The 72,089-nt window shown below is 38.1% G+C and overlaps 2 protein-coding genes and 1 pseudogene across 3 annotated transcripts; all 3 read right to left on the minus strand.

Annotated features, from left to right (window-relative positions):
• Nucleotides 1-27,248: 27,248 nt before the first annotated feature.
• Nucleotides 27,249-30,354, minus strand: LOC107771339 (SWR1 complex subunit 6-like). 2 transcript variants are annotated; one of them, XM_016590690.2, is made up of 4 exons: nucleotides 29,795-30,354; nucleotides 29,554-29,656; nucleotides 27,780-27,880; nucleotides 27,249-27,693 (listed from the first exon to the last, which is right to left on the minus strand). In XM_016590690.2, exons 1-4 carry the CDS (start codon nucleotides 29,897-29,899, stop codon nucleotides 27,490-27,492), a joined length of 513 nt encoding a protein of 170 aa, XP_016446176.1. In that variant the 5' UTR covers nucleotides 29,900-30,354; the 3' UTR covers nucleotides 27,249-27,489. The 2 variants fall into 2 exon arrangements, with proteins under 2 accessions (XP_016446176.1, XP_016446175.1); XM_016590689.2 differs by having other exon boundaries at nucleotides 27,780-27,883; nucleotides 29,795-30,238.
• Nucleotides 30,355-32,906: 2,552 nt separating this feature from the next.
• On the minus strand, nucleotides 32,907-37,210 carry LOC107771338 (calmodulin-lysine N-methyltransferase-like; annotated as a pseudogene).
• Nucleotides 37,211-44,770: 7,560 nt separating this feature from the next.
• On the minus strand, nucleotides 44,771-49,849 carry LOC107764591 (oligopeptide transporter 7). The gene is made up of 6 exons (XM_016583186.2): nucleotides 49,544-49,849; nucleotides 48,500-49,112; nucleotides 46,985-47,554; nucleotides 46,091-46,346; nucleotides 45,802-45,984; nucleotides 44,771-45,712 (listed from the first exon to the last, which is right to left on the minus strand). Exons 1-6 carry the CDS (start codon nucleotides 49,575-49,577, stop codon nucleotides 45,098-45,100), a joined length of 2,271 nt encoding a protein of 756 aa, XP_016438672.2. The 5' UTR covers nucleotides 49,578-49,849; the 3' UTR covers nucleotides 44,771-45,097.
• Between the last annotated feature and the right edge of the window lie 22,240 nt (nucleotides 49,850-72,089).

Raw genomic sequence — 72,089 nt, forward strand, 5'->3', positions numbered from 1 at the left:
GAACTCATGCTTTGATGGTAGACGAGTAGTGTGTGTGTGTGTGTGTGTGTGTGTGTGTGTGTGTGATTCTCCTAATGACATGATTTCTAACAGTGCACATAGAAATTGAAAAGCATATATAGCAGGTTAGATAACAAGTAAATCATATGAATCTTATAAGCATGCTTTCTACCCTTTCATGCAAACATTAAGTATACCCGTTTCCCCCATTATTTTACTAACACCTCCAATTGTTCATTACAAAGTTATTACAGGCCCAGTAATGAATGTAATTACAAGGGATTATACAAACAATAACAGTGGACCTATAATAGGCCCAAAAGAAATACCCAGCATTTCCTGGGCCTTCATCAAAACTCTTTCTTCATCAATTTAGCTCACCCAGATTAATAGGGAACTATATCCATCAGCACAACCCAGAAATCACAGAGGAACCCAAGCCAAAACAAGACAACCACAGATTGACCACATGACCAAACATCGAGTTACCCAGAAATCATTTAAACAAAACAACTTGCATCTTCAATAGATAGAATGGGGGAAAAATTGAGTGTCAGAGATAGCTCATGTATTAGAAGTGAAGAGAGAGGCCAAAAGACCCCAAGTCCTAGTGTGTCAGAGTTCACAAGGGTCTCAAATGGACCCCGAGCAGTGCTCACACTAGAGAGGTCAATAGTAAGAGTCTTGGTGGCCTTGGCTTTCAGCTGACCAAGAATGATAGGTTCGTAATAGCATAGGTAACAAATGAGAGTGAGTGGACAATGGTTAAGGGACAGAAGTTGAGAAAATACACTTATAGTTTAAAAGAAGACATAGCAAAGTTGAGAACACAGAACATCTAATCAAGAAGGTCAACAAGACTTAGAAGCAGGTTCAACACTTAGAAAAATAACACATTGGCAAAAACGTATTGAAAGAGTTAGGGGAGAAACAGGTTTGCAAGATTAACAAGATTATCATACAAAGGTGCATAATACCAAACAAGTGTAAGTAGGGCACTAACTTAAAATGTTTAAAGATTAAAGGTCTAAATTATGCTAAGTATCCATCCCAGTATCAAAAGAAAGGCATGTTAACTCACATCATGAAACAAAACAGTATCAAACATGGTAGGGAAACACAAATTATGATAACTATCGTAAAGTTTCAAGTAATCACTGAAGGGATATGGAATCAAGTGAGCCAAAGACATGCTGAGGGACATATTAACAGGGGAGCAAGTCACAGGATATAACACATTACAGATGTGAGGCATTCATTACAGGGATTCAGAACAAAGCAGGAAAGCATATTCAAGCCCAACAACAAATGTGAATATTCGGACACCTATACATTAGCTAAACTAACTTAAGAGGTCCAAATTATCCAAATTAGGCATAAACAAATAACATATCTCAGAACTGGCTGCTTTAGGTAAAAATAAATACTAAAGAGGTTCAAAACAAGTGTAAAACTAACAAGGTTACACACAGAAGTAGCCCAAAACCCATTAGCTAAACGAACTTAAGAGAGTCCAAATTATTCAAATTAGGCATAAACATGTCTCAGAACTGGCAGCATTAGGTAAACTCAAGTATTAGGAAAGTTCAAATTACAAAACAGGTTCAAATGCTAACATATTAAGTCATGAAGTTCAGAGGCATGAATATGCAGGGCATAAACACAAAAGAATAAAATTGTAAAGCCAAGAGACTTACCAGTTGAACAAACAATAAGAAAGAACAAATTCCACAATATTTTGAATATCAACAAAGAGCAAGAACCCAGAATCTTAGTGCGCCAAAGTTCCCAAGTACTTCAAATGAACCCCGGGCAGTGCTAGCACCAACAAAGGTTGAAGAATCGAATTCCGGTGGCCTTGGCTTTCAGCCGGCCAAGAAGCAAAGTATAGAACAGAGAATGAAAGAACAATAGAGTAATAGCCTCAATTTTAGTGGATCTCACAATTAAAAGGTCTCCCTCAAAAGGGAATGGGGAGGGGTTTATATAGTAGTTAAATATTAACACATAAAATAAGGAAATACAGTAAATTAAACACAAAATAAGGAAAATATGGCATGCAAAATCAATTAAAATCGGTTCTAGGGCAAATCTTGGAAACCCTAGTTTAGACGAGGAAAACAAATGGCAAAAATCTCATTGAATCGAAGCCAAGGTGTCTGATAGTTAGTGTATCAGATCAGAAACAAGAAGATGATACATAATCGGAATCAAACAAACACAACGACTCAGCTTCCATAAATAATTAAGTAACAGGTACTTGTAGCGTTCAAAAGATGGTAAGTAACTCCGTGTATGCAAGAAAGGAAAGGAATGATGGATGATTTCCATGTAATGTCGGATTGGGTCTGAGATTTGAGTGAGAACGGCTAGGGTTTAGGTTTGAGAGATAAGAGCGTGTGAGGATACAGAGGCGGCAGGGTGGGGATTTGTCTCTAAGGTTTGGGGTAATGGGGATATAAGGAAAGGGTAGGTTAATTATGGACCGTTGATCATTTAAGATCAACGGCCAAGATCGAATGGGGAAGCGGGGCGAGTTATTAAGCGGGTCACGACCGGGTTAGTTACAAGGGTCGCCTGGTTTGGGCTTGGGGTCTATTGGGCTAAAGTGCTGGGCCATTTTGTTCCGAAAATTGGTTTAAATCTGGGCTACTCTTTAAATATGCAAAATTTATTTAAAAATAATTTATAAAAAATGATTAATAAATAAATAAAAATATTATTTATGTACTAAAATGATTAAAAATAATGATTTAGCATTATAAAAATATAAAATGTTATTTTGACACAAATAACATAAATAAAGAGTAATTATGGATGAGTTTAGGCTATTACGGCAAAATTATGTAAATAGTTTAAAATCTGCTAATGTAATTATATAAAATGAAATAAAAATATTTGAAACATGTATTATAGGTGCAAATAATAATTTTAGGTAACTAAGTCATCACAAAATAATTTCAAGGAGTAATTAATAATTATAATATAAGTACAGGAAAATCAATTTAAAAACTCTAAAAATTATGAAAAATTATAGAAAATGCTTGTATAGATTTGTAAGCTAAATAATGATGTAAAAATGATATTTTGAAGGTATATATACTATTCGAGAAAATATGAGGGTAAAATTGGGTATCAACAGTAGGAAGATGTCGGTAAAGAATTCCACAGGTGGGTTATCTCTTGTGAGCAGGTTAGCGGTTGCGTGATTTTGATGAAGTTTCTATGAAGAGTTCTACTTACTACCCGATAGAAGGTCGAATATACGATTGTGGCTAATAATTCGGAATGGTTATGAAAATTTTAACAAGAGACCACGAGAAATATGGCAGGTTGATGGTGCGAGATCATGGTAATTGAGAAGGAGGAATTCTTGTGGGTTCTACATTTATGTGATGGTATCTTAAAGTTAAGTGGGGGAGCCCACCGTCTACGATTGGATGGCATGGTTGTCTACTTGTGCGGTTTTTGGTTATCAGTGCATTGGTGGATTATTTATGACTAAGAAAAGAAAACATCCGGGGTAATTCGAGCAAAGAACTTAATGAATGTGTGTTATATTTTGCCTTATCGATTCAGGTGCAGGTTTTAGAAAGACTCGTAGTTTATGCTTCTTGTGGATGTGTTGTACAAGGAAAGGAATTCATCTGGTTGCTTCTTTGGAGGTGTTCATGTGCTAGCAAAGCGATGGAGTTTGATTATATTTGGGACCAGGTCAGAGTGGGTGACTCTCAATAGTGATTCCGGTGGGTTAGAGGATGTAAGCGCAGTGTCTAATGATTTTGGGTTCATTTTGTGGCTAAAGACCAGGATTTTGTAACAGAGTGTGAAGAATATTTGGGGAATTTCCTATGTTATTATCGGGTCTGCGGGGTAGTATTGGAGAAATGGGAGAAACAGTTTCGGATTCGCGGAAGGTCTTTCAGAATGGGTATAACAGTTGGAGATGCTAATGTGCGCGTGAGGAGGGTATGAGATAGTTCGTGGATATCGAGATGATGTGGTCTCGCGAATTGGGTCACTCGGGATGAGTGTTGTTGAGTTTTGTATGTTTTTGAATGGAGCTATTTTTATCCTAAGGCAAGTAAAGAGTAAATTGGAAGAAGTGGGGTCGGTTAATAATGGTTTGAATCAGTATAATTGTGGCAATGATCAGTTTGTTCGGTGTGTTAAGTTATGCATGTGGTTTGTGGTTGTATCCGCGGGCTCGACAGCCACCATATGATTTGGGAGTCATTTGATTCAAATGTCCTTTTATGTGTAAATGGATCCCGGAAGAGTTATGGAAGTTTAGACCATGATTTAGGTTTTGTATTTTATGCGGTTCTTCTGAAATGAGTTACGTGAAAGGTTTTTAGCCAATTAAGTGTTTATTCTATGAGTAGTTCAGGGGTTATGATGAATTCTTGTACTCTCGCATAGAGGCATGATAGGTGAAGTGAGCGGCATGGGAATTGGAAGTTGAGGATCAAGGTTGTGGCTCGGTGTTAACAAAAATGTCACAAGCTCAGATGGGCAGGGGAGAATTCAGGTGTTCAGAGTAAGCTGGCATTATCTCAGTGTCGCCTGAGAATGGTGTTCTGTAGAAGAGGCATTGTGTATTAATTTGAGAATTCTTGATTTGCACTACAGAATTTGTATGGCTGGAGGTGTGGATGTGCAGACTATGCTACCTGGTGCGGAAGGTCGTGGGAGTATAACCCACGGGAAGACCGTATAAGTGTAACATGTTAGTCACTGGATTGTTAAGGATGGAAACCAAGTATGGAGATCATGGTACTATCGCTAATGTGAGAGTTTATGCCTGGAAGGCGCTCTATTCCTTGGTTGTGAACTGTGGGGGTTTGTTTCGGATCTGACAGCTACTCATGTGTGTCATGAATAGGGCCATTGTGGATCCTTGGAAGGTTATGGCCCAGTATGGTATGATTAGAATTGGCTTGAGGTCCGTTGGTGGGTCTAATGTGAATGTGTGCTCTACGTCAAGTCAGATGTGTTCATTCGGCATAGCATTGCTTACGGAGGAGTCTTCGGGCATTGGATGTTATTCCCGTCACCAAATATTCCATGTAATACTCTATTGTGCCATGTGGGTTGTGGGACGACTTGATTATTCGCACGTGTGTTGTGATCCCATGCAACTTATGGTGTTATATGAGCAGGATGGCTCTCGAGATATATGTCATTTATTGCACCTTAGTCGTGCTTGGGTTTTATAGCGTATGGCGCTATCTGTCTCCCCAGGGTTGTATTATGCATTTGGCGTGTTTGTGGTCGATATTCGGGAATTTTGTAAGTATAAGCATTATGGTTGATGGGTGTTTCCTTGTTAGTTGTTTTGGTGGATAGGGTGTAACGCCGCCACGAGTATATTGTTTGGATAGGGTGGAACGCCACCACGGGTACGTTATTTGGATCGGGTTGCACGCCACAACGGTATCATGTGTGGATCGGGTTGTACGCCGCAACAGTGAGATGTTGAGCATGGTTCCCTATACTTATTTTTTTGTATTTGTTTCTCATTCTCTGAGAAAGGTTCATAGCATCTCTTCAGTCATTTTATTCGTTATGCTGGCCGGGTAGTTCTTTTTCCAGAGTTTGTTCTCCATTATGTGTTGTATTCGGGTTGTAGCTTGTTGGCGCATTGATTGCGTCATATGAGATCTTGGTCAGTGGTTGAGGTAACTTATTTCTTGAGCAGCTTGTACTGGGTGAGACGAGTTTATTGGACCTGAAATCGGTGCGATCAGATTTATGTAAGGTATATTAAAAGGAAAATGTCACTATTCAAATCAGAATGAGGTAATGGTTCTTGTCAAGCGGAGGAACTCCGTGAGTTATTGATTTAATAGGTGGTTATGAGTTTCTACACATCTCTTTCATCGTGGCAGTATTGCGAGAGTTGGAACAAGGCTTATATGTGTTATGAGGTATATTGTGGGCATCAGATTCGTGAAATTGCAGCTATTATGGTCGGAGGATGTTATTATGGGCAGACAATTTATGCGATGCATGGTGTGATCTCAGTATATGTGCATGATAAGGTTTTGGTACAGTATGTAGGGATTGATACGGTGTTAGTATGTTAAAATCAGGTCATGTAGAGAATTCTAGATGTTGGAATTTGGTTCTAAGGCTTATTGACTAAATAAAAAGGAGGATCTTCAGTTTGGCTAGAACTAATGTGCTCACATGGGTTGTGATGGCACAGGTAGGTGCATGAGGTGTTAAACAATGATCTTGGACAACTCCAAAATAGTTCTTGGCACGTTCGAGAATGAATGTATGTTTAAGTGGGGGAGAATATAACGACCCGACCGGTTGTTTTGAGCTCTAGCACGTCGTTCAGCGGTTTGAGGCCTTGAGTAGTTTCACTTCAAGTATTATGACTTGTGCGTGTGGTCGGCATTGAATCTCGGGAAGTTCGGAGTTGATTTGCAAAGAAAATTCTAAATTCGGAAGTTTTAAGTTGGAAGAGTTGACCAAGGTTTGACTTCTAAGTAAACGACCTCGGAATCGGGATTCAAAGGTTCCAATAGGTTCGTATGATGATTTCGGACTTGGGCGTATGTTCGGGTTGAATATCGGGTGGTCCGGGAGCATTCCGGCGCTTATTGTGGAAAGTTGGCATTTTGAAGGTTTTAGAATTTCCTAAGTTTGGTTTGAGGTGGACTTTGGTGATATCGATGTCCGTTTAGGGTTCCGAGCCTTGGAATAGGTTCGTATCATGATTTGTGACTTGTGCATAAAGTTTGGCATCATTCCAAAATGTTTTGATATGACTCGGACGCGTTCGTCGAAGTTTGGATGTTTGAAAGTTAAAAGAAAGATTTTATCGTCGATTCATATTTTTATGTTATTTGTGGCGTTTCGAGCCTTTGGATAAGTTTGTATAAGGTATTGGGACTTGTTGATATGTTCGGACAGGGTCCCAAGGGGCTCGGGTGAGTTTCGGGATGATTTCGGATCATTTCTAGGCCATTTTAAATTGCTGGTTTCTTGGCTACAGCAGTGTGCATCATGATCGCGGACATTGGATCGCGTTCGCGAAGAGCAAAATGGGAGAAAGGGGTCTGTGAATCGCGTTCGCGAAGAGGAAATTTCTGCTCCACATGGCTGACTTTGGAAGCTCATATCTTGCAATCTATAAGGAATTTGGAGATGATCCAAAAATAAAAGTTGTAGCCCTTGGTGTCTAGTATTCGGAAAGTCAAACAATTTTGCATTTGGAGTTATGTAGAAAATGTTATAACCATTATACTAGAGGCTATCTGGAGGAGTTGGGCAGCTTGTTCTTCGCGATCGCAATTGGTTTCCCGTGATCGCGAAGGGCAATTTTGAGCTGAGAAAGGTTGTGCTTCGCGATCGCGAAGCATTTTACGCAATCGTATTGAAGTGATTTTTAAAGCGATTTTCTCCATATGGATTGGGGTAAGTATTCTCTACTCGGTTTTGATTATATTTCATGAATCTATCCTTGTTTTTGGCATTTGGTTGATTATTTAAAAAGAGAAATTAAGGGGTTTTGTCTAAAGTTTCATAGAGCGAATATTTTAGTTTTGGACATCGATTCGGAGTTGGATTTGAGTGAAACTAGTATGGTTGGACTCGTAGTTGAATTGATTGTCGGATTTTGTGAGTTTTGTCAGGTTCCAAGCATGTGGGGCTGGGGGTTGACTTTTTTGACTTTTCGAGCGGAGTTGGGAATTGTTATAAATTAATTTATTACGAGTATTAGAGTATATTTTTATTGGTTTGCACATTGTTTGACTAGTTTTGGAGCGACGAGCATCGGTTTGAGGTATTAGAGTGGCGTTGGAACCGGTTATGGAACTTCAGAGCGAGGTACGTCTTCTGTCTAATCCTGTGATGGGGAATTTACTCCGTAGGTGTTATATTATTATATGCTACATGTTGTGGGAGCTATGCACGTATGAGATGACGAGTATTCATGCGTATGCTAGAATTCCTGATTATGTCCGAGTAGACTTAGGTTCACGCCATGCTATAATTATACTATTTGAGTCATCTTTCTCATTTAATTCCTTTATTTCGCATTAAGACTTGAGACTAGGCTTGCGTAAAGTGATAGACTCAATATTGTAAATATTTGATGAGCTACTTGATTAGTCGCAAAAAAATTGTGTCTCCCTTACGAATTCCTCTCGCGTTGTGCGTTTTCATTGAAGAGTTTCTTTAAATTTTATAACTCACACATATCTTCATGAGTAAGGTCAAGGACCCGTTAAAGTATCATATTTTCATGGGATTGGGTCGTTCGCCTCGACAGTAAAATAGATGCATCTGTGGTTCATGTTGTTCGACCCTCGGCAGTGCACACATTATTTTGGGATTGGGTCGTACACCTCGGCATTTCTATAAATACTCTTATGGGATCGGGTCGTTCGCCTCGGCAGAGTTGTGCGTAATATTTAGCAAGAAGCCATCATATCCGTGAGTTTTCCTGATTTAAGTTGTGACGATCTATCTGGTGGGGACCATTTGCTATATCCACTCCGATTGAGGAGGTGACCGATAATTGAGGGCTTGCGCTTATTGTTCAGAAGAGGATCGTACCATGTGCTAAAATTTATTTACACTGTTTTTACCATGCCTCATACTTGTTTACTTTCTATTGTAATTGATTTATTAGACCACTAGTAAGTGTCGATGTCGATCCCTCGTCACTACTTCTCCGGGGTTAGGCTAGATACTTACTGAGTACGCGTTGATTTACGTACTCATGCTACACTTGTTGGACTTTTTGTGTAGGCATGTATATATATTTCTGGTGGTCTTTTGGGTGTAGAGGCATGCCTATTGCGGAGACTTTATGGTGATCTGCATTTCATCTTACGATCTGCAGCATACAGAGTCTCCATCAGAGTTATTTACATTCTCCTATCTTACTTGTATTTTAGACAGATATTGTATTTTATTATATTTCTCGGTAGATGCTCATGCACTTGTGACACCGGGTTTTGGGGGTTCCTACTTGATGTTCATTATTGTAGTTCACATAATTATTATCATTTTACCTTGTAATTTATACTTTGTACGGAAATTTATAAAGTGAATTCACGGGCTCCTACGAGTACCCGATATTTATTTTATTTATTTAATGGGATTTATGACTTCAGAATTCTTAAAGGAGTAATTAAGTCAATAATTTACCGTTGGCTTGCTTGACAACGATGTTGGGCGCCATCATGGCCTTTAGGGGATTTTGGGTTGTGATAAATATGAACTATGAATAACTGATTGGACAACAAGTGCTCATATTATCACAGTTGTGATTGGTTCATGTGTTTTATCTTTAGCTTGGGCAGTGCCTCAACCTGGCTGGATTGTTGGTCCTAGTACTTTGCTATTTTTCTTGGTTGTTACTTATTACACCTCTACTTATCTTGCCGATTGTTACTACACCGACGATCCTATTTCCGACACAAGGAACTATACCTACATGGATCCAATCCGAGCCAATCTTGGTGGGCTCCAAGTTAAAAAATTTGGATGGGTTCAATATGTCAATCTTCATGGAGTTACTATTGGATACACCATTGCATCTTCAATTAGCATGATGGCACTTAAAAGATCTAATTGCTTCCATCAACATGGTGTTCAAGCTTCTTTCCAAGTTTCTAGCACACCTTACATGATTATTTTTGGAGTAATAGAAATTCTTATCTCGCAAATTCTAAATTTTGATCAGATATGATGGCTTTCAACTGTGGTTGCTATCACGTCTTCACTTCACTATTTGATTATCAATTACTAAAGAGGAAAAAAATAGAAAAGATGGAGGAAGAATTAGCATTGAAACAGTAAGTGAAATCGAGCAGATCTGTACTTGTCATCAGAATTATAAGGTGCAAAACACGTGCACAAAAACTAGTAACACTCTGTGAAAATCATTATAAATGTTATGCCAAGATAAATGAATTTGTAATTATAATTTGATGTACACAGTAGATAAATATGAATTGAAAGAATAAATACTTTATATGTGCAAATCACGTACACAAAAACTAGTACCATTTCATGTAAATTATACGTGCAAAGCACGTGCACAATCTTATTTCTCATCTTTTTCTTCATAAATTACCATGCGCGCGCCGCCAACTGTTTTTTCATATGTTGGTGTCGTTCATTTGATGGAGATAAGTTGTAGTTTCTCTTGTTACTCTTATTTTCCCCACATGACAACATAGAGGTATACAACAATAAAAGCAACACCTAGTAGCCTGTAACAATAGTTTACTGACGTTGGTTGTAATTGATTTTATAAGAGTTTAATTACGGTTATAAGATTACCTTACTAAGGTCAAACACTCAAAACCTAAACACAATTACAACACGCGATAGAAACAAGACATACGTTTTCTCTCTGTGCACTCTCTAAACTTCAAAAACAAGTTTTTTCTCTCTGGTGCACTGCGTTTCTCTGCTGACTTTCTTTTCTCCTGCGACTTCTTTATCTCCGATGAACTCTTTGTTGGGGCTTTCTCTGGATATCAAATTTTGGCTATCAGATAAGTAAGTGTGTTGCTCATCTTCCCCCTTTTTTTCTTGTAATATGTGAAATTTCATCATTGTTGCTCAAGTATATCGAATTGCATTGTATTATGAACTTCACTTTTGTGAAACTTTATTGGTTTTGGCTAAGACCAGTGTGTCTTTTCTCTCCTTTTAAAATAGGTTGGGAATGAGGGAGGGCTTATGAATTATCACGTTGATTATATAATATGTACTCTATTTTATTTATTTTTTGTCTTTAGCTAATGTCTTATGTATATATAACTGATTACTCCATGTGAATGTGATATCGAATTCTTAACCTTACTCCTCGGGAAGAAAGAATGATTTATTGTAATTTTGCCTTATTGCACAGTTCTTTTTGTATTTGTAACTGATAGTTGATACGATCAATAAAGTATTGAGCTTTCTTTTTTAATCTACTATAGTATCTCATTGTGTAAGAAGATGTCGATAGAGCATGATGATGTAGAATCCAATGAAATAAGTGTTTTAAGTTCATTAAAACGACGTAAAACTACGTCTGTAATGTGGAATTTTTATGAGCAGATGCCATTGGATACGGATCCTGATAATAGACTTAGGTCTAAATGTAAGATATGCGGGATATTATTTTTGGCAAACTCAAGAGCTGGCACTACAAATTTAAAGCGACATCTAGCTAAGCACGAGATTGAAGCATCAAAGCAAGGTATGCCAATTGATCATAAAAAATATCGTAAAGTTGTAGCCAAGGTTATAGCTAAACATAACCTCCCATTTAGTTATATAAAATATGAAGGGGTTAGAGAAGTGCATGCCTTCTTGAATCCTACGGTTAAAACCATTTCAAGAAATACCGCAAATGCTGATATGCTTAAATTATATCATAATAACAAAGAGAAGGTAAAGAATGAGCTTGAAGCTATTCCGAAAAGAATCAGTTTGACATCTGATTAATGGTTGTCACGACCCAAAATTCGACTAGTCGTGATGGCACCTAACCCAACCTGCTAGGTAAACTAAATAATCACTAACCAATTCCAATAACAATTTAATAAAGCAATTAAGTAAAGAAATATCCGAATCTAATACATTCCCCAAGAACTGGTAATACAAATGATGAGCTTCTAAGAATAGAGTTTACAAAATCGAAATGAAATAAATACATAGTCTGTTTGAAAAGTACATAAACAGAGTTTTATAGATCTAAAGCTACCACGAACAAGAGGCAGCTACAACCGGGACGTAAGGTACATCTTCAATCCAGCTCCCATCGAACACAGCAACATCTGCACGCAAGGTGCAGAAGTGTAGTATGAGTACAACCGACCCCATATACTCAATAGGTAACATACCTAACCTTAGGCTGAAAGTAGTGACGGGCTAACACAAGGTTGGGTACAATACCAATACTCCACAACAGTTCATAATAGTAAAATACAGGTAATAAGAAATGTATCTCAGAAGTAAAATGCTCAGCTCGTTCACAGTTCCAGAAAATAATCATGCTTTTCAAATACCTTAGTGAAAACCCAAATCTTTTACCGAAAATGCCAAAAATAGGAGTAAGTTTGAAAACTATAATTTTTCCAAATATCCTTTCCACAATAAATAAAATATTTCATTTTATTTCCAGATAGCAAGTGTGAAATACCTCTATATGCCCACATATCAATGTGTGAAAAAAAACGTGAATGACGTGATACCGTACAGCATAAGGAAAAATGCATCTCTATGCTTGTATGTTATGTGTGCATGCCAATGCCATGTATCTCAGAAATGAATCATGTACCCACACTCTCAGAGTACTCAATCTCACTTTCACACTTTCCAATCATCATGCGCAACCACTCGGTACTGTATATGGCCCATACGGCCCAGGGAAGATCCATCCCGGAATATATACATCACTGACCATCAATCACTCAGTACCGAGGAAGGCCAATCCAGCCCCATGGGGAAGATCCATCTCCAGGTATATAAATGCTTCGGACAAGATCCATGTCCAGTGAAGATTCATCCTTCAATATAATCAACTACGCTCACTGGGGGTGTGTACAGACTCCAGAGGGGCTCCTACAGCCCAAGCGCTATCATAAGCCAGATCCATGCATAAATCAATATAACATGTTGCGGTGTGCAGCCTGATCTCAGAACTGTCACTCATAATCAGGCTCTCGGCCTCACTCAGTCATCAATCTCTCCAGTCTCACTTACGGGCTCACAATATCATGAAACTAGCCCGAGAACAATGATATGATGTATCAATAAATAACAACTGAGACTGAGATATGATATGAATGCATGAATATGACCGAGTACAAAATATCAATGAAATCAGTGAAATGACAGCAAGAAATGACCACTACGGGTCCCAACAATATCGGCATAAAGCCTAAACATGATATCTAGCATGATTGACAGCTCAATTACTTTATCACATGGTAAAACCACGGATATCAACAAAATAGGGCCACTATACAGTGCCATAGAAGCAACATAGTACCAATTCACATAGTGTACGCCCATACGCCTGTCACCTAGCATGTTCCTCACCTCAACACAAATCACATAACACATATTTTTGGGGTTTCATACCCTCAGCTCCAAGATTAGAAGAGTTACTTACCTCGAACAAGCTAATACCATTGGCGAGCAAGCCAAGCGATGCTCCAAAGATGCCATCACGCGCGTAGCGACCTCCGAACGACTCGAAACTAACCAAAAATAACTTAAATACATCAAACAATGCTAAAGGAACCAATCCCGGTCGAAAAGAATCAAATCTTAAATCAAAAGCCCAAAATCGGCCAAAAGCCCAACTCGGGCCCGCACCTCGGAACTCGACAAAATTTACAAAATTCAACAACCCATTTAATTATGAGTTCAACCATACTAGTTTCACTCAAATCCGACCCCAATTCAATGTTCAAAACTCAAAAAATCATATTATGAAACTTTAGGCCAAAACCCCCCAATTTTCTCTTTAAAATTCATCAACCAAAAGCTAAAATCGAAGATAGATTCATAGAATAAAACCAAAACCGAGTAGAGAACACTTACCCCAATTAGTATGGTGAAAATTACCTCAAGCATCGCCTAAATCCGAGCTTTATAGCTCCCAAAATGAAGAAAGAACCAAAACCCTCGAACTTATAACATTCTGCCCAGCGACTCCGCATTTGCGGACAATTCATCGCATCTGCGACCACCGCTTCTGCGGTAAAAACTACGCTTCTGCAAAAATAGCCTTGCCCAACAACCCTCGTACCTGCAGATATCAAATTCCTCTTCTGCGAAGACTCTCGCACTTGCGCTTCCACTCGACGCACCTGCGCCCTTTTCTCCGCTTCCGCGGGCCTCCTCATCCAGCTCTCATCTCGCACTTGTGATGCCTTTGTCGCTTCTGCGACCATCGCATCTGCACAAAACCAGTCGCAGGTGCGATCACACCAGAACCAGCAACCTTCAGCAATGCACTATACAACGAAAGTGATCCGAACCTCGGCCAAAACTCATCCGAGCCACTCGGGACTCCGTCTGAATATACCAACAAGTCCAATAACATAACACGGACCTACTCAAGGCCTCAAATCATGCATAACAACATCAAAACTACAAATCGTACCTCAAATCGAACTTAATGAACTTTGGACTTCAAACTTCCACAACCGATGCTGAAACCTATCAAATCTCGTCCGATTGACTTCACATTTAGCACATAAGTCACATTTCACATTACGCACCTATTCCAATTTCCAGAATCGTATTCCGACCCCGATATCAAAAAGTCAACCTCTTGGTCAAATTTCCCAAAATTCAATTTTTGCCATTTCAAGCTTAATTCCACTACGGACTTCCAAATAATTTTCCGGACACGCTCCTAAGTCCAAAATCACCATACAGAGCTATTGGAATCATCAAAATTCCAATCCGAGGTCAAATGCTAAAAAATAAAACTTGGTCAACTCTTTCAAATTTAAAGCTCCCTAGTTGAGAATCATTCTTCCAAATCAGTACCGAATAACCTGAAAACCAAATCTGACAATTCACACAAGTCAAAATACATCATACGGAGCTACTCACGCCCGTAAACTACCGAGCGAAGTGCAAGAGCTCAAAACGACCAGTCGGGTCGTTACATCCTCCCCCACTTAAACATACATTCGTCCTTGAACGTGCCAAGAGTTGTTTCCAAGCCATTACATCAGTATTCCATATTACTACGCACGTACCCAGGGGTGATCCCACGTCACCATATTCCATATAGGCCTCACAACACAATACAACTGAAAATCCTTAATTTAACCTTAGCCCCAAAACCTTGGAATTCAATTCCCAACCTTCAAAAAAAAATTTCAAGACATGAATCTTACATTTACACACTCTATGAGTCTGAACAAGCTGCATCGAGCTATAACTATAACCACGGATATAATCACCCAGCATATTACACAACTCGCATGCTCGTAGCACCATTCCTGACCGCAGTAACTACTTCAAACCAACCAAGTACTAGTATTAAACCACATATCAAGCCAAACCTCATCCCAAAACCTTCGTACACTGTTGATAATAAAAGAAACACGCAGAATCTCATAACCCCTTATCAGATCAACAAGTCATGGAGCTCTCTCGCCCCAACCAGAACCATAATCACTTTTTAAGCCGACTTTCACTATTATATTCCCAAATATACCGACATCAAACCTGATAGTACCCATTCTAGGTCCAATGACCTTATATTATTAAACACAACTATCCTACAGACATGCCACACAAATATAACTCAGAGCCACAAACCGTACCGTTCGTGCGCCAATACGCAACAATTCAAATGTACTCAGTCATGGAAAATGATTCAAATGAGAGAACTGTCCCGCAAGATTAACAAGTACCGCCACAACGAAATGCTGAAATTCCATCACACGCCGTAAAACCATCACACGATTGTAACTCAAAGTTCATACCTTAACATAACTCTATTGCAACGCGTGACCCCATTTAAATGCTGGTCCATATTATATACCTCGAGCCACCCTGCTCAAAATCAATAACCACGTGAAATTCGATATCAAGCACCCAAAGTACATTACCATTACTACGGAGAAGCAAATGACACAATGCCATACAAAACCCGAAAGAATATAACCAATGAATCATAACTCCTCGTAGCATAGAAGAGTAACTCACATATCATTTCAGGACACGAATAAGCTCAACATCAACCGAATGGCACATCCCTCAACAGTAGTAGTATGGAGCTAACCAATCCGACTCGTTGTAGAATATACATCCTAATTGGGCTAACAATGGACCCCCAAATCAAATCTAGTCACCCACAAATAGATAAATAACCCTTCAAAAATCCACAACGACTAAGTCATAATACATACTATTATCTGGCTAGCTTCGGCCACGACTTCACAGTCCGCAACCATGAAATAATCTGCTCCTGACAACTCTCAGTCTCCCAATCCCTAGAACACGTGAATCACCATTTCTGATCCAATCTCCACTGCCCGAGTGACTATCACATCCTTCATGCACGATCATCCCACTCGAAATATTTTCGTAATTTTTCCGTGCCACATAGAAATAATTTGAATATTAGCAGTCTAACAACCAGGACAGTGCCGCAATACCTATGAAATATCTATGATTCAAAACATAGTGCGCCTTCTGAAATGTACACTCTACTCACGCAATACCAAATAGTTAGCATTCATCTAAACATCGAAAAAAATCATCCATGCCCTCTAAGAATTTATGATCTCCCTTTCAAAACTAAACTGTGACCTTACACACACAAACCTTAATCCCACACAACACATTGCATCTATCATGCCATCATATGAAAAATACGAGAACCTCATAATCATTCTGGGTCACAAGTAGAATACATATCCGATCATCCAGAAGCCTTCCATTTGATCCCATCCGGTAGAAAATCACAATACTCAACATGTTCCTCAGGCCGGTAGGAAATATCCATCTCAAACCGTAGTAGAAATCCTCGAGAATGCTTTGGCATCCATTTGCATATAATCAAGCCATCAGAACGGAATCTCTCTAACTCGACCAAGTCACGTAGGTCACCAAACCCAAGAGTATTGCCACAAAGCACCTGTAGAAAACCCCCACATCATAAGCACCCAAAGAACGATCATATCCATTACCATACTAATCAAACCTACCACCAAGTTGTCCTATGCCTCCGAGTCCCTTCCGAATTTGTCTTCAAATTGATACTTCTCCTTGCTATAACACCACGATCTTTAACCACAACTCACCCCACAAACCCTAGCATAGAACCACAATGCCCTAAGGCCCATAAGCCGTTGAATGCCCTATTAAGTACCACAAAAGCACCACAACCGAGGCATCCACTCTGAAAGACCTTATGTAAACTTAAAATTGTCCCCCTTCCTTTCTTATACTGAAATGTAGAATCCATAGTCATACAGAATTACCGCAAGTCCCGACACCACATGTAAATAACTGATTCTAGCGATATACGAATCCGAAAAATTTTCAATTGCCACTTACACGTTTTTGAATCCATTAGCACCTTCTCGAGAGTCATACACTCTGCTCAAATCTCAATTGCACCACCCCAAACGGGCCAAACAACTGGTGACCCATTGGCACGACGACACCCAAAGGAGTAACCCCACCTTAACGCGACCAAGCAAATTCCTACTCCATGCACACTATATCTTTCATGACTGACCACTCAATCATTCCATAATTCTCATATACCCATAGAGTGTAATACAACCCGTATCTAGAAATTCCCTTACTCGAGTCATCCTCAATCTCAACCCCTGCAGTCATAGCTGATTCGCCAGTATACCTCAAACAGAAACCAATAAAACACATAATCATGCAATCAACTTGTCGATAGCAGACTCCCCCACTTGGCTCAAAGCCATAGATCAAAACACACAACTCACAATGCCCATACTCTATTACTGCCATAATACCGCAGTGAGATTCAACCAAATCCTTCCTGAGCTCCTATAACGCAAACCATCTAATACTTCACATTATCTGCAAATATCGCATTCACCCTTGTAATAGTCAAGCCAACTTCCACAAGCGATCCAAACTCAAATTGCAACATATATCATTCACCGGTAAAAGAGAACTCTACAAAACATCATAAGGACCACACAACCTCAGGACACCTCGCAGGAGATGACCCACCTGCTCTGCCTCAAACTGACATCTCTTTATACCCTTCCACAGTCACGACTACTACGCAATTACTTAATCTTCTTGATTCTGAACTCATCAACAAGACATGAGAATCTACTTTACTCCACAACTAAACAACATGAGAGATCCCTCAACACACCCATAACTCGAGATCATACGCCAAATCAAGACAGAAATCAAACACCCCATAGACATTGCTACATCTCAAGTAAACTCTTCTCGTCACATTCGAACAATCTGAACACATCTCGCAGTCACATCATACTCACCACATAGTCATTCTACCACTCATCGAGCCACAAATTCCACTCATAGGGACACTATTGGACGTATAAGTCCAAAAGCACGTGCTCACACAATCAAAATATCTGTGCTCAAGCTACAGTCAAAACTCGGCCTCAAGTCCTCCAGACTGGCCCATCATTAGCACACCAAAATCACATCTCGCACCTCAACCATGGAATCATAAGCCGTCAGCGCACAGCCGATACCGAGCGATCATGTGCGCATATGAATGCGTGGAAGGAATTCAAAAAGTTACGCTTCAAGCTGAATCAATGTCGCACGATAAGGAAAGAAAGATAGGAAGTATGTCCTAAATGTCTTGTAGCCTCTCGAAGATAGGTATGGACGTCATCATACCAATCCGCAAGACTCTACTAGACACTTGCTCATGACTTGTAGAACCTATGAACCTAGAGCTCTGATACCACCTTGTCACTGCCTAAATTCCGACTAGTCGTGATGGCACCTAACCCAACCCGCTAGGTAAGCCAATTAACCACTAACCAATTCTAATAACAATTTAATAAAGCAATTAAGTAAATAAATATCTGAATCTAATACATTCCCCAAGAACTGGTAGTACAAATCATGAGCTTCTAAGAATAGAGTTTACAAAGCCGAAATAAAATAAATACATAGTCTGTTTGAAAAGTACATAAACAGAGTTTTATAGATCTAAAGCTACCACGAACAAGAGGCAGCTACAACCGGGATGCAGGTACATCTTCAATCCAGCTCTCATCGAACACAGCAACATCAGCAACCAACATCTGCATGCAAGGTGCAGAAGTGTAGTATGAGTACAACCGACCCCATGTACTCAATAAGTAACAAACCTAACCTTAGGCTGAAAGTAGTGACGAGCTAACACAAGGTCGAGTACAATACCAATACTCCACAACAGTTCATAACAGTAAAATACAGGTAATAAGAGATGTATCTCAGAAGTAAAATGCCCAGCTCGTTCACAGTTCCAGAAAATAATCATGCTTTTCAAATACCTTACTGAAAACCCAAATCTTTTACCGAAAATGCCAAAAATATGAGTAAGTTTGAAAACTATAATTTTTCCAAATATCCTTTCCACAATAAATAAAATGTTTCATTTTCTTTCCAAATAGCAAGTGTGAAATACCTCTCTATGCCCACATATCAATGTGTGGGAAAAAATCATGAATGACGTGATATCGTACATCATGAGGAAAAATGCATCTCTATGCTTGTATGTCATGTGTGCATGTCAATGCCATGTATCTCAGAGATGAATCATGTACCCACATTCTCAGAGTACTCAATCTCACTGTCTCACACTTTTCACTCATCACGCTCAACCACTCGGTACTGTATATGGCCCATACGGCCCAGGGAAGATCTATCCCGGAATATATATACATCACTGACCATCAGTCACTCAGTACCGAGGAAGGCCAATCCGGCCCCATGCCGAGGGGCTCCTACAGCCCATGCGCTATCATAAGCCAGATCCAGGCATAAATCAATATAGCATGCTGCGGCATGCAGCCTGATCCCATAACTGTCACTCATAATCAGGCTCTCGGCCTCACTCAGTCATCAATCTCTCCAGTCTCATTCACGGGCTCACAATATCATGAAACTAGCCCGACAACAATGATATGATATATCAATAAATAACAACTGAGACTAAGATATGATATGAATGCATGAATATGACTGAGTATGAAATATCAATAAAATCGGTGAAATAACAGCAAGAAATGACCACTACGTGTCCCAACAGTATCGGCATAAAGCCTAAACATGATATCTAGCATGATTGACAGCTCAATTACTTTATCACATGGTAAAAATACGGATATCAACAAAATAGGGCCACTATACAGTACCACAAAAGCAACAAAGTCCCAATTCACATCGTGCACACCCATACGCCTGTCACCTAGCATGTGCGTCACATCACACAAATCACATAACACGTATTTTCGAGGTTTCATACACTCAGCTCCAAGATTAGAAGCGTTACTTACCTCGAACAAGCCAACACCAATGCCGAGCAAGCCAAGCGATGCTCCAAAGATGCCATCACATGTGTAGCGACCTCCGAACGGCTCGAAACTAACCTAAAATAACTCAAATACATCAAACAATACTAAAGGAACCAATCCCGATCGAAAAAGATCAACTCTTGAATCAAAAGCCCAAAATGGGCCAAAATCCTAACCCGGGCCCGTACCTCGGAACTCGACAAAATTTATAAAATTCAATAACCCATTCAATTACGAGTCCAATCATACTAGTTTTATTCAAATCCGACCCCAATTTGATGTTCAAAACTCAAACATTCATATTATGAAACTTTAGACCAAAACCCCCCAATTTTCTCTTTAAAATTCATCAACCAAAAGCTAAAATCGAAGATAGATTCATGAAATATAACCAAAATCGAGTAAAGAATACTTACCTCAATTCATATGGTGAAAATTGCATCAAGAATCGCCTCAATCCGAGTTTCATAGCTCCCAAAATGAAGAAAGAACCAAAACCCTCGAACTTATAACATTCTGCCCAGCGACTCCTCATTTGCGGACAATTCGTCGCATCTGCAACCACCGCTTCTGTGGTAAAAACTACGCTTCTGCAAAAATAGCCTTGCCCAGCAACCCCCGCACCTACGGATATCAAATTCCGCTTCTGAGGAGACTCTCGCACATGCGCTTCCACTCGACGCACCTGCGCATCCGCACCTGCGCCCTTTTCTCCGCTTCTGCGGGCCTCCTCATCCAGCTCTCATCTTGCATCTGCAACGCCTTTGTCGCTTCTGCGGCCATCGCACCTGCGCAAAACCAGCCGCAGGTGTGATCACACTAGAACCAGCAGCCTTCAGCAATGCACTATGCAACGAAAGTGATCCAAACCTCGTCTGAAACTCATCCGAGCCACTCGGGACTCCGTACGAATATACCAGAAAGTCCAATAACATAACACGGACCTACTCGAGACCTCAAATCATGCATAATAATATCAAAACGACGAATCGCACCTTAAATCGAACTTAATAAACTTTGAACTTCAAACTTCCACAACTGATATCGAAACCTATCAAATCTCGTCCGATTGACTTTAAATTTTGCACACAAGTCACATTTCATATTACGGACCTATTCTAATTTCCAGAATCGTATTTCGACCCCGATATCAAAAAGTCAACCCCTCGGTCAAACTTTCCAAAATTTAATTTTCGTCATTTCAAGCCTAATTTCACTACGGATCTCCAAATAATTTTTTGGACACGCTCCTAAGTCCAAAATCATCATACGGAGCTACTGAAATTATCAAAATTCTAATCCGAGGTCAAATGCTAATCAAATTTAAAGCTCCCTAGTTGAGAATCATTCTTCCAAATCAATCCCGAATAACTTGAAAATCAAAACCGACGATTTACACAAGTCAAAATATATCATACGGAGCTACTCACGCCTGTAAACTATCAAGCGAAGTGCAAGAGCTCAAAACGACCGGTCGGATCGTTACAATGGTCATCAATCACATCAAATGAATATATTTGTGTTACTGCACACTATGTTGATTTGGATTGAATTTTACAAAAGAGAGTTCTAATATTTCATCATTGCCTCCTCCTCACAGTGGTGCTATTTTGGGTCCAAAGTTGATTAATCTGTTGAAAGAATAGGGAATTGAAAAGAAAATATTTTCTATAACTTTAGATAATGCAAGTTATAATGATAGTGTTGTAGATTGCACTATTAGAAATTCGGCCAAAGCCGACCGCAGCCAACCGACCGACTTCTGTCGATGTTTAAAATATTTAAAAAAAATAAAAATTTACAAAACCTACCAACCTCGATCAATGTTTTTGGCCAAAAAATGCAGAAAATTATTTTTGCGTTCCGCAAAATTTATTTTTCAAGAAACCGATCAACTTTGGTCGGTTTTTCCTTTAAAATAAATCAAAATTAATATTCAAAAAAACGATCGATTTAGGTCATAATTTTATTTTTTTAGTAAAATCGGCCGAAATCGGTCGATTATTTTCGCGCGAAAATGCAATTAAAGAGTATAAATAAAATAAAAAAAGTCTTAAACCAAAATAAACTAATGTTCTAGTGGTAGAGTAGTATCCTCCTACAGTATAAACCTCGGTTCGATTCTCGGATGGTGTATTTTTTAATTATATAATTGAAAATATCGACTGACTTCGGTCGATTTTTTGTTTTTTTTTTCTTTTTTGGTCGTCTGTGGAATTTAATTGACCGATTAAAATCGGTCGATTGGCTCTACCGACCTCCACGAATCAGTCGATTGTCGGTCGATTTTTGTCAATCACCGACCAACATCGGTCGATTTTGGTAATCAACTTTCTCTTCTTTTTTTTTTTAGTAGTGTTGCTTGTTTTAGCATTTTAAGCTAATGGATTCTTTTGTGATGGACACTTAGTCCATATCAGGAGTGTAAATCATATTTAGAATTTGATTGTTAAAGCGGGGTTGAAAATAATAGAAAGTGTTACTTTTTACATTAGAGAAAGTATAAGATATATTAAAGGTTTTGAGTCAACGATTGTAAAATTTATTGAGTGGATCAAGAATCTTGGTTTAAAGTTGACGGAAAAAGTGCGCCCGAGATGTGTCTACAAGGTGGAACTATACATAGTTGATGCTTGATACAACTTTTCCTTATCGTTGAGCATTTTCAGACTTCAAGATACTTGGCAAAGATTTTACATGTTGCCCTTCAGATGAGGATCGAGTTAAAGCTGAAATGATTACTAAGTTTATAAGGCCTTTTTATGAAATCACTACACTATTTTCTGGGAGCCATTATCGTACCGCCAATTTATATTTTCATAAAGTTTGAAAAAATAATATGTTGATAAGGGAAGAGACAGGTAGTGAGGATTCTACTATCAAGGCGATGGCTATAGAAATGGAGAAGAGTTTACAAAATATTGGCAAGACAACTACAATCAAATTGCTTCTATGGCAGTCGTCCTTGATCCTCGATATAAGTTAAAATTGGTAAAGTTTTGCTTTTCAAAACTTGATCCTTTGACTTGCAATGAAAAGTTAGGATTGTTGAAGATAATTTGCTTAGGTTGTTTAAAGCATACATGAAAATATCAGATGTTGGAATTGTTGGAAGTAGTAGTCATGGATTCTATGATGGAATAATGGACGAAATGGATGAATTTGACATGTTTGAAAGTTTGTCTGAGTATAGTTCAGAAAAGACACAGTTAGATTTATACTTGGAAGAGCTTGTATTAGTTAGCAAAGGAAATGAAAATTTTGAAGTGCTTACGTTTTGGAAAGATAATAGGAGTAAGTATCCTGAACTCTCATTGATGGCTCGTGACCTGTTAAGTATACCTATCAGCACAGTTGCATCTGAGTCGATTTTTAGTGTTGGTGGTCAAGTTATTGGCAAATTCCAAAGTTCTATTCTACCGAAGAATGCAGAAGCTAAGTTGTGTTCTATAGATTAAATTTTATGGGCATCAAGTTACATTATAATCAATATCACGTGTATATTATTTTATGAACTTTCTTATAGTTTGATAATTTTTTTAAATTTTCTAATTTTTAGCTTGCAATAATTCTAAAGAGGAGGACAATGCAATAGATGTGGAGAAAATTGTCGCTACACTTTCAAAAAGTTTGAATCTTGGTATGATTCAGATTTTTCACTTGATTGTATATTTAAGTTCTCTATTTATCCACACCTTCCAAAATTGTGATTTCTCATTTTACTTCTGTTGAGTGATGCTTTGTCAGGATAACTTTGGTGCTAGAAAGAGAAAAAGGAAAAGTTTGTGTTGAAGAAGATGTTGGCTTGAATATTTGCTTAGTAGTTGTCAGCTATGAAATGAGTGTATTTTTTCTGTTAGTTTCAAAGAAAATCTTGTTATAGTAGTTCACTAGTTTGACTGATGTTTGGATAAAATTGTCTCAAGGACAATAACTCTTATCAAGGTGTTATTTCTCAGCTTCATTTTAACATTGTTCAAGAGATTGTTCATCTGCGTTATTCCTATCTCTATACATGTGAGAATATGTTTGAAAGACAAGAGGATGGCTCTTAACTGAATCATGAAATTTAGGTTCCTGTCTTCTTTTTATTATATGACTTGCAGATGAAGGAGAGGTTTTGAACTTTTTTTGTTCTTACAGTCAATTTCTTGGTTCATTTTACTTCATCGGCTTAGTTTTCCTTTTGAGTTGTTTCATCATGTCAACACATGCTTATACCAGAAGTGCAGAACCATGCTTTAATATTGCAAAATGAAACTTTAATATTTTACCGCCTAAGTTTTAATACACCTTTTCATTCTTCATTTTTCATAAAATAAGCAATTTCGTACTGCCTAAATTCCTATGCAGGATGATAATAGCTGTAAAAATAGTCCTATGCTTTTTTATTTTGCTATCTTATTCTATTTCAACTTTTATATTTATATCAGGCAAATCAATTTGTGAAAATATTATAATTTCCTTTTACATGGAATAAATGCAAAGTTGATAACATTGTAAATATTTGGGTCAAGTTGGGGGTTGAGCTACTACCCATTATTTAGCCAATCTTTACCCGGCCTATCTTGACCCAAGCAAACTTTGGGTTGGACATTGACCCATTTATTAGAGCAGCCATCTTGACCAACCCAAATTCAACCCAAACAACTCATTTACCACCTCTAAATTAATGATGGATGTAAATCATTTGAGGGACCATATGTGGTGCTAGGGGTGGCAAATGACCGGTCGGGTCAGTTATGAGATGGATCGAAAATGGGTAATGCAAAAACAGATAAATTATCCGACCCAAGCCATATTTAATGCGGATAAAAAAATATGTTAAAAATGGATTAATGACGGATAATATAATTATCCATAACTTCTTGAATATGATCACTTTTGGGAGAATCCCTAGTCTCCCAAAATTAAGGAACCCCCAATTTAAAGTTTCACAAATGTAAAAGTTAAATCCATTAGTTATCCATTGGTTAAGTGGACAATATAATTTTTTATCCATATTTGACTCATTTTTAAAAAGTTCATTATCCGACTCATTTTAATAGATAATATGAGCTTTCTTTTATCAATTTTGCCACCACTAGTTGGTGCTGACGACACTTCATTGATTACGAGCCATGATATTTTAACCACTAAATCATTACCATTCTTAACAAGCTTGATGGTCTCTATTTCAGCAGCATAGTTGTAGACACAGTGGTTTTCTGGTATCCGAATTATCTGTAATATGTATAAGATTTAAGTTTTATTGGCAATATAAAGGATTTTTATAGCATCCATGTATTTTAACATGTTCTTATTTTTCAGATATCTCACTTATCATAGGTCAATTATTTTATTTGATAGTATAAAAATTCTTTTGTATAGTCAGTTTGTAAAAGCCAAACTTTTATAAATAAAGTGCGGATGAGCTAAACTTATTTTATGAATTCAGCCTTTAAAAGTTCTACCAATTAAATTTTTAAAATTATGAGTTCAATCCTACTATTTGTTGCAATCTAAGTGAATTTTCACGCATTAACTTATACCATGTTGAAACAACTGGGTTCAGATGAACCCGATGCTATAGGGAGAAATTCAAAAATAGCCAGATTTACAAGTGGTAATTGAAAAATAACCACAGTTTCAAAAATAATCAAAATTTAGCCACTTTTCATGTAAAGATAAATCTGAACGAAAACATTGTTCGAAATCCGAAAAATATTTCAGTATATTATACTGGATTCCAGCATAATATATTGGAGTTCCAGTATAATATACCGGTCCAGCATAATATGCTGGAAGTTCATACACAGGTACTCCAATCTCCAGTAAATTATGCTGGAATTTTTCGCGTGTTGGAGTTCCACCATAATATGCTGGAAGTTCATACACAGATGCACCAATCTCCGGTATATTATGTTGGACCGATCCGTGTTGCAGCAAAATAATGACTATTTTTCAATTATCAATCCGAAAACTGACTAGTCCGTGCTATTTTTACGATGCTATAATGTTGCATCCGCCTCTGATATTTGAAAGGGTGAAAGACGATATTGGGAAATTCAAAATTTGCCATGATTTTTAACACTACCCATGTCTTAGATCCGAAGTCCACAACTGGAAAATCTGTTACGTGGGTAAGCTCACCGAGTTCAGTTCTCAACAGTGGAGAACCAACAGAACGTACTCCTTTGAGCTCCTTTAAACTCTTGTTACTTGTTAGCAATACTGCTCAACTTTATACACTGCCTATCTAGAGGCGGAAACAGAAAAAAAGTAATAAGTGAATTGATCCTTGTTCTGTTGGGTAAATAACTCAGTAATCAAACAAGTATACTATTCAACCTTTATGGAACATGGGTGCCAACAAATAATGTTGGACTAAAATATATACATAAAATAACTAGTTTAACGGAGAGACCATGAGTTCACGTGTCCTATAAACTACCCAATAAATCCGCCCATGTGCCGACCTGATCGACACGCTTCCAAACAATTACTGGTAGCAGTATATGGAGATACAAGTTTCTATTTCTGCTATATGAATGAAGCATAATTAGCAGATCCTCTGGGAATGGAGTTACAGGGAATTGAAATGGCTTCCAAGATGAAGAAAAGCAAAAAAAAAACGACGACTAAAAGGTATTATGATTAGAGGGACACTCATCTATCTCCATTTTCCATGGACGTAATGGAGTATCTGACTAACAAAGAGCATGAGAAATGAAAAACATATGAGGAAAGCAAATTAACACAACAGGTAACTAAACACACATTTTTAAGAACATAAAAACAAAATTCATGAATGAAGTAAGCTCACAGCAAAAGAGAGCTCTTTGACAAGCTTGACAGTTTGCAGTGGCATACTAATTATGGAGCTTTCATGGCCCCAAGCCAATATGCCAAGTTTCTGGTTCCTTTGCTTGGCTACTACTATTACACACAGCTACATGAAATAATTTTCATATGATTCTTTGAACTCTTGATATTTGTAGCTGATCACATATTACGCTGAAAACAATGGCAAGATTTTCACTTGCTCATCAAGGAAAATGATCGCCAGAGCTAGATATTAAGGTAACATAATTCGTTTCCTGATGAGTCACTTAAGATAGCATCATAACTGAAGGACCTGTAGCTCTGGGCAGAGATATCATCTATTAAAAGCTGGAAAAAAACATAATTTTTTTCTGAATTGATTTGTTGAAGAGTGAGTGAATTAGATAATCCAATTTCAGGCTCTATAACATATCAAACTAACATACAACAGATAGGAGGTTGAATATCAAGCAATGGTGCTCTAGAGAAAAAGGACAAAGTCCAATGAATCGGATTAGTCAGAGTACTTGAATATATACATAAACTATATAAACAAGAAACTAGCAAATTCTACAAGACAAGGATTGAGCTTACAAGGATGTCCATCCAATTCATTTAGGTTTCAAGTTCTCACTAATCAAGTAACAAATTTCAAGCACCGAGTATCTTTGTGGATGGTCTGGCATTTGATTGAGCAAAAGCGCATCCCACATTGCACACATGTATAGTTCGCAGAGAAACCACAAACCGTGCAGAAATGACGGCGAGAGATGGAACTTGGTGGTCCCACTGCTGCTCTTAAATAGGTTGGCACATGCGGTGGCAAGGACTCCAGGTTTGCCTATTTTCATAAGTAAAATGTTGAGAGGTTAATCTATGTCACTGAAGCTGAGAAAGAAAGCATCTGCTAGCCCCGGAAATCTATACCTCATGCAAGAGCTCAAGGAATGTTTTGGGCGCTCTCTTATTCTCAAGTGCCTTAGCTTGGCGTGTTTTCCGTTTTGTGCCTTTTGGGTACTTCTTATGAACTACTGGAATAATATTTTAAAAAATTGAAAGTGAGTCAGAAAAGGTCATGATAGGAAATACGAGAAGAAAGGAATAGAACAATACAAATCCTCATCTTAAGACTGGAAGAGAAGGTTTACACAAGAAGTATGTGAAGGATGGAAAAGATAAAGAAGACAAGGATGGCAAGATAAAAATGGTTAATATGAAACTAATGTCACTGTATCCTCGATTCTGGGCTATATCTTTCTGAACATAACCTAAGAAAGAGTCCTGAAAATGAAGATAATACAAGATTCCCCTTTCTCTATTTCAATGGAAAGGGGGAAATCACCCATCTGATAGCCAATTATATTCTTTTCCTTTTTTTTTTCCATCCCATGGTCCAGTGATCGTTAACTTTTTAAAGAGCCTAATAGTAATAGTTTTCTGAGTAGAATACTAAGCCCACAGACACAAGAAAAGAATCACATCCCACGAATCATTTCCTTCTTTTTTCTCTGGGTAAGTACTAAGCCCGCAGACCAAATAAAAGCAACATCCTTAAAACAATTTTTTTATTCCATCCTCTCACTTTTATGGGTAGCAATGCAGGCTGATCTTCCATCAAAACGCACAAGGAAGTGAATTATAGGACCCAGTGCGAATGTGAACGAACTGTGGAAACACTCCTTACTGAGAATATGAATCGACTAAAGCATGTAAATGTACACAAACAAATTCACACTGTACAAGTCCATATGTTCTTCTTACCACCCCTTATTGAGCAACACGAAACAACTAAATCCTGTAAATGTTAGACTTTATGCAAAGTGTTGGAAAAGATATATCTTCTTATCAACAATAAAAAGAAAGATCTATATTCATATCAACTATTCATGGTATATAATTGCTTGCATAAATGACAAAAATTTCTATTCTCACAGTCACACTACTGCTTAGAGTATGTTTAAGTGGAAGGAAATAGAACAGAAGGAACCAATCAAAACTATGCCTCAACTATAAACTAGTGGGTTCAACTATATGGATACGCCGATACGCCATATACAATCAGCCATATCCAGGCCATATTAGTAGATGTAACACGTGCCACGTGCCTAGATGAGCGCATCCCAACCAACGAATTCAATTCAGTATTAAGAGGAACTCATCATACTTAGACTATTTTTACTGCAACAGCTAACCTACCACAATCAGTGGCGAGGCCACAGACAAAGAATGGGTTCAATTGAACCCACTTCATTGGAAAATCATACTACCCAAATAGGGAAAAAACAATTTTTTCGTATATATACTGACAGTTGAATCCCCTTGTAGTGGCAAATGTAGTTCATAAGTTGTTTCAGGTCACAAGTTTGAATTTTTTGTATCCTTTTATTAAAATTCCTAGCTCCGCCACTGACAACAATACTCCTCCTTTGTCTAAGTTACTGGGTTCCAAATTAAGAATTTGTACACTCATTTCTCAAGACAAATACAGGATTTGGACCAAAGTTACTGGATTCACCGAACTCATAACATGTACACTGGCTGTGCCTCTGCCTTTATCTAAAGTTGGTAGCAACTATGTTACGGGAAACTCTGGTATGCACAGTTGGCATAACACAAGGAATAGAGAGAATAAATGCACCATAACTAAACCAAGAAATTCAACTCCAAACAAGCTAAAATTTGTGCAAGCAAAAAAAAAAACCTTGATCTTCATCGTCAAGAGAAGCTTCATCATCATCGTCAAGTAGTTGTTGTTCCACTACTGCATTATCACTTTCCAATGCATCAAGACGCGCCAGCATAGCCTAAAAATGAATAAATAGATTATTAAAAACCATAGATATATTTTTTTTAAAATGGATTCCTAAATTGATGAATTCAAATTTTTTTTAAAAAAAACAACAAAAATTGGGATAAAACATAAATAAGTGTAATTAGCAGACCTGAGTTCTATTATCAGAACTTGCAAGAGCAGCAGCCATTTTTGGAGCAACCTTACGAGTTCGCATTGACATTCGCCTCGCTGAATTTGACATTTCTTCATCCATTGCTTCAAAGTCAGATTAAAAATTGCGAAATTTTTACTCTTATTAGTACTTTCGAATTTTTCTTCACTTTCCTAATTGGGATACCAAAAAAATTCTGACTTATTTTCTAATCTAAGAGAAGTAGATGGAGAAGAAGGTGAAAACGGCAACGAGTGACCGGCCGGCGGGAGAATTAGGGTTGAAGAACCTTCGGTTTCGGGAAGAAACAGACAGTTTGATTTTCCGAACTGAGGCCAACACATCTGGTATTGAATTCTGTTGCACCCTGAAGATTTTAGAAAATCACGTAAGACCCTAAACTATGCAAAATGGTATATCTGTCCCACTAACTTTGTTATATTGCTCGAACTTTCATTATTTTCAACTTTTACATTTCCTTTGAACAAGGATTTAGCATTTAAATTTTGAGATAGGAATCTGTCTTTTTTATTTTCTATATGAATTAAAGAAACAACTTTCTATGGAGTAAAATGTTAAATAGCTTAATATTTTGAAATTTTTAACGAGTTAAACTATTCATATTTATTCTGCAGAAAAGTCATACTACTAACTACTCCTTAATTTTGGAAACATCCATTTGAATTTTGTTGTCATCATCTTAATATTTGTTAATGTCTCTACTCTCTACGGAACAACTTGAAATTTTTTTGGTTAATAGGGTACTCTATTGAAAATTAAGATTCAGTTAGTACCATACAAGTTGGGGCTTTCACTGTGAAAACAAATTATTTAAATATTTTGTGTTCTTCACTATTTAGCAAATGGAAAGAATTCACCTAACGTTTTTTAAGTATGCTGGAACTTGAACGCTAGTCTCCATGCGGTTATTTTCACGGAAGAATGATTTATTAGTAACCAAACACCAAAAAAGACTTCACAGGAAAATATGTTCCTAAAAAATGACTTTTGCCATATACCATACACCTTTTCTTGCTTCCAAATTACCTATCTAGACATGCTTGGCAAATTCTTCAGCCAATGGAACAAAGAGACTACATGCCTTTTTCCTCCATTATTTTTTATAAATATACATCTTTCTGGATGTAACAACTGGGGCAACAACTCTGCTTTTAAACATCCTTAGCTAACTTTGGGTGCTCACCATGTCAAGAAAAAAGAGTGAGGAAGTGTCTTCTTTCCCTTAAAATGAGGACCCAATGTCACAACTCGCACTTTGGAGTTGTGATTTCGGCCAAGAACTGGTGAGAAAAGGTCATTCTAATGGTCTAACGTAGAATTGTCTACTCGGGCAACTTGGACTTTTTAATTTTAAGCATATATAAGGGGGTATAGGTGATGAAAGCTCCGACCTGCCTCCCCCATACGTGCTTCCACCAAGCCGTATCGAACGAGCTACCTTGGGGGCAACCTCAAGGGCCTGCCTAGATGACTCAAAGGAGTGTCAAAGGTATCCATACGAGTTTGGGAACTCTATGGACGGCGCAACGCCTTCGGGCTAGCGTTGGGCATCAAAGTGGTGCTGGAGGCTCGATGTGTGGGACGGCCAGCCCCGCGGGCTGCCGAATGTTGGAACGAGACCTACGTGCCGATCGGATACTTGATGGACTTATCATAGGGGCATCATGTGTCGACTTGTGAGCATGGCTTGGGTTCAACCATGCAAGCAAGGGTCCGTTGGCCTAAAGGTGCAGTTGTGGGGCGACACTGCACCATTCGGGATGGAAGCGTATCGCGAGGGCAATGTATGGGCATGGCACGAAAGACGCGCATGACAATGGCCAAGGGCTAAAGGTTGCCTTACTCGGGCGAGAAACGAGCTAGTCGCGGATGCACTAGGCGAGTGTCAAGCTTGAGGATTGGGCTGTGCACGCGGGAGCGATGCTCAGTCTTGGGCGAGGGACAAGACATGTCCTAAGCCAATCCCCCAGGGCGCGCATGTATTGTGATCCTAAGAAGAAGCGCCACGACATGTCTAGGGCCTAGACATCTTACGGGCGGCACAAGTTGGGGCGAGCCCCACCAACAGGCACAGGATCGTGCTTGGGAATCCTGGGATAGGAAACAGGCTGGCCTGCAGCGAGGGGAACTGCAGGCGCCGCACGGGCGAGCAGGTACCGCTACCCAATGTAAGGATTTGGGCCTGTGACACCCAAGCTAGATAAGACAGCTGCTTATTCTGTTTCAACAGGACTACATGTTTCAGCTTTTCTAGAGATACCACACCACCACCACCACCACCACCAACAACAACAACAACAACAACAACAACAACAACAAGGTTTCATTGGACTGTAGAGACCATTTCCCTATCTAATGAAAAAGAGAAAGACGACTGGCTTTACGACCCGAGCAAACACTCTCAAGGATCTTTATTCAACTTAAACCTAACTAGTTCAGGCTCTGGAATTTAACTGCACATTCATTTGCAGGATTGCAAAATGAGTCAAAGCTGAACAAAGAGAGATGTTTCTGTTTCTGGATTATAATCTGGAAGTAGCTTGATTTACGATATACAAAATCTTCCACAAATTTACCGAGATTAGCAGATGCTACAACAACAAACTGATTTTAACAAGCTAAGGAAACTTGATAATCTGTGACTTTTCAGAACTAACAAAAACAGACTCACTCTTGACATCAGGTCATCAGCTGATGCAAGTGATCCGTTTTTTTTTAAGCTAATCCTCAGATATCAATTACTAGTTGTGCCCAAGTTAACAAGTGAAATTCAATTATACTCAATGTGTAGGATAAAAATGAAGATTACTCTTGAGGAAAAACGACCAACTTGTATGCAAGGAAGCATAGATTGAATTTTGCAGTTGAACTACTTAAGAACTCTAGGAGGGGCCATTCGAATTACAACGACAACAATAACAAATCCAGTGTAATTCCACTAGTAGGGTCTGGGAAGGGTAGAGTGTAAGAGACCTTACCCGTACCTTAAGAAGATAGAGAGACTATTTTCGGTAGACCCTCGGCTCAAGAAAGATAGAGAGGAAGGAGTAGAAGCAAGCAAAAACACCAGCAAACCAATCAGAAAACAGAAGCGAAAGAAACTATAAGTAATCCCAAAAAATCTGATAATAAGAAAATACAAGACTAATATTAAGGAATGCACTAAAACTACTAGAACGAGTAAGGACAACGCTCGGCTGCCTAGCCTTCTACCAAAACAAATATGAAAATTTTGAAAAATGGTAATAGTTTGTAACTTCTCCAAAGTGGAATCAGTTCATATTTCGTAGTATAAATAGATTTGAATAACTGTAATATGTACAAAATAAGCATGGCGGACGCAGTAAACCTGCACTGCAGATCTCCACCACGTAATTCTGACCAATAAAGGATATGATCCATCTCATAATTGGGCCAGGAATCATCACCATTAATGAATTGCTGATGACGCCTCCAAACTTCTGTGTCATAGATTTCATCTGTCCTGAAACGCAACCCACTATCTTTAACTTCTACAAGAAACTTGTCCAGTGAGTCACCTCTTTTGGGGCTGAAAAGTATGGCTTCGGATGGACCCTCCTTTTTTAACAATGATTTGATAGTTCAGACAAGTGCTCCGTGGAATTCTTTGAAGAAAGTGCTGCAAAATGATAAATGACACCAACGTAAAGGAGAATATCTTTAATGTATAGAAAGGAAAAAGCTCCTCGTTGAATTCTCTCATGTGCACATGAGAGACTGCTTCCAATAAAGACAAGAAAGGAACTCCATCTCATCACAGCTAGATGCCAACAAGGAGTTCTCTCTGATCAGATATCATAATACTCTATAAAACTTCAGTAAAGTCATCTAAACAAATCAAAGTACAGAATATTGTGGAAAAGGATTGGGTAGCCAGCACGATCATTATACAATTTCTGTGTAAAACATAGGGCTTATTTTCTGGTTAACATTGATTAGTCGTTGACGTGAAAACGATGAAACAGAAAAATAATGCACTTGATTTACAACTTTAAGCGGAATGCTCAACGAGGGACAAAAAAAAGTTCAGTGAGAAAAGAGAAAAGAACTACCAGTCACTTGTAATGATGACGTCGAATCTGTTGGAGATATCAGAGACTTTATCCTGACCCCAGTGTAGCATCAATGGCTTCACCTCTGTACCACCAAATGAAGCAGAGTTGGCATTTATATTACGCTGTATATCTGAATGTTAAGTACATATGAAGTAAAGATGAGAGATTTCTACGAAGCAATTGAACCACTAATTAAGATCGACACGTTACGCAATGTTTCATAGGCACAGGTTATCGTTTAAACCAATTGAGATAGCAAAGAAGATTGGAGATTAACCACTGTTGTAATTGAAAGCGAATAGAAGACTGACAATCCCTAGAAGGGTTAATGATAAATTTGATTCACTGCATGGTCACCAATCTATATCTGAGACTAAAGAAAAGCACGCATTAGGTATCCAGGTTCAAGGAGACATAAAAAAGACAAGGCCTTAACAAATACTACATTCTTCAACACACTATCACTGAATGACAAACCATCCAATTATTAGGTTACTATTGGAATTGACAAGTAAAAAACAAGTGGCATCATCAGTAAAGTAAAAATCAACAGCACACACACTTTTCCACTTGGATCAAGCAGAAATTTATCGCCTGATATCCCTCAAGCACAACTATAAATTAGGTGCATATAGAACCACAAATAGTTAATTGCATCGTCAATTCAGCAATTGAAAAACATCAGACCTGTAATGAGGGATGATGATCGGGGCAGACAAGTTTATTAGGCCAATGAAGTCTGATTACTTCATCCATAAAAGGCACAGTTCAACAATCACCAACCTATGTGCTTATTTATCCTAACTGATATAGGTTGGTTCCCAGGAAATAAAAAGCAAGGGCCCCAACACATAGAGCAGTGTTTTAAAAGGTGTTGGTGCAATGCGAGGCGTTTTACTTGTCACGGGACGAGGCGTAAGCTTCGAGGCGCTGGGCATAAGTCCCATGGAACTTTTAATTTTAATATTTTTTAAATAATATAATTGGGAAAAAATATTTTTAAAAGGGTAAAACTACATAGAAATTATAAAAAAATTCAAAAAAACAAAATTATAAAACAAGTGGAAGATGTATATAAATTGTTTTTTTAAATAGAAGCATTTCACCGCATTAACAAGAAACAACTAATATCATGCCTATTACAAGCAACATAGAGGTTCTCACGTTGCATATAATAATACTTCAAAAACATGAAAACATAGCAACAAATGAGAAGAAGAGTAACAGATTAGTATTCCTAGTCCTGGATCTAAACTATTTTTATTTTATCACACTGTCAATCATCAAAACAGAGCACTTTTAATTCCTATGTCAAGAAAAGAGATTATCCACTCCATCTCATACAAATTTAACCTCAATGATCTTGCATTTCTTTGGCGGAGGAAGCAACTTCTCAACAGTAATCCAATCTCGACAAACAGCAAAACATTGCATAAGTATTCACATTTGTAGTTTGAAAAGAACTGTTAGTTTCACCTTGGGTAGAAGAAGACAAAGTGAAAGAATAAATAAGAGATTAGTCTTTGAAGTGAGATACCAGTCAAGAGTAAATGCCAATGCATTTGGACCGTGGTTTATTCACCTAAGCTGTGAGATATATTTCTTTTAATCAGTAAACCAACTGGCGAGATTGAAAATGATATGATTCACACAGGTGATAACTGATAAATACACATCCAACACTTACTACGTGGAAATTCATGCAACTACTTTTAGAGAATATGATGCAGCAATTCCCACGTTTAACTAAGAATTCACAATACTGAACACAACCAGTCCGTGATTGAAAGACATCAACTTTTATTTCTTTGGTGCTTAATGGAGAGAAATCAAAAAACAACCAGGTGAAGGAGGATGAGGATAAAGCAGCTTACAGCAGAACCAGGCAAATTTACGTACTTTCTATGAAAGAAGAAAAGAGCGGAAGAATGCACAAAAAGCTCACAAACAAGTCCAGTGTTATCGATATCATATCTATTGCAGACCTCAAAATCATTAAGATGCTCGATTGTCCAGTCTTTGACTGCATCAAATTCTAAGCATTAGAAACCATTCATGAACACCATCAACCCGTTTTCAAATGAAAAACTTTTTTTTTTTTTTTATAAGAAATTTTCAAATGAAAAACCATTCACCTACTTTCCGTTATTTTCTCTTTACAGGAGTGAAAGAATGAAAAGGCAAAGCAATACATGGCAAAAGTATAAAAGCCATAATATATTCCCCTTGAAATGAAAAAAGGAAAAACAAAACTGACTATGTAAATTCATCAATCAAAATAGATGCTAATGTCAAGGTAACTGAAGTGGAACACTACTGCACCACTACTATTTTTATTTTGGCAAGAAGTATGAACTTGACATAAAATTAATATTTTAAGAACTATTCAACTATGTGTGTGTGTGTTTTTTTTTTATAAAGTTGTGTGTGTGTGTATAATTCAATTTAAGGTGATGAAGGCACCAGGGGCTGATGTCTACTATGCGTGCACGTGAACCAAGTAGCCCTATGTATGTAATAAGAAATCTACAAAATATTTATATATATTTAACTATGAGCCTAGTTATTACTACCTCACTTCGAATTTATGTAAACATATTTGACTATGCACGGAATTTAAGAAAAAATGAAAGACTTTGGAATTTGTGGTCCTAAACAAATCAGAAAAGGGTCAAATATTTATGTGGTTATAAAAGTTTTATTAAGGGTATAAGGGTTATTTTTTTTAACGGACCAAAAAGGAAATAGGTTCACATAAATTATAATGGAGGGAGAATTGTCTATTAACTCGAGTCGCTACATAAGCTCATAAACTTCAAATCGTGTATCCTCTTTGTATATAAGAAGAGGGAAGAAGAGGAAATGAACTTAAAAGTGGAAACTCACTGTAGAGTAAGTGTAGGAGCATTAGGAATAGGCAATGTATAGCATAAAGTAGCATCACGTGATCCGTCTTTCATCAGATGACACGGGATCAAATTAAACCCGTGGGTTGCCTTTCTAGATATTCGCTTGATTCCCAATTCAGATTGATTATCTGAAACACAACAATTTAATACAGTTTATTAAAAAATCAAAAATTTGATTATGTGGGAATGCAAGTGAAGGCAATATAGGAGACCTGAATTGGACATAGGGCGACGAAGGATTTTCCAACAAAGAGATGATGTACTTGTGGTTGATTTCAATCTATTCGCCTCCATTTTTGCACTTCTTAGGCTGCGCTTTCACCTCTGCGTTTGTGTTTAACGGTGGCGGCGGCGGCGGCTGATTACTGTACTTGTCTTCCAAATTCCAATACTACTACGTATTTTATTTAAGTTGCACCTGATTTTAAATTATCAGCGAAAAAAAATAATATTATCACCTCACTTAAAATATAATTGAATTTAGGTCCGATCCATTTTAATTGATTTTTTTATAATTATTTTTACATATATTAAAAAATTTACCTTTTAGTATTAATTAACAATAAAATTAATCATATTAACCTTAATTTGTTCATTAAAAGTAGGGCAAAGGTCCGAATATGCCCTTGTACTATACGAAATTGAGCATATTTGTCATTCGTTAATACCTTAGCTCAAATATGCACTTACCGTCACATAATTGGTCCATATATGCCCTTAAAGTTACACAATTGGCCCATATATGCCCTTTTCGAAACGGAATTCACCTAAACTAATTAGCTCTTTCTTTAATTATATTAAAGTGTATTACAAACACTATTTCCTTTTTCTTAGTACTTTTTTTTTAAACCTTTCTCTTTTCTTTCTTTTTTTTTTTCTTTTTCTTTCTCCCTTATCCGTTTCCTCCATTACTGATGTCTTCTCCATTTTCGTCACCAATTTCACTTGACAAAACTCATGAATTCCAATTACTAAGAAAATTCTCTCATAAGGTAATCAAGTTCCAATTTCACTGGCCCTCTAAATAAACGAAATTAAATTGTTCCAAAAATTATGGTTTAAACTTTAAAATAATAAAAACATCTCAACCTTTAACAATACTCAAAAGACCAAAATATTTAAATTGTTTCCAGAAAGATAATTTAATGATTAAAAGCCTAGAGTTCAAGTTGTAGTGTTATAAATTTGAGTTGTTAGTCTTTTTTCAGCTGGACATTTTCTATATTTTGTATTAACTATATAGATTAGGGGTGTACATGGAACGGGTTGGTTCAAATTTTATCAAAATCAAACCAAACCAATTATATCGGTTTGGATTGTTCGGTTTTGTTGGATTTTCGGATTTTTTGTTACATAAATATTATTTCAATCTTACTTTGTTAAATTTTTTAGAACTAAATATATGTTCAGTAAAAATTAAAAAATTGACAAACGTATGATCTATAAAAAATATTCTTATGGAGGATTTTTCTTAGTAATTGGAATTCATGAGTTTTGTCAAGTGAAATTGGTGATGAAAATGGAGAAGACATCATTAATGAAGGAAATCGGATAAGGGAGAAAGAAAAAGGAAAAAAAAAAAGAGAAGAAAGAAGAAAGAAAAGAGTAAGGTAAAGAAAAAAAAGTACTAATAAAAAGGAAATAGTATTTATAATACACTTTAATACAATTAACGAAAGAACTAATTAGTTTGGGTGGATTCCATTTCGAAAAGGGTATATATGGGCCAACTGTGTAACTCTAAGGGCATATATGGACCGATTATGTGACGGTAAGGGCACATTTGAGCTAAAGTATTAACGAATGGTAAATGTGCTCAATTTCGTATAGTATAAAGGCATATTTGGACCTTTTCCGTTGAAAATATAATAGATACTGGAAGACTCTTTAATCCAAGGACAACTTTGGAAAAAGAAAATTAATTCTTTCTTGATATCTGAAAAAATCAAATATTGTGGACCACAAAAAAAAAATCAATTAAAGTGAACCGGAGGAAGTATATACTTACAGACTCAAAGTGTCAAGATATAGAAGAATAGTTATCATCTTTATAAGATTTTCAGTTAATACTTAACGAGGAATTTGTCTAATTATCTAATAAACTACTTGATTATGTAAATATTTTTATTTTTAGTTATAATATAACTCAAACTCAAATATGATTACATGAACTGCCGGTAATAAGTGGAAGTTGTAATCTTTAAATTATGACAAATAACCTTTTATAGCAAGTTAGAATACACTCAAAGACAAAAAATTTCATTACATTGTTAATATATACAAGTTAAATTCTTATAAATTTTAAAATAGGCTCCGGTTAGATAAGCCTTTGTAATAAGCTAACTCATTTGTTATTCTAAGGTAAGTATGGCAAGTGGGCCGGTTCAGGTCCGGGACCGCGGGCCAAACGGGCTAAACGGATCAGGACCGTTTGGCCCGGTTTTAGTGGGCCGGTCCTATAATTTGGGCTCGCCAGGCCCAGGACCATTTAGCTCGTCAGGGCCCGGAACCAGTCCCTTAGCGGACCAAATGGTCCCAACGGCTATTTTTTTTAAAAAAAAAATATAGCCGTTGGGCTGTCAAAAATAGTCGTTGGCTATTTATAAAATAGCCATTTAACCCCCCTCCCCTCCCAACTTTGTTTTAATCCCAAACTTTTTATAATTACACTTTTTTTCTATTTTCAACTATAAATACCCTATCATTCTTTCATTTTTTTTCTTACAAAATCATCAATCTATCACAATCTCTCTCTAATTTTCTTCTATAATTGCTACTATTGCTTACTTTATTGTTATAATTTGTGGAACAATTGTGAAGTTGGTGAATTGAAGTCTTCAACGATAATCAATTTTCAACAAGTTGTTCGTCAATTCGGTAAACTCGTTCCAACTCTTAAGTTTTAATATTATAATTTTATTTGTTTTATTTATTTTCTATTACTTTATTAATTAAGATGGCTTCCTTAAAAAAACTTTTTGGTAAAAATAAGGAAAAATCCAAGAGTGGCGGATCTAGTGCTCAATCTGTTCCTCCTCCACTGTCCCGGGCTCCCCGAAACAAACTCCATATACGTCCTACACCTGCTATTCTTGATAGCGATAATAGTTTATTACAATTTACTGAAAGTCAATTTTGCCATAATATTAGAGCTGGTGAACAATTAGACCATGAATTAATGAATGCTCTTTATTCTAATCCAACTATTGATGAAAATGATGACGAGGAAATAGATTTTGATGAAACTCAACCGGATGATGATACACCAACTAGTCCTGCTCCTGATGTTAACCCAACTAGTGATAACCCTGCTAATCCAAATGATGCCCCATTTGATACTCCTGTTACTACCCCCTACTTTTTCTAGACAACCTAGCAAACGGACGGAAACATCTCCCATTTGGCCATTTTTTACTCAACTAATTCTAGAAAATAAGGCTAAGTGTAAAACTTGTGGCACGAAATTAGTTTTTAAATATTTTGGATCGCGGGGGGGAGGGGGGGACGAGAACTTTGGCTTAGACACATAATGAAACACCCTCAAGATAGAGTGAGATATCTTCGTCTGAAAGCTTTGGCCGAGGGGAAAAGTCTACCTACTTCTAGTCAGGTTGACCCTAGTACCGGTTCAAATCAATTTCAACCGGGAATTAACACTATTACCGGTGGTATTTTATATTATGATCCAAAAAAAATTGAGAAGAATTGGCAAAAATGGTAACTGTTATGTGTTTACCCTATAGTTTTCCTTCTGACCCTAACTTTGTGCATTATATTAGAAAAAATTTTAATCCTACTTATAAAGGTTTTTCTCGCACACCCGTAAAGAGCGATATTTATAAATATAAATATGAATATGAACAATATTTGCGCTATTTATTTACTCATATAAATTATCGTATTGCTATTACAACTGATATTGGTAGAAGTGGTGACGACTGTGATTACCTTACTATTACCAGTCATTGGATTGATGAGGATTGGATAATGCAAAAGCGCATTATTTCTTATAGAATAGTTAATTCACATCACACATGGCAGTTTATTGCTAGCACAGTTACAAATATTTTGTAGATATTTTTGCATTAGTGATAAAATAATGTCAATTTCAATGGATAATGCTACTAGTAACACAAATGCTATAGCCTTGCTTACCACTATGCTAAATCCTACATTTAGTGATATTTTTTATATTAGATGTATTTGTTATATTTATCATTTAATTGTGGGTGATGGTATGAGAATTTTAAATATTGAAATTGAAAAGGTTAAAATGGCTCTTAACTGGCTTTTTTATTCAAACCGTAGAAGTAGACTTAGAGAATATTTTAAAAGATGCGATGAATTTGGCCTAAGAGAAAGAAAGGTTCCTAAATTTTGTCCAACTAGATGAAATTACATGTATGAAAGTTTGGTTGTTGCATATGAATATAGAAACCCCATAAACTCAACATTTAATGCATATGTAAGTGATGATGATGAGCACCTTACAAATGGGGATTGAGCTAATGTTAAAATACTTGTAGATTTTTTAGAAAAATTTCATATTGCTACAAATGAATTTTCTGGGCAATATTATCCTACTATTTCTAACTGTTTAGTTTATATTGCATAACTTGCAAATTTGTTTGCTCATTTTTAAGAGGGTGGGAAAATTTATAAACTTGCTATTGATTCTATAAAAAAAAAAAGTATAAAAAATATTTTTTCCCTATTCCCCCTATTTATGGTGTTTCTGCTTTGTTAAATTCTTGTATGAAATTAGGAGGTCCTCATTTTTGGTATGAAACTGTTTATAATGGTTTAGCACTTAAAGATGAGGAATTGTCTCAACTTCCGGAAATAATAGCCTCAATTAGAATAAATGCTCAAACTATTTTTAATACTTATCAAGTTGCATTAAATCATGCTAGACCAAATGTTCCAACTCATTCTTCTTCTGATTCTCAATCATCTAAAAGAAATGCGGGAGTAAGAACACTTAGTGCTTGGGCGGGGTTTAGGGGTTCCTAAGGTTCTAGTAGTAGTGATTTTTCACAACTAAATGAGCTTGATATTTATTTGTCGCAGGGAATTGAGGAAGTGAATCCCGACGGTTCCTTTAATCTTTTGGAATGGTGGAAGGACAAAGAAAAACACTTTCCGGTTCTTTCAAGGATGGCCCGAGATATTTTAACTATTCAAACTTCAATAGTGGCATCAGAGAGCGCTTTCAGTCAAGCAAGACTTCAACTCGGTGATTATAGAGCGTCTATGAGGGAGAGTTTGGAAAAATCAGTACTTTTCAGAGATTGGATCCGGTCGAAAATAAAAAAATTTGGACTTGCTGAATCACAACCAAATGAAGACGAGGCTTACGAAGAAAAGCTAGCTGAACTTGCGGAGGATGTTGCTTCGTCCAGAAGTGGCGACGACCAAGCTACTTTTCCGCCACCACCAACGAAAATTCTTCCAGACCTTGATAGATTTATGAAGTTTGTAAGAGATACCATGTAACTTGTATGAACAAAAATTAGTATGTATTATGTAACTTATATTTTGGCACACCTTGATTAGTTTCTTTTTCTTCTCAATGGTGGTATTAGCACCTTGTTGTGCTCATTCCATAGGGGGATGAAGACCAAGAAAGATATTGCCATATTTTTTAATGCTATAATAAAATTACAAGGCATATCTCTTTACAATATTTTTGTCTTTAGACTTAGATATTATTTTTAACATCCTTTTATCTCTAAAGGGGTGATTCTTTTTGGAATGGACCAAAAATGTAATAGGTTCACATAAATTGGAACGGAGGGAATAGTAAATTCTTTTAGAAAGCTAAACAGTTTATTTTTCAACCCAATTTGAATATATACATCTTATATATAGTATATAAGATGTATATATAGCTTATCGAATATATATACATTTAATATATATATACTATACTATATATATACTATATATACATCTTATATATAGTATATAAGATGTATATATAGCTTATCGAATATAGCTTATATATATATATACATCTTATATCGATATACTATATATACATCTTATATACTATATATATTCGATATTAAATATTGAATATTAAAATTTAGGTCACAATTCTATAATAAAATTTACAAAGCATTGTCTTAGATATTTTTTTTAACATCCTTTTCTCTCTAATATCTATTCAAATTTTTTTTTTAAAAAAATATGTTAGGCCCACTTAGCCCGTTTAGCCCGCGGGCCGGGACCGTTTAGCCCGGGGCCAAACGGTCTCGGACCCGGTCCCTACAAAAAGCCCGTTTAGGCCCGGGCCCGTTTAATTTGGGACCGGTCCGGATCCAGAACCGTTTGGACCGGCCCACTTAGCCCGTTTAGGCCCGTAACCGTCCCACTTGCCAGCCCTATTCTAAGGTCGCACCTTTACACAAGAGGAGGGGAAGGAGTTAATTGTGTCTCGGCTGATTCTCGCGAATCAAAAAACCAAGTTCTTTCATGTATCTAATTTAGACACAAACAACTAGTAAAGTGTGGAATACAAAGAACACAATAATTTTTGTGTAAAATCTCCTTATTTAATGGAGTAAAAACCAGACTTAATATAGGATTTATCATCAAACTTCACCTAACTCCAAAAAGCAATTTTAGGTTACATTTCAACTAATAGCCTGTTTGGCCAAGTTTCTAAAATCAGCTTATTTTGAGAAGTGTTTTTCTCAAAAGTACTTTTTAAAAAAGTGCTTTGGGTGAGAAGCAATTTGTATTTGACTAACTAATTTAAAAAGTACTTTTGAGCAGTAATTAGTGTTTGACCAAGCTTTTGAAAACTGTTTCTAAGTGTATTTTTATCAAAAGTGCTTATCAGAAAAGTGCTTTTGGAGAGAAGTTATTTTTTTCTGCTTCTCAAAAATATTTTTTTTCCTTCCAAAAGCTTGGCCTCAATTTTTGGCCAAAAGTGTTTTTGGCCCCAAAAAAGCACTTTTGGCCCAAAAATAAGGTTGGCCAAACAGGCTATAACTCTAGTACCCTTCCCCTACAATTAACTCAATTGCAGTTACTTTTTTTCAAACTAACTCTAGTCTAGAAAGCTAAAAAAAACTCAAAATTCATGATAGCCTATTATTACACTTCTTCAAAAAGCAAATAGGTTACAATTGAAGAACAATTGACTCAAACTAAGCAAGTAAAAAATTTCATCATCTTCGCTTTTTGGAACAAGTTCTTTAGTCTAGTAGCTTGAATGTCTGAAAACACCTTGCTATGAGTTGCTATTTGCTTTGAACAAATTATGTGTTTGTTTGAGTCTTGAATAACAATAATAGTGGTGTTGGCCGAAATTCTTTTTCAAAACCTAAAGTAATTTGGTCACCTCCTTAAGGAAAATAAATCCCAAAAGGATTCTGTTTTGATTTCCTTAACCAACTCCTTCACGTGTAATTTTTTCATGTTGAACACGAATTTCTTCTGCTAATATTTCCCTTTTAGACCACGAACACAATCTTTCCATTATTAGACGGAATTGTATTTCGAGTCCAACTTGCACCAGGAGACGTCCTTCAGCTTCAGATCAATAGTCTTCAAGCAACCTGGTTCTTGTGCAATCGTTTGTAAATCATCAAAACTAATTTAGCTCATCTCAATATCATTGTAATGGTTGTTCAATTATTTGAATTGCTCTGGTCAATTCCTTGCTTCAAATGACAACAACAACAACAACCCAGTATAATCCCACTAGTGAGGTCTGGGGAGAGTAGTGTGTACACAGACCTTACCCCTACCTGGAGTAGAGATGCTGTTTCCGAAAGACCCTCGGCTCCCTCCCTCCAACCCACTCCCCACTCTTGCTTCAAATGACAGAATATTAATTAAGAAACTTTGCAAGCTACTGTAGTTACTGGCACTAGTACACAAATTCAATCAAAATAATGACAACAAAATCCCATGTCTTATTGGCGCTTTTCACAATGTTTTACCAATCAAAGGGAATGCAAACTGGAAAAATCCATCAATTCAACAGTACAAATATACATGGTATTTATTTGAGTTAGGACTTCCTTACAGCCTAATGGAACCTATGTAATGGAAACCAGGAAATGTTATGACCATTACAACACACACTACACTACAATTTGAGACACAGCACTGCAACTTTGTAATGAAGCTGAATTCCTGTAGTAAAAGTGTGAAGAGTTGCACAAATCCTCACAATAATGTATTTAAAAGAATGAAAAGATTACTTATATACATCTATTTACAAACATATACACCAAAAGAATAATCAAACACGTGGTACATATCTTTTCACTGATCACCTAAAAGACTGGGCATCCTTTAACCACAACCCCTTCAGCAGTTGGACAAGAAGCCAAGGGACATCGATCCGCATCACTTCCCCACCAATCAAGGCAAACGTGCTGCATTCCCAAGCATAAATACAACAATACCCCCATGAATGCTAATCCAGCATCTAGTGCCCCTGATAAAACATAATTGTGACGACTCCACAGTTTCTGATAGTATCTATAAACAACAAATCCAGAAATAAAAGCTATGATGATCCAGCTGTTGTAGTTTACAGAAGTAGCTGGCGGCATGTTGATTATCCCGGCTAATAGTACAGGCACTGTAATTAACCTGATCCACTGCTGGTTAGGGAAACTCTTATGTGCAATCCAAACAATGACTGGAGCTATAGCTCCAAATAAGAAAGCCCAATTCAGGGCAGAGTAATGGCCAAGATTTCCAAAAATTCTTTGAGGCCCAATCAAACCCCAGATGACTGAGGCATCATAAAATACATGATCACCTGGGCAAGTCCACGGGCTTCCAGGAGGAAGCAAAGCCCGGTCACAAATATCTGGGACGGTTTCCATAAGCCACCATGCTGTTCCAAGATGCACCAAAGCTGATATCAAAGTTCCAACAACCTGATTGAAGAGTTCAACGCACAAAGATTACACTTTGTAGGACTACTCACTCAGCGAGGTACTCAAGCAGAAGGAAAGAAAAAGCCAACCTGAGCCATAAACATTGCCCTAGGAGGAATCTTCATATAATGTCCAAGCTTCAAGTCTTGTAAAAAGGTTAGTCCTTGTTTCATGCTGATATATCCGTACACCTTAAAGCACATGTTAGCTACTGGATACCCGGGGTACAAGTACCCAATTATGTACTCTGTGATCACATTCAAACCAGGAGTCTGCGCAAAAAGATATTGGAAGTTAGAACCACAAGGAAATTCAAGTGGTGTTTGAATAGAAGCTAGCTTATGTGATTACAAACAGCTATGAAATATAGCACGTTACTTGGTTTGTGGTGGCAGTGATGACTCCAACCGGAAGGGTGAAAAAGAAAGCAAGACCACATGCCAGCAAGACACCCCACCATGGTAATTGGAGCTGCGTTTTGTAATATTCACATATAAACACAGTTGCAGCGATATTTACAAGAAGAATGCTTAAAAACCACCATTCAGGAACTTGCTTGTATTTTCTCATGAGCTTTGTGTGAATATCCATTTTCTTCTCTTGGAAAGCTGACTTGCTCAGCTGCCATAGATCTCTACATTTCCAAATTGAGTGAGTTGATATTTGCTGTCATGTGCACTAAATCTAAGCTTTACATGGGGTATCAGATCCAGATGGAAAAGAAAAGGTGAAACTTCTCATACTTAGATAATTCAGTCCATCAGCAGCCTATGAATTCCAAGATACTATATACTATATAGTATCATATGTTCAAGCATCTCAAACCTGTCAATTCAACTTTAGCTTTGGGAAAGATCTTTTGCCAATAGAATGCATGCATGTCGCTTGCAAATTTTTTTTAATCACAACTTGCAAATAGTGAGTTATCTGATTCTTTCTGATTTAAATTTTTCAGTATGCAGATCACTTTATGGACAAATGTTATCTTTGCGATATCTGTCATTATATTAGTTGTGAAGTGTATAAAAAACCTGTATATTAAGCTACTCTTCCTGTTACATCACCAAAAAAATTCTTTTTTTTCTTTTTAAACTTTAGAGACAATTTAGATGTGAATCAAGTTGCACTGAAAGTACATTTAACATTGTAGAAATATGGATTTAGAGACTCAGATACATAGAATATAATATAGACAAAGAGGTACAGGTACAGATACATATAAATAGGCATCCAACTAGCAAAAATTATCGTTTGTCCAAGATTGCAACGTACCGTCCATGGAAAAGGAAGACATGAACAACTGTGGCACTGAGGCAGGCAAAGCTGAATGCATAAGTCATCGAAAAGAAAGTGCTGAGATAGAGGCGGCCCTCACGGTCATACGCATTGAAATCAATATGGAAGTTCGGATCTATAATAGCGGAAATGTTGTATTTTTGACCATCTGATGTGAAGAGGCCATCTGAGAATATTGGAAAGGTTTTGGCTTTGTACACATTGAACCAGTACATAAAAGGTGTAACAACATACATTATGAGAAAATATCCAACAGCAATATTTGCAGTAGCAAACCACGGGCTAGCTAATGGACTTCCAAGATAAGAGGATATGCTCGACCAATCGAGTCCAACGGCACCGATTCCAAGACCATGAAGTCCAGAACCCAACTGTTGGGCAAGGACAGAAGCTGGGAATAACCAACATAGCCAGGAAAGAGAACTTAGCATTGCGAAAAGGTAACCAGGAAAAACATAGTAAGCAAAGCTACATAAAAATGCAATGAGAAAGAACTGATTTCGTGTCATTTCATTCTTGGCTCTCTCTTCTTTTTCATGAAGTGCCCTGCAATTCAGAAGTGAAAACCTCTATAAGATTATTAATCCATTACATCCGCTGTAACAGTATAATTTGTGTTTAAAGTCCACATATTTTAATGCATGAAGGGAGGTCAAGAACATCAATAAAAGCCAGTACAGGGGGGTTAGAACAGTGCTTTTTTAAATTAGAAGGAAAAAAAAGGATCAGACTTTTGGCTTCAGTAATATCATGTTTAACTTAAATTGATCATTTCCTGAACTACTGGAACGTAGTTAAATGCCAACAAAAACCTCTTACTTTTCTTTCTTTTTTAATTTGAACATCTTTCTAAATTTAGAAACAATTAACTTTAAAATTCGGACTTTGTTTATGATTGTTGGGCTAGCCAGTTTTCGGACTGGTAATCGAAAAATAGACAGCGTTTGCAAAGTCATTGAAAAATAGCCACTATTTTTGCCGAAACACGTAAAGTTCCAGCATAATATGCTGGATTATGAAGTTCCTGCGTAAAAACTTCCAGCATATTATGTTGGAACTCCAGCACATTATGAAATTCCAACACAATGTGCTGGAATATTATATGTAAAAAATTCGAACTCCAATATATTATGCTAGAATTTTTTCGGAATTTAAGGGTGTTTTTGTTCAGATTTTATTTTTACATGAAAAATGGCTAAATTTCGATTATTTTTGAAACTATGGCTATTTTTCATTACCAATTGTAAATCTGATTTTTTTTCTTGTTTTTCCTTCTTTCTTAAATCTCACATCCGATTACACAAGGTCCCATAATATGAGATAGAGGGAGTAAGAATTTTCCACAAACAAATGATAATATTGTAGAATCTCTTCCCACATAAGATATGCCAATGATTCCACTACTTAGTTCATCCCACATGGCAAAATCACAATTGATGTCCCAACATATTGGAAAGTTAAACACGATACTTTGAGTGGACTAACACGTACCTGAAAAGAGAAACCTGAACGAGATTGTGGGGCCACCACATAGCCGCGGGCTCCACCAAATACCTCCGAAAAATCCCGGCCCATCCAAAGCCCAAAACCTGAGTCGTTAGAACAACAATCAACGATACCCAGAAAGTCAACGTCCTCTTGTAAAAAACCTTGACCGCACTAACAATGTGAATCGCATACGGATTTCCAGCACCAGAATTAGCAAAAATCGTAATTAAAACATGCTCTTTAACATTAAACGGTCCTGGATTTAACGTAAATTCGAATTTTCTTCCTTTGAAGAAAACTCGATTCGGGATTAAAAAAGCCATAAGGTGACCCAGAGGTACGACGGCGATTTGGGCGGAGATTGAGCTGATGGAAAGCGGCTCACGGCGGAACCAGAAGAATTGGTTGAGAAATGAGAGGAGAATACAAGCTAGGGTTCCGAGAATCCACATTCGGAAAGTGACTACCGGAAGTGAAGGTTCGTCTGTGATTGGAACCGTGAGCGCCACTTGCTCGATTGGCGAGTTTTCTTCTTCGAAAGGTGAGGACTGAGAACTGCTCGAAATACCATCGCTATCGTGTACTGAAGATATCTTCTTCTGCTTTTGCTTCTCAACTGCAAAAGATTTGGATGAGTAGATTCAAAATTGTAAGTCAACTATGCTTATGTTCGGAAAAAATAAGTCGAACTCTTTAAAAATGCTGCTGCACTCAGTGTCAAATCCTCCAAAAATGCATTACTTTTGGAGGATCCGACACATTTTTGAAGGGAGAGCAACATAGATTTCTATACGAGATCGAAATAAACGACAATTATGACACAGTCCCAAACAAGTTGGGATCGACTATATGAATTTTTCACTTCATTCTTTAAGCTCAGGATTTAAATTTGAAAATCACTTAGATTCCAAAAGTGTTGTAGATTCAGAATCATCAAATTTAAATCCTGAATTGACTCCGCGTGCAAGAAGACTATTAGTGAAGATGTAAGAAAGGGAGAAATGAAAGAGCAATTATAAGGAAAAGGAGGAATTTGTGAAAGCTTACTAAGGGGAGCTGAGATTTCTTGATAGTCAACCATGTTTCTTCTCGTTTGTAAACTGTTTAAGGACAGGTATAACTAAGTATTTTGTATAAGATTCTGAATCCTAAGTGGACAAAGAGAAAAGACATGTATCTGAGCAACGAATATCTATTGCCGGAGATGCGATAAAGTGGGTGGCAATGTAAAATGCAGAGTTGTTGAAGTCAGCGATGACGATGGGGATTCATTGGTGGTACGGATAATGTGTTTTTATTTGTCAATTTGGTAAATAAATGTACAATAAAGAAAGAAATGAACCTGGGCTACCTATAGGTGAATATACAGTTTGGTGCTCTTTAAGGTATGTTTGACGAGGGACTCCAATTTGAAGGTAATTTTAAACCATGATCAAAATTTAAGGGGTGAAGTGCATCAATAACTACTTTTAAATATGCTATTTAAAATATATTCAGAATTTACAATAAATTAAAAGATTAGTTAATTCGTCCAAATTTCATGACTAAGTATTCTGAATTTTTGACCTACTAATTTGGAATTCTGAACTTAGTGTCCTAAATTATTTGAGTTGCTAATTTAAAATTCAGGACATAGTGTCCTGAATTTCAAAACTGCTAATTTGAAATTTAAGATTAAGAGCCCGTTTGAACATAAGAATTATTTCACTTTTTTTCGAAATCAATGTTTGGCCATAAAATTTCAATTTTCACTTGAAGATGAATTTTGGAATTTTTCAAAAATTTTAAAAACTCAAAAAAGTTATTTTTCAAAATTTTCACTAAGATCACTCATAAAAATTCAAAAGCAACCCAAAATTATATTCATGTCCAAACACAACTCTAAATCTCAAATACCATTTTCACTTGAAAAAACAAATCACTTTTTTTTAAAAAATTTTACAATTCTTATGTCCAAACACCCACTAAGTGTCCTGAATCTCTCAACTGCTACTTTAAAATTCATGACATAAGATTCGAATTCTGGATACAATTTTCGAACTTTAGGACAATGCTTATGAGGGAAGTAAACGTCAGAATGGATCAAATTTCGAGCGCACCACTAGTGCTGAAAGGGTCGGACTCAAAGAAATACACATAGTTGCCGTACAAACCAAGTGCGACACCTAAACTGATCTCGAAGCGGTTTAAAATCCCCTACATGCCGAAATATGATGGGACTTCAGATCCTCGAGAGCCTGAAACCAAACCAAACACCCCGACAAGTCGCATAACCACAATATAACATAGAGGAGGTAATAAATAGAGGATCAGGGCTAAAATACTCAAAACAACTGACCGAGTCATTATATCCTCCCCCTCTTAAAACAAATGTTCGTCCTCGAACGAGTATAGAGACATACCTGAAGTAGTGATAAGATGCGGATAACGGCTACACATATCATGCTCGGTCTCCCAAGTTGCCTCCTCGACTGGTTGACCCCTCCACTAAATCTTCACTGAAGCAGTGTTCTTCGGCCTCAACTTTCGAACCCGCCTGTCCAAAATGGCCACCGACTCCTCAACATATGATAAATCCTTGTCCAACTGAACTGAGCTGAAGTCTAACACATGAGAAGGATCGTCGTGGCGCTTCCGGAGAATAGAAACATGGAATACTAGATGAACTACAGCTAGACTAGGTGGCGGTGCAAGCCTGTAGGCCACCTCTCTAATTCTCTCAAGAATCAAAGGCCCGATATACCTAGGGCTCAAATTTCCCTTCTTCCCGAACCTCATAACACCCTTCATGGGGGAAACCCAGAACAAGACCCGCTCCCCAACCATGAATGCAATGTCGAGAACCTTCCGATCCGCATAACTCTTCTGTCTAGATTGGGTTGTACAAAGTCGATCCTAAATCAATTTAACCTTTTCCAAAGCATCCTGAACCAAGTATGTACCCAATAGCCTAGCCTTACCCGACTCGAACCAACCCATCGGAGATCGACATCGCCTCCCATATAAAGCCTCATACGGAGCCATCTAAATGCTCGACTGGTAGCTGTTATTGTAGACAAACTCCGCAAGCGGCAAGAACTGATCCTATGAACCCCAAAACTCCATCACACATGCACGAAGAATATCCTCCAATATCTGAATAATACGCTTGGACTGTTCATCCGTCTGAGGGTGGAATGCAGTACTCAACTCAACTCGTGTGACTAACACATATTGTATGGCCCTCCAGAAGTGCGATGTAAACTACGTACCCCGGTTAGAGATGATGGATACCGGCATGCCATGAAGCCTGACGATCTCGTGAATATAGACTGCCAGTTGCTCTGAAGAATAAGTAGTCACCATTGGAATGAAATGAGCCGACTTAGTCAACCTATCCACAATCACCCATATTGCATTGAACTTCCTCTAAGTCCATGGGAGTCCAGCAACAAAATCCATAGTAACTCGCTCACACTTCCACTTTGGAATATCTAGCCTCTGAAGCAATCCACCTGGTCGTTGATGCTCATACTTCACTTGCTGACAATTTAAGCTCCGAGCTACATACTCCACTATGTCCTTCTTGATTCTCCTCCACCAATAGTGCTGCCTCAAGCCTTGATACATCTTGGCAGCACCCGGATGAATAAAGTACCGCAAATTGTAGGCCTCCTGAAGGATCAACTCACTCAAATCCTCTACATTGGGAATACATAGCTTGCCCTACATATGTAATACACAATCATCCCCAATGTGACATCCTTGGCATCACCATGCTGAACTGTGTCCTTGAGGACAAGCAGATGGGGGTTGTCATACTAACGGACTCTGATGAGATCATATAGTGAAGACCGAGAAACCACACAAGTCGAAACTCGACTCGTCTCCGACACATCCAATCTAAAAAATTGGTTTGCCAAATCCTGAACATCTAATGCTAACGGCCTCTCTGCTGCCGGTAGATATACTAAACTGCCCAAGCTCTCCGCCTTGCAACTCAAGGAGTCGGCCACTACATTGGGCTTCCCATAATGATACAGAATGGTGATATCATAGTCCTTAAGCAACTCTAACCACCTTCGCTGACGCAAGTTAAGATCCTTCTGTTTGAACAGATGCTATAAACTCTGGTGGTCGGTATAGACCTCACAAGGGACACCGTACAAATAGTGCTGCCAAATCTTCAAGGCATTAACAATAGCTGCTAACTCAAGGTCGTGGACATGATAATTCTTCTCATGCACCTTCACATGTCTAGATGTGTAGGCAATCACCCTACTGTCCTGCATCAACACCGCGTTGAGGACAATACGTAAAGCATAACAGTACACAATATAGGACCCCGAACCCGTAGGCAACACCAACACTAGGGTCGTAGTCAAAGTAGTCTTGAGTTTTTATATGCTCTCCTGACACTCCTCGGTCCACTTGAACGAAGCACCCTTCTAGGTCAATCTAGTCATAGGTGCGGCAATAGATGAGAAACCCTCTACGAATCGACAGTAATACCCTACCAAACCAAGAAAACTCCAGATCTCAGTAGTTGAAGATGGTTTGGGCCAATTCTGCATTGCTTCAATCTTCTTCGGATCTACCTTGATCCCCTCACTCGACAGTACATGACCCAAAAATGCTACTGAATCAATTCAGAATTCACACTTTGAAAAATTTGCATACAACTTCTTTTCTCTCAAGGTCTGAAGCATGGTCCTCAGGTATTGCTCATGATCCTCCCAACTCCGAAAATACACCAATATGTCATCAATAAACACAATGACAAATGAGTCAAGATAGGGCTGGAATACATTATTCATCAAGTGCATGAATGTTGTTGGGGCATTGGTCAACCCAAATAGCATCACAAGGAACTCGTAATGACCATACCGAGTCCTGAAGGCAGTCTGCAGGATATTCGGCTCCCGAATCTTCAACTAATGATAGCCTCACCGCAAATCAATCTTTGAGAACCCTCTAACACCTTGTAACTAATCAAATAGGTCATCAATGCATGGAAATGGATACATGTTCTTCACTGGAACCTTGTTCAACTGGCGATAATCAATACGCATACACATAGAACCATCTTTCTTATTTACAAACAACATCGGAGGACCCCAAGGTGATACATTAGGCCGAATGAAACCCTTATCAAGAAACTCCTGCAACTTCTTATTTAATTCTTTTAACTATGTTGGGGCCATACGATATGGTGGAATAGAAATGGAATGAGTGCCCGGTAACAAATCAATACCAAAATTGATATCCCTATGGGGCGGCATGCCTGGAAGATCCATTGGAAACACATATGGATAGTTCCTCACTGCCGGAACGAACTTAACAGTAGAAGAATCAATACTAACATCTCTCACATATGCTAGATACGCATCACATCCATTTCCAACCATCTGATGTGCCTTACGAAAAGACGCACCCTGCTAGGAACATAATCTAAAGTACCTCTCCACTCCAACCGCGGCAAACTTGGCATAACCAACGTCACCATCTTGGTGTGACAATCAAGGATAACATGATAGGGTGACAACCAGTCCATGCCCAAAATAACATCAAAATCTACCATATTGAGCAACAATAGATCGGCTCTGAACTCAAAACCACCGAGAAGGGGCTCAAAGAATCACGGAATATACCCAAAATACGGAGCAAAATAAGGTGATACATAGGAATATGTGGAGCATGGATTAAATAATATTGATGCATATCTATGAAAAATTGGGACAATACCTGTGATAATTGAGTCGGATACAACCGCCCCCATCCTAGAAGGAAGAGCATAATATCTAGCCTGGCCTCCCCCTCTAGGGCTACTACTTCCTGCTCGACCTCCACCCCTGGCTGGCTGTGCAGGTGGAGTGGAAACTAGTACGGTAACCATGGCCTGAGAAGCCTGAGGACCCGGTGGAATACGCGGACCCTAAGTAGTCTGTAGAGGTGCACCCCTCCTGAGTCTAGGGCAATCCCTCACCATATGATGAGTGTCACCACACTCAAAATAAGCTCTCGGAGGACGTGGCTGCTGGAACTAGTTCGGGCCTGATCAACTGGACTGACCGCTGAAACCACCCCATGTAGGAGGTGCACTAGATAGTGGTGGTACATAATGGACAACCTATGGACTGGGAGTAGCCGGAATACTGCTTGAAGTTGTAAGTGCTGAATGAACAGGGTTGCAACTGGGGCACGGGTACCACTATATATGCTAGAATCTCGAGGCCTCTTGGCCTCCCTATCCTCTCTCTCCCAGGACCACATACCCTCCAATCTCCTAGTGATCTCCACCACCTGCTGGTATGGGATGTCTATCTCCAACTCTTGAGCCATGCTGAATCTAATACCTGGGTTGAGCCCCTCAATAAATCAACAAACTCGCTCTTTGATAGTAGCAACCAAGGTTGGTGCATGCCTGGACAAATCACTAAACTGGACTGCATACTCTGATACGATCATAGCACATTGGCACAACTGCTTAAACTTTGCACGCCATACATCCCTGAGACTCTGGGGAACAAACTCCCTCAAGAACATATCTGAAAATTGAGCCCAAGTGAGTGAAGCTGCCTCGACTGGACTACCCAACTCATACGCTCGCCACCACTGATAAGTCGCTCCCTTAAGCTGGAACATAGTGAAAGCAACCCCACTCGACTCCACAATACCCATAGTACGAAGGAAACGGTGGAACTCCTCAAGAAAGCCATAGGCATCCTCTGAATTCAAACCGCTGAAAGTAGGAGGGTGGTGCTTCTTGTACCTTTCGAGCCTGAGCTGCTCACCCTCAGAAGTTGTTGTCCTAACCTCAGGCTGAACTGGGGCGACCGACTGCACTGGTATGTCCTCTGGGACCTAGTTGACCTGAACCCACTGCTCTGAGGTACGAGCGGCAATAGTTTGTGCTCTTCCCCCGGCCTGAGATATGGTAGAAGCAAGTGGGATCAACCTTGCTTGAGCTAGAGTTCCAAACATGCTAAAAAACTGGGCGGGAGTATCCTGAAGTGTAGGGGTAGTAACAAGTGTCTCAGGTGCCTGCTCTCCGACTGGAACTACTTGCGGCCTCTACCCCGGCCCCAGCCTCTCGCGGCTCTAGCAGGGGGTGCGGGTGTTTGGTCGTCAGATCCAGTTGTGCGTGTTCTCACCATCTGTGAGAGAACATAAAGACAGAGATTTAGAATTCCAAAGTCAACAAATTTGCACGATAAGGAATCAAAGAAGTGAAACTTTTCCTAACAGTTCCATAGCCACCCGAAGATAAGTACAAACGTCTCAGTACTAATCCGTGAGACTCTACTAAACCTGTATGTGAATCGTAACACCTATGAACCTAGACTCTACACCCCAATTTTCCCTCTGTATGATGTCGTGACGGTACCTAGTCTCTAAGACTAGGTAAGCCTAATAAACATACGGAAATAACTGAAACAATAATTTTAAAACCTCAAAACCCAACAACTAATATAAGGAAAAAAAATCTCCACACCTTAGTGTATATACAATAACCCAAAAACCGGCGAAATATAAAGCACAAGCTCTATGCCAGTGTCAAAATCATCCCTATACAATTGTATCTGTAAAGAAGGGAAAATATAGAAATAGATAAAAGGTGACTCCGAGACCTACGGACGCGGGCAGGTGTACCTTGAAGTCTCCAAATGCGACTCAACTCAATAGTGTCGGGACTGATAGGAGGTATCTCGATCTGCACAAAATGATGTGCAGAAGCGTAGCATGAGTACACCAAAACGGTACCCAGTAAGTGTCAAGCCTAACCTCGGTAGAGTAGTGACGAGATGAGGTTAAGTCCCTACTAGAATAAATAAAAGACTGAACAAATATAAGGCAGTGTAATAATGACAATAATGAAATTGAAACAACAAATAGCATATCAAGGTTAGCTACATAGAACTAAAGCAATTAGTGCAACACAGAGAAAACAATTTATAATATGCTAAAGAAACAACAACCAAAGACAAATGCAAAAACGGCGAAATGCCAACAAGAGTCACTACTGAGGTACCGCCTCGTAGTCTCAAATCACAAGAATAAATCACAATCTTTCCTTATATCACCGCAGGAGCCTTTACATTTAGTTTTGAAAATTATTTTCCCAAAATAGTATCCCGCGTTTTAGCCCATCTTATCACACTGCATGACTTTTAGTAGTTCCCCTACTAGCAACGCATATCAAGCCCACCTTATCTCACCACATGCATTTCAACACCAAAACCTTATGCCACCGCATGCGTATTAATATCACAACGTATCACAAATCGCACCTCTAGTGCCCAATATCACAACTTGCCACAGAAATCAAACAATAATAGTATTTTCATAGTAAGGAGCCCATGGCCCAACCGCAATATACACAAGAATCTCAATAATATCAACCGGAAATGAACAATTCAACAGAATGATATTTCACAACTTAACACTTTGACTCAATGTGAATCACGACATTTATATCTCAATACCAATTTCAACAACAAGATATTCCACAATTTAACAACTTCAAGTAAAGGGTTCAACGATCAAATAATATATACGGAATAAAGGAAACAAGAACTTCAACTAAACATGTATAGCAATTAGCAAGGATGAGATAAGACAAGTAGACATGTGAAAATAGACTAAAAATGATGACTATAACATATTAAGGTAACCTAATTAAGGCATGAAAGGAAATCTACATAGCTAAAATCGGTAATTTCCACTATTAGCCCATGTATGCACTCGTCACCTTGCGTACACGGCCTTCACATATCACAATTATCATAACCAACCCAAATCCTAAGGGAAAAGTCCCCCACATAAGGTTAGGCAAGTCACTTACCTCAAATCACGCTAAATCAATCCACTAGTAGGCCTTTCCCTCGATTATCCAACTCTGAGCGGCTATAATCTAGCCAAAACAACTTCATACTATAAATATAAACTATAGCAAAACTAATCCAAACAATGAAATTACGATCTTTGCAAAGAATTAAGAAGTTAACCCAAAAATTCAACATGGGCCCGCGCCTCGGAACCTGACCAAAATTACAAAATTCGAACACACATTCGATAATGAGTTCAGCCATACAAGAATTACTCAAATTCGACCTTAAATAGCCCTTCAAATCTTCAAATCTTAGCCTAAGAAGTTTCTACCATTTTCCCCCAATTTTCCAACTCAAACCAATAATTAAATGATGAAATTATCAACAGATTCATGTAAATTAACCAAAACGAGTTAGGAATTATTACCCCCAATAATCTCTCTGAAAATCTCTCGACAATTCACCTCACACCGAGCTGTCTAAGTCCAAAATGTGAAATATAAGAAGAACCCTCGATTTTGAACTTAAATCTACTTCCCAGTGATTAGTCTTCGCGAACGCAATATAACACACACCTACCAAAATCCTCTTCGCGAACGCGATGCACACTAAGTCCATACCTACGCGAACACGACTCCTCTTATGCGAACGTGGTGAACAACTTCTCCTACCTTCACGAATGCAAAGAACAACCTCTCCTGCCTCCCTAAAAACCCTTCGCGAATGCGAGACCTCTCTCGCGAATGTGAAGAAGGAAACCAAACCTATAGCAAAATTAGAACTTAAACAATCCTTAAAGTTCTTCAATGCACCGAACATGGTCTGAATTACACTCGAGGCCTCTGGGACCTCAACCAAATATACCAACAAGTCCTAAAACATCATACGAACACGCTCGAAGTGTCAAATCACATCAACAATACTAGAATCACGAATCGCGCATCGATTCAAGCCTAAGAAACTTATGGACTTCTGAATCCCAAAACTAATGTCGATTCATACCAAAACAACTCCAATTGACTTGAAATTTTGCACACAAGTCATAATTTATCTACCGAACTTATTCCTACTTCCAGAATCGGATTTCGACCCTGATATCAATAAAGTCAACTCCCAGTCAAACTTTCCAACTCTTCCAAACCTTCAACTTTACAACTTTTGCCAATTCACGCCGAAATGACCTATGGACCTCCAAATCAACATCCAGATACAGTCCTAAGTTAAAAATTACCATACAAAGCTATTGGAACCATCAAAATCCCATTCTAGATTCGTCTACACAAAAGTCAAACTACGGTCAACTCTTACAACTTAAACTTTCAATTTAGGGACTATGTGTCCCATTCCACTCAGAAACTCATCCGAAACCAAAACCAAACACCCACGCAAGTCGCATAACCACAATATAAGATAGAGGATGCAACAAATATGGGATCAGGTCTAAAATGCTCAAAACGACAGGTCGGGTCGTTACAAAACACTTGCAAGAAACTTGTGACATCTTAAGGAAGCACAACATGAAGCTTAATCCCGAAAAATGTGCGTCCGGGGTCAGCTTCGGTAAGTTCTTGGGATACCTAGTGTCACAAAGGGTGGTCGAGGTTAACCTTGATTAAATAAAGGCCATCGAAGACATCCCTGACCAGCTATCAAGCGTAAAAGAGGTTCAAAGGCTAAAGGGGAGATTGGCCGCTTTGAGCAGATTCATTTCCCGATTTTCGGAGAAATGCTATCATTTCTTCTCGCTGCTAAAAAAGAATAACAACTTTTAATGGACCTCGAAATGTCAACAGGCTTTGAGGGATTGGAAAAGGTATTTTTCAAGCCCTCAATTACTATCAAAATCGGAAGAAGGCAAAAACTTCTTGGTCTACTTAGCTGTCTCAGAGGTGGCGGTAGTGTTGTTCTAATCCGTGAGGACTAAGGTACACAATCTCCTATCTATTACATTATTAAAATTTTAACGGGAGCAGAAACTCGCTACACACATCTGGAGAAATTGGCCTTAGCTCTCGTAGTCGTCGCTAAAAAACTAAGGCCTTATTTCTGATGTCATCCGATAGTTGTGGTGACCACCTTTGCCCTGGTGAATATCCTTCATAAACCCAAACTTTTGGGTAGGTTGGCCAAGTGGGACATCGAAATGAGCGAATTTGACATAGAATATAAACCTAGGACTGCGATTAAGTCACAAATATTGGCCGACTTTGGGGTAGATTTCAGTCCAGGACTATTGCCTTTGGAAACCAAAGAAGTAGTGATGGTGTCAGAATTGACATCAAGAGTTTTGACCCTATTCACGGATGAAGCTTCCAATATAATAGGGTCCGGGCTCGGCATAGTACTAACCACTCCCTCGAGGGAAACCCTAAGGCAGGCCATAAGAATGGTCCCACTAACTAATAATGAGGCGGAGTATGATTCTTTGATTGTAGGGCTCTAATTGGCTTGGGGACCGGACTCTGAGATCATAGAAATCAAATGTGACTCAGCAACTTGTGGTTAATCAGGTCTATGGGATCTTCGAAGCCAAGGAGGAACACATGCAACAATACGAAATGAAGGTTCAGGCTCTGCTCGCTCAGTTTTAGGAGTTGTCAATCACGCATATCTCGAGGAAAGAAAATGCAGAAGAAGATGCATTAGCTAACCTTGGCTCGTCTACGTAAATGAAAGGATCGAACTCCAGTACGATCATACAACTTATGGACTCGGTACTGGACGCAGATAGCTTTTATGAGGTAAACGCGACTAATTTGGTTGGGGACCGGAGAAACAAAATTATTGACTATCTCGAACACGGAAAACTACCTGAGGATACTAAGGGACCTCGGGCGCTACGAACTAAATCCATACGATATAGTTTCAAAGGAGGTCAATTAGACATAAAATATTTCCAAGGTCTGTTGGCCCGATGTTTGGGAACCTCTGAAGCTAACTATGTTATGCGAGAAGTCCACGAAGGGATCTGCGGGAATCACTCGGGCAGAGATTCCTTAGTACTGAAATTGATGAGAACAAGATACTATTGGCCCCGGATGGAACAAGACGCCAAATCTTATGTTCAAAGATATGATAAATATCAATGCTATGCACCATAGGTACATCAACTGGCAGAACCCCTGCACTTAGTCGTGTCACAATGGTCGTTCATGAAGTGGGGAATGAATATCGTGTGACCACTTCCACCAGCTCCCGGTAAAGTAAGATTTCTTTTGATTTTGACTGAATATTTTCCTAAGTGGGTTGAAGCAGGTCCTTATCAGAAGATCGGCGAACGTAAAGTGGTAGATTTCTTGTGGGAGAACAAAATTTGCAGATTTGGGATACCAAAAGAAATAGCATGCGACAATGGGCCACAATTTATAGGCGCAAAAATCACAAAATTCCTCGAAATTTTAAAATCAAGAGGATCATATCATCACTTTATCATCCGAGCGCAAACGGCCAAGAAGAATCAACAAACAAAGTGATCATACAAAATCTCAAAAAGAGATTGGAAGCAGCTAAAGGAAAATGGCCTAAAGAGCTTCCAGGTTTACGATGGGCGTACCGAACAACAGCTAAATCAAGCACGAGGGAGACTCCTTTTTCTTTTGTGTACAGGTCATAGACCTTGATCCCGGTGGAAGTAGGTGAACCTACTATGCGGTATTTCCGTTAAAATGAATAAGCAATGTTAGTCAGTTTAGAGCTGCTCGACTAACGCATGGATTTGGCGCATATAAGGATGGAATCTCAAAGCCAGCGAATAGAGAGATATTATAATCAAAGAGCCAACCTCCGTTATTTCAAAGTAGGAGACTTGGTTTTAAGGAAAGCAACTCAGAACCCCCTGGAACTCAATGCGGGAAAGTTAGGTCCAACATGGGAAGGCCCCTACCGGGTTTCAAGTTCACCGAGAAAGGGTCATACGAGATAGAAAATCAAGATGGAGAAAAGTTGTCAAGCAACTAAAACGTGGCACACCTCAAAAGATACTATTATTGATGAACATCACTTGTACTGAAAGTATGTGTTTCACTTTTTTTCCTTTTGTCTAGTTTTTGTCCCAATTGGGTTTTTATGGTAAGGTTTTAAATGAGGTAGCAATAGAAATCATACTATGAAGGAAGTTCAATAGCATCAATAAGATCTTTTAATGACAAGGCACACAAGCAAAGAACCACTACGGAGCAGTTAGATAGTCTTTTGCTCGATAGCAAAGTTCCTACCGGGAAGTTGAGTTTGATGTCGAACAGAGATTACCCAACCATTCATAAGTTCAAGCCACTGGGGATTGTTAGATAATCTTTATCTTGATAGCATAAATTCCTAAGTGGAAGTGAAGTTTGTTACCGAACTGAAGATTATCTAGCAATTCACTAGTGGAATCCTCAAAGATGTAAAACTCTCAATGCTCTAATTCGCATTCTTCGCATTCGGACACTGGAGGAATGATATGAGTATATGGCAACAACGACCGCCACTTCGACTGGAATACGAAACCCGAAAATAAAATTGTATCATCGGGACCTGGGACTGCACGACCAGCTCCGTAGAAACAAGTTGTACAAGTTAGCCACAATAAATGGCAATTTCTTTTTAGCATAACGAATACTTATGTACTTTTGAAAATGGAAGGAATAAAGTAAAGTCCTTTTATTTCTATCTTGTTTCTTGTCTGAACAATGGACTGATTGTATCATTTGAAAGTTAAACGAGTACTTCAAATGCTAGTGTTGTAATGCATAGAAGACGTCCTCTCAAGAGCATCGTAAACATAAGAGGGCCCTCTCTTATGAAAACCCTCACATTAAAGAGTTGATTTCGGAAGAACTTATGCCCGGAATCCAAAAGCTTTTAGGGAAAAATACACCTGAAGCCTCGCATGATTAGACGCAAACAATAAACACTAAAAAAAACTGGAATTAGCTACGAACGTCGTCACTAATCTGTCGCTAAAATGCTCGTAGCTAGAAGAATTTCTTGAAAATCGTTGCTGATCCGTCGCTAAATGAGATTAGCGGTGGATTTTTCGGTTTAGCTACAAAATTTGTCCATCGCTAAAACCTGATTTTTTTGGAGTGAAAACTTGCGAAAACACTTAAACAAAAAAATACGCAAAGAGCAAACTTGCGCAAATGTTCAAATGAAAGTATGATGAAAGCAAACTTATACGATACTTGAACTAAAAAGTGTTTTTATTTACAATAAATGTGCCAAACGGCACCAACACAAAAGTTTGAAAAAAGGAAATCAAAAACTAAGTTGTTGCATCTCCAGAACCCGGAGGAAGAGAAGCATCCACGCCCCTAGGGAAAGTGGGTAGATCCGTCCCCGGTTCGATATCCTGGCCTCCGTCATTTTGGCCTTCACCACCATCGCCTTCCGGTTCCTCTTCAGTTCCCGAGAACTCAAAACCAGAACCAGAAGAATTGGCAGCATCAGGCCTGGCCGTAAGACCCCTTTTAGCAGCCAACTCCAGCTCACGGGCTTTAGCTATTTCAGCATCGAAGTCAATGAAACTCGTTGTAGCCTCTTCTAAGGTTTTTCTCCTTATGTTGTACATAGCATATATTTTTCAACAACGAGGGAAGCAGCTCGGAGCTTGAGTTATTCTTTAAGTTGGTCAACCTCGGAAAAAAGGCTTTCATGCGCGGATCTATCGGACCAGAGGTTGACACCGAGATCACGGACAGTAGAGCTGAAAAGTCCATTATGGTCAATGGTCTTTTTGTGCTTCTCCTCCAATTGGGCATACTTCACCCCGGTGATAACAAGCTCTTTAGTTTTGGAGTTTAAGGCCACCTCCAAATTGTTTAATCTTTCAATGGAGGCAACCTCACGATCGGATGCAACAAGAATAACATTACGGATTTCAACACATTTTTCCCTACCTTCTTCAAATTGAGCCCTCAACGGGGCGACTTTTTGGCTAAGGGTCTCCACTTCTTTCTCGCTTCGCGCCTCCAACACAACGACCTCAGTAGCTCTAGCTTCCATCTCTGAGAGACGAGCAATAATTTGGTCCCGCTCAGCCAAAAGTTAATCCCGCTCGGAGGTAAGTTCCTCCATATCTCGAATCAACCTTTGGAGGCTATTGGAAGTAATGAAGTTGGCTTGTAAAACGAAAAATGTAAATTAAAAATAGGCTATATCAAAGATAGAAGAGACAATGAAGGAAACAAAGATTATATTGTTGTTGCGTTGTGCATAGCATTTTTCAACAAACACTCTCCCGAGAGAGCTTGTATTTTTTCCCTATCTTTTTCTGAAGCCAAAGGCTTCAGATAGGTTGCAAGTTCCACTGGCCGGGACAACATATGGTATCCAGTAGAGACCAATAGAGTAACGCTCCTTCTCCTTTGCGGATCTTCTGAGGGGGAAGTATAATTTTACCCCAAGTTCCCATGAATTGGGGACATCCTCTTCTCGGGTAGTTGCGGCTGGTGGAAATAATATAGCATTGCTTGTGGTGAAGGAACAGTTGGTGAAGAAGAAGATGAAGCTGATGGTGTTGAAGGATGAGAAGTGGTTGCAGCAAGCAGTCAAGCACAGTGCTGGTTGTTGGTTGCTCATCAACCAAAGACGGCATGGGACCCGATACTCATCCTCATGGTACCGGGCACAACAACTGGTATCCGAAAATGGGAGTTAGCATTTTTCACCATCTCATACTCCCCAGAGTGTCGAGACATTGTCCTAGGGTGGTGTAACTAACTCAACAGATTGAGCAGTCTGTTGAGCTGAGGAAGGTTGTCGTCTTCTATGTAGAGAAACCCCCTCCTCGCTAGCTTCCCCATCATCATCAATCATTACGGTGCTTATGGTTGGCCCGAGTGGGGGCTCATCACCACAACTTCCAGAGACGACTCGGGAGCGGCACTCTTCGCCTTTTTATTTTTTTTCTCAGGACGCGGAGGAACGTTTTCTTTTTGGTTGCTTGTTCTCCAACCGGGGACTCTGATAAGAAGCATGCCTGGAGACACCTCTCTGTGTAAAAGCCTCATGTAGCAGCTTCGCCGCATCAGCAGGATTAGCCAAAACGTCCTCCTCGGGGACGACAACTGAGCCCCGGGGTAGACCTGAATCCAACAGGAGAGAAGGGTTAAACAATTTCCTTGTACGAAAAGGTAAGAAAAATGTGAGTTTGACTTACCATGATTTTTGGTCTTCCACCCATATTTAAGGGCCAGTTCTTTCCACGTGCGGGTCTCGAGCGTAGTAACGTCCAAACTTTTCTGGACCCACTGGTCCAAGCCTTCAACCCTAGGTGGAACCCACTGAGTCGCTATATAAGTGAAAAAAGAAGGGTCAATAACGATATGAAATGATCTTTAATGGAAGAAAGGACGAATGGTGAACTTACGAGTGCAGTTCCATAATTCCGAAAAGGATGAAATCGTAGCTCGAATAATGTCACTGGTGGTGACTGAACCGAAATGTTTGATCTACCCACGGTCGTTGTCATAATCCATGCTGGATAGCAGAGTATGGTGGTCGCGCTTGCTGAAATTTATCATTCCCCGACCGAAGATCTTGGGGGAATAGAGGTTCATCAATTGAGCTAGGGTTAGCTCTTCTCCCGCCTCCTGGAACAGGCTCCGAAGACAAGCGACTGTCCTCCACACAAAAGGACTTACCTATGCGAAATACACCTGGTAGAAGATGAGGAATTCCACGATGATGGAGTCAAGCTCTCCACTCAAAGAGAACGGTCCCAAGGTGAAGGGATACGTGTAAAAATACATAAAACCTTTCCTGGGTAAGGCTATCCGCTTCGCCAGGTCGGGAGATATAATGTCTAAATTTTGACAGTGGAACCCTTCCTTCATTGTAGGAATACAGGAAGGACGGATGGAAGAAAGATATATGCTAACGGCCCACGTACGAGAGTTAGCATAAGGATACTTCTATTCAAAGTCTTTGGTGGTGACAAAACTCTTTGGGATGATGGAGCTCACCTTAGGAGGAGGAGCATCATCAGCTTTACCTTTTCTCTTTGAAGAACTAGGGTTTCTGGAAGAAGAGGCCATTTTTTATCAGAAATGAGGGAAGGTTTTCTTTCAAGAAGAAGGTTAAAGGAAGGTTAAAGACAAAGCACGAATTGAGTAAAGAGAGTTTGAGATAGTGTAGAGAATTATGAAGTGTAAATAAAGCGGTTTGATGCGTATAAGTAAAGGTATATACGGCTAAAATTGTAGCCATAATTACCTCGATAATCAGTAAAAGTGATACTAAATCGTGGGATGACGCATGTTTGGAGAATTAAATGCAGAGAGATGTGCGTCTAATCAACCGTCAGAAACGTTTCAGAGGGGATAAGAGAAATTTTTGCCAAAAAGGGTATCTCTACCAACTTTCTGGTAACACAAAGTTATGCCACCGAGAAGCATGGGGACTATCTATATAGGGTAAAATATGTTCATATTTAATGATCGCATGAGAAAGTGACGCGTGGAATCGAAGGCAGAAAATAGCTAAACCCGAAGACAATGATCTCGATTGTCACCGGAGAGAATGATACTCGTAACGACAAAATTAACGTCGTCATCCGGTAGCATTCAATGAAGAATATTCTGCTGCATTAAGTTCATGATCCGTTACAAATATGGCATTCATTGCCCACCGTTACACATCATTCAATGACCCTCATAATTGTCATTAAAGAGGAGCTTAATCCTAGGACTTTGTTCCTTAGGTACAGTTATAAATAGTGAGCTCTACTATCATTGTAAAGGACACGAATTTTCTGACAAGCATACACTATATTCTATCAAAAGCTCAATAACATTTTACTTTCTTCCTTATTTGTATTGTTCTTATTGCTCTCGGTAGCTCTACGCCCGGAACCGAGATATCTATCGTATATTTTAATTTTAAGGTTAAGTCTTATATTTCTGTTTAATTCATCTATTATTCTTGGATCAAATTAATTCACTTGTCTATAAACTACGTATAAATTCAACTATACCGTTTTACGGATAAACAAATATAGAAGAAGAAGAACGTTCTACTCTTAGTGCTTGTTCATAATCCTTCTAGCGCAACCTCTTTTTTGGTTAAAAGTTTCACTTCCTTTTTACGATTTTGTTTGAGTTGGCTTCTTCTATCTATGTGATCTTGTTGGGTCTGAGGAAAAAAAATACCTACGAGAAATATTATGAAAATTTAATGCTTTTTTTTTGGGGGGGGGGGGGGGTGAGCTCATTAATTAGAGAAGAAAAGAATCACATGTAAAGAAAAAGGAGGAAAGCAGTATAGTATTATTATTTTTACTTAAACGTGTATCAGTATATACATGATCTTATCGGGTTTGAGTTAAACTAAGATACTAGGATTGAGTTGATGTTTATTGAAATGGTAACACAAAAAATTTGAGATTTTTTGGTAAAACAATTAGACCAGGAATTATGGAATTGTAGAAATAATTTTTATAGGGTCATGAAAAGCCTAACAGATAATATTTTGAGTGACATTGGGATGAGAGCAATTGGAATTTGAGACTCGGTATCACTTAAATTTAGCCAATTTCGGGGTTAACAGATGAAAATATTAAGGTTATATTGATTTATAGATTGCAAGCGAATTGAGTATTTGGATCGATAAGAAGCTAAGCTTTGATTGTTTTGGCACTGAGTACCTTGAGTAGTAATTTTACTATAATATGTATTTTTATAACTTGCATGATTTACACATGACTTTTAAGATGAACATATTATCGATTATTTTACTTTTGCATTTGGGACAAGCCTTTTACTTAATGTGATATCGAAATATTTATTTGAGATTATTACTATTATTTTAAATATTTTCATTGTATTAGATATGTTTTATCATTACTTGAAATAAGATTTAGTGTTATCAAAATGAAATACATGATTTGATAAAAATTGAAATGTCATGTACTATTTTAAAAAAATATTTTTATACGAGTATTTATAATTATAAAGACAAGTATAAATGAGAAGAGACTTTGAAGAATCACGTAGCTAACAGTGGGTTCGTTAGACCTGGTGTATCTTGTAATTTCGACTACCATTACAACCTCGCTAGTGTGAAAATAAAACTAGCATAGTGTAGCACATTTTTCTCGAGTAGGGACTACCGTTATATTTGACTTCTTGCGAAGAGGTCCCAGTTATACTAATTACATGGACCATTCTTAGAAACCTCCCAAATATAAATATTTGATATGACACAGTATTACAGAGATCATTATCGAATTATTAATTATTTTCTGTTTACATGAAACACATGAAATTAATTAATGTTATCATTTCGGAAAGGGCATGTTTATGTTTCTGATTAATATACTGGCTTGTTTTCTAAATTTTTCCCAACTTTACTTACTGAGTTAGCTATTCACTCCCCACTAATTTTTTTTTCGGCGACAACAATTGACCGAGTGAGAATTTTGTTAATTAGAGCCCTGGACTTGTTTGCGTGGGCGAATAGGTTATTTATATGTTATAGCATTTTCCCTTAACATTCTTACAGTCGCTCCGTGATCATTATTATTAACGTCTAGAAAGCAAAACGATAGGTCGGGTCGTTACATTCTCCTCCTCTTAAACAAACGTTCGTCATCGAACGGGTCTAGAATCATACCTGGAGTGCTAGATATGTGTGGATATCTGCTCTGCATGTCCTCCTCGGTCTCCTAAGTCGCCTCCTCGACTGGTTGACCCCTCCACTGGACCTTTACCTCAAAAATCTTCTTAGACCTCAACTTGCGAACTTGCCTGTCAATAATGGCAACTGGCTCCTCCTCATGACCCAAACTCTCATCTAGCTTAATCGTATTGCAATCTAACACATGCGACCTATCAGGATGGTATTTCCGGGGCATAGACACATGTAAGACCGGATGAACTTCCGATAGACTGGGAGGCAAAGCAAGCTCATACGCAACCTCTCCAACTCGCCCCAACACCTTAGATGTGCCAATAAACCTCGAACTCAGCTAGTCCTTCTTTTCGAACTTCATGATACCCTTCATCGGCGAGACTTTCAAGAGAACCTTCTCGCCTTCCATAAATGATAAATCACGCACCTTCTCATCCACGTAACTCTCCTGTATGGACTGTGTTGTGCGAAGTCTCTCCTGAATCAACTTTACCTTCTCCAAAGCATCCATCACTAAATATGTGCCATATAATCTAGCCTTGCCAGGCTCAAACAATCCGATGTGCGAATGACATCGCCGACCATATAAAGCCTCAAATGTAGCCATCAAGATGCCCGCAAACATGAAAGGCATTTCACCTGCCTAGCTCCCAGGCCTAGGCCTTCTACGCGAAAGCGAGCCATCTCACACGAACATGATGGCCAGTGACCCAAAGAATTGCGGTCGTGAGCCCGTTTTCGCGAACGCGTAAAACAAAATCTCTCCCAACCCAATTCCTTCATCGCGAACACGAGGCCTTCTCCGCATTCACGTAGAAGGAAACCAGAACAACAATTGGCAGAAATTTGAACTTAACTCCGGGTGGTCCGAAACTCATCCGAGATCCATCCAACTGCACCAACAAGTCCATAAATATAATGCGGACCTGCTCGAACTCTCAGAACACATAAAACAATGTCCAAACTAAGAATTAGACCCCAAATCCAAATTGATTAGCTTATGAACTTCAAACTTCTTCAACTAGCTCTGAACGCGTCGAATCATACTTAGACAACTCGGAATGACACCAAATTTTGCGTACAAGTCATAAAATCACCATACGGAGCCATTCCCAAGCTAGGAATCTCAAACATACCTCGATTACACTAAAGTCTACTTCAAACCAAATTTAAAGAATTTGAAAACCTTCAATGCGCCAACTATCAACATTAAGCGTCGAAACACTCCTGGATCACCCGAAACTCGATCCGAAGACACGCTCAAGTCCAAAATCATCATACGAACCTATTGGAACTATAAAATCCTGTTCCGAGGTCGTTTACTCAAAATGTTGATTCAAGTCAAACTTGGCCATCTTAGGCCACTATTAAGAAACTAAGTGTTTCGATTTAAACTCGAACCAACTATCTCCGGAAGTCATAAAACAGTAAAAACACATATGGGGAGTCTTAATTGGGGGAACAGTGATCTAGAAAAATAAAACGACCGATAGTATCGTTACAACATAGATATTCGTGTAAGAAATTTTATAAATAGTCAGGCTATTCTAATTTTATTAGATCCAGATTATCTTAACTGCATCCACAAACACATTTATAAGGATAGTATGTGTAAATAATTGGAAACCTCAAGATCTGTCGAATATATTGCAAAGATACGAAGTACGTATATACTATTTTCCTTTTTAATATTAAACCCTAATTTTCCATACATATAGAGAGACTTTAAATTTGCCTTACCAATGTCTTCCGCCTGTCATTGCAAAACAAAGGGCTTTAGAGACCTCAAGAAGTAAATATGATAAGTATTAATTTGATACAACTGTTAAACTACGTTGATTGTGTAAAAAGATTTATGTATCATTTATCAGTTTAACTTTTAGGTGATGATTCTTTTTCAGGTGTTTAATTATGATTCTACTTATAATTGGAAGTCGGCAATTTTCACAAAACTAGTGAATTTACCCGCACGAATGCGATTAATTATAAGAATTCAAGAAGTATATTTTTGTAGATTTCTTTGAGATATAAGAAATAAAATATTTTATGTGTATACATATAAAACATAATCTTATAAAAATAATCGAGAGTCCACATTTTGTGTTAGGTAATCATCTAACATAAAAAAAAATATTGCTATGAGATACAATTAAAAATCGAAAAATCCATTCCTTGTTAGTCTTTTGACATCAATGATTTACATTGCTCTAAAATTAATCTGTATAAATCTATTCGGATCCTTTAAAAGTTTTTTTGAGCGTGTGTACAATTCTCCAAAAATAACATAAGTCATATGTCTTTCAACATGACTTATACTTATAAGTTATAAGCATACCAATAATTGTCCAGATTTATTAAAGTATATTATTTTCTGAAGCACAAAGCGTGTTCTCTTTCTATAAGCTATAAATTCATGTTACCATCCAACCAAAAATTATTGGTAAAAACATTCAATTTTTACACCTTTTCTTTCAAATCTTCTATATATATATATATATATATATATATATATATATATATATCTGAAGAGAACTGTATGCCAACATAAGAAAGTGCATAATTAGCCAGTTGAGCACTCGATTCCTGATAAAGAACATAACTTCACAAAAACTACTACAAATTCAAACAAAAACTTCAAAGCACTAATAAAGGTCCATAATAAGATTCATGCGAATACCACAATTGTCTGTAACAATATCTACAATCTTCTCAATTACATATACTAATATGTTAAGAAATTATAATGTATGTATTTATATTATGTGTGTGCCAGTTAAATTTGTATAAATAACAAATGCTTAAAATTGAAAATTCTTAATAAGACTTGTAACTTTTTTTTTTGGTAACTAACTTTATATTAATCACCAAGCACCAACATTACGGTACCATAACCAGTTTAACACAACTAGCTATCTAAAGGAAAATCAACATAAGCCTAAGCTGGACAAGCTACAAACTATAATCAAAACATAGTTAAACAAGCTAGAACAGCATACTATGTAACAAGGACCGAATGTTATAAATTATGTATTGCTGTAATAAACAATTAAACTTTCTGAAAAAATAAAACAGAAAGTTAGTAATACTTGTTTAACGAAATAGATTCTGAAAAATAAAAAAAAGTAGTATAGGAATAAATCGAGCCCACTGAATACACAGTGTGTCCTTAAGGAAATTATTCCCCTCAAGTACCCGAGGTGCTGGAATATATCCTCCCAGAATAGAACAATTTAACTCAACAGTGTGTTGGTACCAAAAACTCTGATGAACTGCGAACCACTCAATGGTCGTAAAACACACTGGAAAATATTGTGCAGAAGAAGAAGAAGAAGAAGAAGAAGCTCAGAAAATTTCGTAAGGAAAGATTCTGGGATTCAAACTCTATTTATAGAGTTGCTGGCAATGTTTCTGAAAAGGTTTGCAACCTTTCAGAAACAACCATGGCTGTTGGAAAAGGGGTGTTTGAAATATGTTATTCCGGATTGAATTTTTCGTTAATTATTTAATTAATTAATTAAATAATCCGTAGCCGTAGCCGAGCCGAGCGAGCGACGACGACGACAGCGCGAGACTTGCCTTTTTCTTAACTCTTTAAGAGCTAGAAGAAGAGCAATTATATATATACCCATCAAAAGCCTTTTCTTCCTCCGATATGAGACAATGTGGGAAACTCAAATATTTCATTTTCCCTCCATTTCTCATTCACCCTCTTTAAGCTATACAAGCTTAAAATCCCAAACACTAAACTCCGTAAGATGCTCTAACATTGAACATATAGGAAATCTCGATCTCTAGCTATAACCCTCCCAGTTCCTAGCTTTCTTTTCAAAGATGCTCTGATTGCTCTTCATCTAAATGGCATAGACACACTCTGCATCGACACTTCTAAAGATGCGAGTTTGTTGAGTCCTCCCTATGCCATTTTGAATTATCCATGCTACATGTTGATCCCAACCAGTGGTATATAGGCCATGCCTGTTTCTGAAGCCATAGAAAATCCTATTCCACACTGCTCTTTTGAAATCACAACTTATGAACAAATGATATCTACTTTCAGGATGAGCATGGCACGTGACACACTCCAAATCAACAGTTATATCCCATTTTTCTAGTTTATCGGTAGTGAAATACGTCAACATAAGAAATGGGTTGTATGATCACTTTCTTATCAT

This window comes from Nicotiana tabacum, chromosome 14 (genome assembly GCF_000715075.1).
Source record: "Nicotiana tabacum cultivar K326 chromosome 14, ASM71507v2, whole genome shotgun sequence".
Lineage (NCBI taxonomy): Eukaryota > Viridiplantae > Streptophyta > Magnoliopsida > Solanales > Solanaceae > Nicotiana > Nicotiana tabacum.

What these genes read in the sequence shown, in the direction of transcription:
- LOC107771339 (XM_016590689.2), bottom strand. Translation starts at nt 29,899, where the DNA reads ATGGATGAAGAAATGTCAAATTCAGCGAGGCGAATGTCAATGCGAACT. An exon ending in GTTCTGATAATAGAACTCAG is followed by an intron (nt 29,657 to 29,794) that starts GTCTGCTAATTA and finishes ATTCATTTTTAG; the next exon opens with GCTATGCTGGCGCGTCTTGA. An exon ending in TCTTGACGATGAAGATCAAG is followed by an intron (nt 27,884 to 29,553) that starts GTTTTTTTTTTT and finishes ATATTATTCCAG; the next exon opens with TAGTTCATAAGAAGTACCCA.
- LOC107764591 (XM_016583186.2), bottom strand. Translation starts at nt 49,577, where the DNA reads ATGGTTGACTATCAAGAAATCTCAGCTCCCCTTA. An exon ending in AGAAATCTCAGCTCCCCTTA is followed by an intron (nt 49,113 to 49,543) that starts GTAAGCTTTCAC and finishes AATCTTTTGCAG; the next exon opens with TTGAGAAGCAAAAGCAGAAG. An exon ending in GTTCAGGTTTCTCTTTTCAG is followed by an intron (nt 47,555 to 48,499) that starts GTACGTGTTAGT and finishes TCTGAATTGCAG; the next exon opens with GGCACTTCATGAAAAAGAAG.